Below are 64,226 nucleotides of genomic sequence, written 5' to 3' on the forward strand. Positions count from 1 at the left end.
CACATTTACTAATTCTTTCAGAAAGTTCCAACTTATTACATTTTTTCTATCTTTAATAACCCCTTTACTAATTGCATTCCTCAAGCTTCAACATGTGACATGCATCATAAAAAATAAAATATGTTTAGATGTCAATAGGATACTTAAAATAGAACAATATGTTCAAATTGACTGTTTTAACTGTGCGCCTAGTATCTCGCATATTGCATATTAGAAGTTGCCCATCAATGTAATACTAACAACGAAATTGCTTTCATGGAGAATACTTAAATGTTATTTAACAAATTGGCTTTTCCTTACATTTAATGCCTCGATAACATTAAATGCAATTGGGATTTTAAATGATCATTATATGACACTAACATAAAAAGAAGATATGGGTAGCAAGGCAGATACAGACTTACTATCTTTATACCCGTTTCAATAAAATCGTGTAATTCTTTGCCGTCCCAATCAACTTTTTTTCTTAAATTCATTCATCAAAAGATATTGAAAACTAAGTGTTTTCCTTTCTCTCTAGCATTTTGCACCTTATCGAGTTTAGTTTTAAACGATTGTTCAGATATACCGAATTGCTACGAATTGTCTGCGTCACATGCGCAGTGTACTCGGTGAGTAAACTTTTTAAAAACATTTTTCTTACATACAAATATGCTGCAGGCGAATGAAAATGTAACGTGCATGCAAAACTTTTTAAACTTTCGGGAACGACTTTTTCGCTTCTTATTTAACATTGTAAGTAGCAACTGTTGCATAACAGGTGACAATATATCCTAAATAAAGAAAAAGGAAGTACAAAATATAGATGTAAAACAGAAGAAATCAAGGAGACAAATGGTTGTACGCATAACATATACATAATAACTTATTTAACGAAGATATAACATCATTAGTGCATTTGTAGATTTGTAGATTGAGAGGGTATATGTATACGCACAAACATTTGTTATATCATATTTTTAACATGATGTGAAATCAAGTATTGTTCTATCATTGCTCATTAGCATGGACCTTTCTATAAGAGTCAATATTATGATGAAGTCACATTGTGATTGGAGAGTTATCATGAACTTTTTATAAAAGAATAAACATTGTGGACAATGTGAATTTCAAATCTTTCTGCGAATGGAAAATAGCTAAACTCAACTTACTTTGACTGCATCTATACCATTATTTGTTATAAAGTTTTTACTTTTCAGGTCCTGAAGCAAATCTTTATAAGTTAAAACTTTCTTCTGCATACGGTTTTCTTTTGCCACATATTTTTGTTTCATTTCGAATATATGACACATATCTTACAAACTGCTCCCATTTTGCATCAGACACAAAATCTGTTTTACGGAAGCATTTTGTAGCATGTTTAGAAGTGTTTACAAATATTTTTTTAATTTTTGAGTTTCTAAAATTCTCTTGCACAATTTCCTGAAAATAAAATTTTGATAATTTATAATTTGTTGAATAAACTCGATAGGAAAAATTATTTAAATCTTTAGATATCTCACTTTTTTCTACTGTGATTATTACTGTGGTTGCTATGGATATTTATGTTATTAACATCTTCTGCTACATGTGTACGTATATCTGCATCTGTGTCCGTAATGGAATTCTTACTCGTATTTTGACTATAAAACAAAAAATATTCACATACATTAATGTTTATCTTATATATTACGATAACTTTATTTTCCCTTTTGGTGTATATCTTAGTGTATCTTTAGTGTTTCTACCTATTTCTTTTCATTGTCTATGTCATTATTTTCTGCTGTATTTGTATTTATATCTGTGCTTAAATTGGTATCTGTATCCTTCTCCACATGTTTACTACAAAATAAAATATTTCAATGTAATGGATCTATTGCATTTCCTGTAAGATTATTACATGTATGTTCTTATTATAATTTAACATTCTCACCAATTTTCTTCCACGAAAATTAATGGAACTGCAGTCTTTCTCAATATTTTATTTTTGTTTATATTCATTCATTTCATGATAGTCATTTTTTGTAAAGTGGTCACTGCATATTTTTACTCCTTTGTAAGATACATCACGCCAATAACGTGAAACCATTTTTTCGCATTTCTTCATTTTTTGGGATTCTGTAAATTTTTTACATATATATTTCACTTATATATATGTGTATATATATTATTAATTACGATATGTTTACATTCATATTGAATACAAATATATTTTTTAAATTACTTATGAAATGATCGTGGATAAAGAGGTTTTCTTCCACACCACAATACAGCACGCAGTAACTATTTTTTAAAATTTTATTCCTTGTTTTCTCCGTGAATATGTATATGCTATGGTGCGTCGACGGATTCGATTAACTGTAGTCAACAAAAACTTTTAGCAACACACCAGCACTGACACAACACTGACAGAATAATCAGTTTTTCTTAAATGAAAATGCGAAACGAATGTCCGAGGCATTAGAAGGAAAGTAAGAAATAAAGCTGCAGAGAAACGCGGACAGAGCAGTTAGAGAAGATCTTCCAATGTGATTCTAACCTTCACGCTACCCTTAATCCTGCTACGTCCGACATGCGCGTGTGATCGCAGGGAAATTAAGCGCGTAACAATACGTTGATACTAACTTTAAATAAATAAAGCAGAGCATCTCCTGAATCGTGCAGCAAATAAACTGGGAACGACGACACACCTCTTTTCAACCGCATACAGCTGTTTCACTACTCTTTTTCGCTCCCCACTCTTTCCCCACTCCTTTCCTTGTGTGAGAGAGAAAGATATATCGGCACCTATTGTCCGTCTCTTTCTACTTGATCTTCAAGTTTTGGCCCTCACACGCAGTCTATTCTTACTATGTCTATGGGTGTACCCATACCCTTCTCCTGCCGTTTGTTACGATGTAATCAATCGAAACCTCAAGGTTCCATTCATATACCATTTGTAACGCGCTTTCGTTTTACAGGAAAAGATAGTGCCCCAACCAATGAGCTTCAGGCTAATATTATATGCATCGTACGATAAACTCGTCGGACGTTCCAATTGGCTGGTAAAATAAAGAATTCTAAAGCGATGAGAGAAAAAATTGGAAAGTCATAGAAACTCGGCTAATCGGAACGTCCGACAAGCTTGTAATATAAAGGCTCGTCTACAATAGCTGTAAAGGCCCATCTACAATGGCTGTAAGAATAAGGGGGTCTATTCCCTGAAACGAGGACCCTGATATCGCATGCGATATCGCATACGATAGCAGAAATGATGGGTGTTTTCCAGCAACGGAACACAGTCATACACTGTTGACACAGTGTTTACACCAGAGAGAAGAATGAGAGCGGCCACCGGCCGCATTTCGGGGGATACGGCTAGACGCATTTTAGAGACGCCATCTGACCAAAATGCGCCTAAACTACGTCCGCTAGGCGCACTTTCACGGTGATAAAAGTAAAATGCGCCTAGGTTCGTGTCCGTACTACTTCCATGCAATGGATAGTAGATTAGAAAAAGACAGACGACAGACAATCGTTCCGTCTTTGTCTCACTACTGAGCGGCGCGCGGCAGTAAACACGAGGCGAGGTAGCGGCGATCTTATCGCTAAGCGAACATCTCTCCGCTTTTCTTTCATCTTTCACGCTCCAGAGACATCAAAAGACGCGGTAGCGTCTCGTGTCAAGGGAACGTGCGAAGCGAGGAATTATTTTTCACGCACGCGAGGTAGCACATGGGAGACTAGACGAGCGTCGACATATTATCTGTTTCTTTCCCGCTCGTCTAGCTTATTGACTGCGTGAGCCGCGAGATTTTTCTCGCTACTCCTATACCTCGCTCTTTCTCTCTCTCTCGCTCGTTCTTTCTCTCTCTCGCGCACTTGCTCGCTCTTCCTCTCTTCTCGTGTTCTTACGGCTTGATTAAATATATTAATTACATGACAATATATATATAAATAAATGACACATATATAGTGTATATGTATAAAAGAATATTTAGTATTAATGCACAAATAAAGAAGAGAGAATTATAATGAGAGACGAAAAGTTAATAGAAATCCACTCTTAGCCAATATATACATCTTTTAAAAATGATTTGTTATTAAAGTATATGACAGAATAATTTATTTATGCTAATAAATTTAAATTAAAAATTAAATGAAATGTTATTTGTTTTGTAAAAGATATTCCATTGTTACATTTTTCTTTTCGTAGCAAAAATAAATTTAGTCTAGTAAAAGAAGAAATTAGTTTTATTATCATATTTCAATTACGACTTTATTATTTAATTTTACGAATAGATAACGTGCATATTGTTGCTCAACGGAAACCGCGAGAAAATGGTGATCTCCGTCAAAAAATAAATGCAAACTTTTTAATAATATAATAATTTTTTTACGTAAGTGTTTGTTTTTATAGTATAACCTGTTGAATTTTATTAATTATTAATTCAGCATGTTATAGTACAAAAAATATTTTAATATAAAAATTAATGTAATATTAACTGTTTACATTTGCAAGAAATATGGATAGAACAGGATAGGTTGCAATGATACATAGGAAGAAAAAAGATAGATGGATAAATAGATAGATAGATAGATATAGAGATAGATATAGGTGGATAAATAGATAGACAGATAGATAAATAGATAGATGGATAGATAGATATAGAGAAATAGATAGATAGATAGTTAGATAGTATAGAAAAAAGATAAATAGAAATATAATTATCATTATTATTATTATTAATGTTTTCAGTTTCAAGAGAACATTCGCTTAAACGTAAGTCTTACTTAGGTCCAGTTACGAGTGTTAACACTCGTAAAGTCAGCCGAGTTTTAAACATCTCGTAGAAACAAGTGCTTCAACTCATCAATATAAATGTAGAGGAAAGTAACCGAAACAGCCAAAAACCTCCTACAGAAAGGAAGAGATTTGAGCATAAATTCATATTCAGTAGTTTCGAGACATTAAGTCAATTAGACATTCCATGTTAATGTAAGTTGCATATTAAATAATAATCATTCATTGTTAATCTCTTTTCTGCTTCGCATTTATTTTCGAGCTTTTGCATTATGTTTCAAATCAGCATGTTAATCTTTGACTTGCGAAAGGAATTGTTCAATTAACAATTGAAACTTAGAGAATGTAATGAAAGGCCATATATCATTGATAATTGATATGAGCAATTTCAATCGGTTCAATCGAAGAGCGTTCCGTTGTGTAGGTTACAATTGGTTATATAGATAATATTTATAATCGTAACATCGTGAAAGATGCCGATGATTGAAAAACGCTAAGATTTAGTTTCATAATTTATTTTAACCGGAGTTTAAGACTTATTGAGACAAACTTGCATAGTCATATTATTCATATGCATAACTGAAGTAGAACAAATAATTATATAAAAGTGAAGATGATGTCAAACTTAAGTTAAAATAATTTTGACGTTATCTTGACCTTTGATGATTATTTGTTCTAGAGAAAGAAACAGATTAATTAAATGTAAAATATGTCTAATATAAAAGGCACGCTTGTACGGATTATGATTGGTTGATTTCCTTGTGCACATCAATGATGCGATTATGTAATTTTGTTGAGATAGGCTTTTAAAGAGTTGTCTTATTGAACCCGACAAAAAATACGTATATTTCGTTAATTTTTTTTGCGGAAGCGAAAAAGATCACATGATTAAAAGATTACGGGTTTTGAGAGTTTGCTTAATGATGTTTGAAGAATATATATACATTTTTCTACAAGTATGTAAGTTTAAAAATATATAAAATATTGCAGTAAAAGCAAAGAGGTTGCAAATAGACGATTCCAAGGAATTTCTAAATGTGTGTGATTTAATTTTACACAATTATTTAAAGTAGCTTTTTATTTTCTATAAGTATAGCTATCGTCTGAACTACAATCGGAACACAAATAATAACATGGTAGCATTTAGAACAAAAATCGTCTATTTCTGGCCTCTCGGTAAAGTTTAATAAAAAATATTAATTATTAATGAATTTGGTTAATTGTAGTTAAAACGGTAAAGAGAAGTCTATTTTATAATGCTGCCAAGTTGCAAGTCGATTGGTCAAATAGTTATTGAGATATCGTGCGTACCGTGGAACCTCCTTGCTTTCACTGCAATATTTTTCATATTTTTAATCTTATATGTAGAAATTTATATACATTCTTTACAAACATCACATTAAACAAACCCTCAAAACAAAAATCCTGTACTCTTAAAGAAACAGGATATTAATCTAAAAAATAGAAACGATCAGAAATAACCGCTCGGTACTTCTAATATTAACGAATTATATTCCGGTTAAAATAATATAAATCGTATAATATATTCCGGTTAATGTAATATAAGTCGTATAATATATTCCGGTTAATATAATATAAGTCGTGAAACTGGACCTAAGTAAGACTTACGTTTAAGCGAATGTTCTCTTGAAACTGAAAACATTAATAATAATAATAATGATAATTATATTTCTATTTATCTTTTTTTCTATACTATCTAACTATCTATCTATCTATTTCTCTATATCTATCTATCCATCTATCTATTTATCTATCTGTCTATCTATTTATCCACCTATATCTATCTCTATATCTATCTATCTATCTATTTATCCATCTATCTTTTTTCTTCCTATGTATCATTGCAACCTATCCTGTTCTATCCATATTTCTTGCAAATGTAAACAGTTAATATTACATTAATTTTTATATTAAAATATATTTTTTGTACTATAACATGCTGAATTAATAATTAATAAAATTCAACAGGTTATACTATAAAAACAAACACTTACGTAAAAAAATTATTATATTATTAAAAAGTTTGCATTTATTTTTTGACGGAGATCACCATTTTCTCGCGGTTTCCGTTGAGCAACAATATGCACGTTATCTATTCGTAAAATTAAATAATAAAGTCGTAATTGAAATATGATAATAAAACTAATTTCTTCTTTTACTAGACTAAATTTATTTTTGCTACGAAAAGAAAAATGTAACAATGGAATATCTTTTACAAAACAAATAACATTTCATTTAATTTTTAATTTAAATTTATTAGCATAAATAAATTATTCTGTCATATACTTTAATAACAAATCATTTTTAAAAGATGTATATATTGGCTAAGAGTGGATTTCTATTAACTTTTCGTCTCTCATTATAATTCTCTCTTCTTTATTTGTGCATTAATACTAAATATTCTTTATATACATATACACTATATATGTGTCATTTATTTATATATATATATTGTCATGTAATTAATATTAACCAAGCCGTAAGAACACGAGAAGAGAGGAAGAGCGAGCAAGTGCGCGAGAGAGAGAAAGAACGAGCGAGAGAGAGAGAGAAAGAGTGAGGTATAGGAGTAGCGAGAAAAATCTCGCGGCTCACGCAGTCAATAAGCTAGACGAGCGGAAAAGAAACAGATAATATGTCGACGCTCGTCTAGTCTCCCATGTGCTACCTTGCGTGCATGAAAAATAATTCCTCGCTTCGCACGTTCCCTTGACACGAGACGCTACCGCGTCTCTTGATGTCTCTGGAGCGTGAAAGATGAAAGAAAAGCGGAGAGATGTTCGCTTAGCGATAAGATCGCCGCTACCTCGCCTCGTGTTTACTGCCGCGCGCCGCTCAGTAGTGAGACAAAGACGGAACGATTGTCTGTCGTCTGTCTTTTTCTAATCTACTATCCATTGCATGGAAGTAGTACGGACACGCACCTAGGCGCATTTTACTTTTATCACCGTGAAAGTGCGCCTAGCGGACGTAGTTTAGGCGCATTTTGGTCAGATGGCGTCTCTAAAATGCGTCTAGCCGTATCCCCCGAAATGCGGCCGGTGGCCGCTCTCATTCTTCTCTCTGGTTACACAGTGTCGACTTGTAGCTGGAACCACGGTCTTGAATACAGGTCGGGAAACTCCTACCTTTTTTTGGTGGTGGGGGTGACTCGCTTAGTGGCGATATTTTTGGTTCGCCTTCTAACCGCGCACGCCGCTGCGTTGCAAGAACTTTTTGTCACGCATGCGCGTTGTAATAAATGTAAAATGAAAAAAGTATATGTATCTTGTTAGCTGAAAAATGTGAATGAGTGGTAGCATGAGATCCTTGCACTCTTACCGTTTTTAGTTCGATTCCGGTTAATGTATTTTTAACAAATATTTTACGAAAAGTAAGAAAATGTGTTATTTAATTATTACGTATTGTAATTATGTAAAAGACATATATTATGTTTACGCGAGCGTTACTTTTGTAGTATCTTACTTAAATTATTGTAACTTATGATAATTTACTCTGCATAAACGGGATTCTATTCAATAAATCCCCGTTTACGCGGAGTGAATTATCGTAAGTTGCGATAATTCGAATAAGTTACTACAGAAGTAACGCTCGCGTAAACATAGTAGTAATAGTACTATCCCGCGATATTCGTAAAGTGAAATAAAATAATAAATCACTCCCGTTGTACATAGAAATAATGTTTATTTATCATATTGAGGTAAATGCAGAGGTAATAAATGTGAATTAATGAAAGATGTGATTACTTTTTGAAATAGCAATCCATTTCCGCTTTTTATTCACAGAGTAAATGTTAACAATTATAATTACATTTATTTATCATGCAATGTTATAAACTTATCGAAATAGTTCATCGATTTGTAAGTTTTGATAATTTTTTTTTCTGTACAAATACTTTTTTCTTCTTTTCATTTTCTTGAAATGTAAACTGTCTCATTCTCATTCGAATGTAATATTGGAGTGTATATGACAGGAGATGTGAGGCATGTGTTTTGCTGAAGTTATTATTTCCATCAACGTATTTTGCATTGTTTTTGGTATATTCAAGGAAACATATTTTTTCTCCAATGTTTCGTCCTGAATATTTGCCAGCTCGTTTTGCTTAGAGATAAACTGATCTTGCAACAAGGCGATTCGAATTTTTGATCGATTTTTCATTCGACGCGTTACGCTCAATTTTTTTCTCAAGGCATTTATTTTCTTAAGATCAATTGGATTTGTGGTTCCCACGACTCTTTTTACTTGATCACGCTTTTTAAAACGTGCCTTTTTTTGCAGCAACGTGTTTTTCAATATTGTGCAACGTTTGCACCTTTTCGTTTTGGTGGTTAATTCACAATCGGTATGATGCCAAACATTGCAAGAAGTTCGATACGCGATGTCTCGTTGAATAAGACATTCTTCAACTGGACCAACTCCTTGACAAACTGGCATGCTTTCGAATTTCGACAAAACGGCATGTAGCGACGTTACATCGTTCATATTTTGCAAGATCTTAATTTCTTGAATGTCGACCGATTTTCCAAAAATCTTGTAATCAATTGTGCCGTCTACGTCGTCGATTATGACACTTTTGTCTATAATAGGACCATCTGTGTCATTATTGGTCATCAACCATACGTGTGAGAATATCAAATACCGTTTTGTTCCTCTGTACGACTCGGTGAAACTCCACGACTTTGGTATTGTGATTAACGAATCTTTGTACGCTAAAACATATAAAATATATATGTAATGATATTATTCGTATTATCAGACCTTAAATCTTATAATCCCTGCAAACGTTCGTACCAATACTATATTTGTTCATTTTTATATATAGTTAATGTAGATACAATAATAGCAACACTTACACGCCATGCTGATACTTTTCATGAGCTTTAGGTCAACCGAGTCCGATATTCTCTCACAATCAGTGAAATCATTTGTTTCTTTTTTGCTTTGCTGGCAATCAATTGCACTCAAATTCTCTGTATTGACATTCGTGCTTTCAGAGAGCAAAAACTCGTCAATATCATCGGCTGTAACAGAGTGTATAATATAATAGCTATTACGAAAATAGCATCATGGAATGGCTGCATACAGTAGGAATCAATTGCTGGATTGCTATTTGAATTCGTGGAATACAATAAAGCATGATAATATTTACTTGTCACATCAACAGACTGTGGAATAGGCAATGTGATTTCGATGGATTTTGATAGTGTACAATGCACGTCTGAGTTAAGCGATCCATTACTCGCAGCATCTACACCCAACTTTTCTTCCTGCAAATCCTCGTCCTTGGAAACTAACGTAGTCGAGGAAAACTCATAGAAAATCGTGGGCACAGCAGATTTAAATAAACGAGTTCGCAGGTACTTAGCCTGAACAAATTACATAAAATCAACTTATACAAATTGGGTATCTGATTTTTAAAGTCTGGAAATCGAGATACACTGAGACTACTATATCTAGCTCTTAATTATCTTTTTTAAATTTCTTTAAACCTCAGGATAAGATTACTAGTCACATAAGTCTTGAATTATAGTGTCAATACATAGATATATTATTAAAATTTCTTTTGACGCGACAGAATATTTTTTTTCATAACTGAGCTTACCTCGGTTACCACGTTTCCTTGTGCATCGCGCATTACGAGCTCCCTTATTATACTTGCTTTATCAAAATGTTTTTCACATACGCATTGGTTGGGTTTCAGGTCCTTTATGCCAGGGATTGCAGATATCCATTTTTTACGCAATTCGTCGCATTTTGGCACTTTAAAAACTGAACACTTCACTGCGACACTTTTGCATCCAGTCTTGCATTTCGGCACGACACAATACTTTGTCATTGTTAATTCACTACGACTTTGTGCGCTTGTTACACTGTATTTCGCTGGGTAAACCCAAGTTTGCAATGACCAAATTGCGATAACCTTCTATATAAATTATCATTAACTCCGCAATGACAGCCGCTCACGAAGTTAGCGCAGCGAGATAGCACTCTTAACTTACAGCGCTCCAAGTGGTGATAGTGTCAACTAAAAATGCCTTCACTAAGCGGGTCACCCCCTCCATAGGAGTTTCCCGACCTGTATTCAAGACCGTGGCTGGAACGCTGCTTAGCTTTTTTCTTTCACCGTTAGAGTGCAGGGCAGTTACTTTATATATCTTGTTACTAGTTTGCAATGCAAACAGACATATGTCAATAATTTAAAATAATAATCTAAATCGTTACAAGATACTTTCTTATAAGTTATATAAAGGTTAGTGTTTTTTAACAAAATTTTCTTATAAATTAGCTTATTTATCAAATATATAGAAGAGAATGATTAAAAAAATCTTATTAAATTATGTACATTAAATTATTATGGAAAAGTAATCAATTAAATAAATATATTTTTTATAATACTATTTTTAATATTAATTAAATATAACATGTTTTATTTTATCTTTTCACTTTATTTAATTTTATATTATTAAAAAAATTAATAGTTTTATTAATTAATTAAGTAATTTTAATATAGATGAATGGGAAGGAAAAGATAGTTATTAATCTTGTACTGGAGAGTATGATAAACACCAGTGCAAGCGCAGAAGACTCAAGCAACAGTGAAATAGACTGGAACAATAGTAGTCTTTCAATTGATGATACATCTTTCAGTAGTGAAGAAAACGATGGTTATTTATTATTGTTTCCTTTAATGAAATATTTAATCAGTGGGTGTAAAAGACATCGAGTTGAAGATTATCTTCATGTTGTGGATAGTTGGACAGATTTAGAATTTAAAGAGCACTTGCGAATTAAGCGTAATTTAGCAATTCGATTAATAGGTAATATTCATTTTAAATATCAAATAATTTATATTTTTAAACATGATTTTATAATATTTAAAACGTATAATTCTTTATATATTCTAGATGAATTGCATGAAAGTGGATTTATTCCTTCTCATTCGTTTGGAGTGAGACCAATTGAAGCGAAACTCAGCTTTCTTATATTTTTGTGGCACTTGGCAAATACAGAACCTCTACGAACAATATCAGATAGATTTGACGTTTCAATTTCATCTGTCTTTCGAGTAATTCGCCGAGTGACAGCTTGGATATTGATAAAATTAGACGACGTTATTAAATGGCCCGAAGGACAACACGTCGCATATGTTTGTCATCAGTTTTATGCTAAAAGAGGCATTCCAAATATAATGGGGGCTATTGACTGCACTCAAATTAAAATAGAGAAACCTAATGTGGAGAATGCAAGAGATTATTGTAACCGGAAAAAATACTTTTCTGTAAGCCTACAAGCTGTTGTAGATGCGGATATGAAATTCATTAACATATACTGTGGTCAGCCAGGTTCTCTCCATGATGCACGAGTCTTGAGAAAATCTGCATTATACAATTCAGTTAATGAACATAGAGAAGTAATTTTTCCAGATGAAAAATTTATAATAGGAGACTCTGCATATCCGTCTTTACAATGGCTTGTTCCTCCTTTTCGTGATAACGGTCATCTTACTCCTCTTCAGACCGAATTTAATTTCATACTTTCTTCAACGCGTATGGCTGTAGAAAAAGCATTTGGTTATCTGAAAGGACGTTTTCGACGAATAAATTTTTTTTCGGAATACCGTGAAATGTCGTTTATTACAAATACAATTGTAGCTGCATGTATCTTACATAATTTATGTTTGAATTATGACGATGATAATGTCGATTATGATGATGTCGAAATGGAGGAACTGAATGATAATATTTATGATAATGTAAATGGAAATATTAATTTTGGACATCAAATAGATCGAAGGATGTAATTATTGAGGGAAATATTTGACCAGGAATAAACAATGTACACTGATTATTATATTGGTTTTATTTATTTTATTATATTATACCCAGGCAGCAAGCCTAGGTTATTTGTTATTAAAATAAATGTATCATATAATACAATAAATAATTTGCTAACCATTCTCATGCTAAGGCTTTTATATTTATTCAATGTCTAAAAATGTTAATACACATATATTTTTACATCCTGCAATATAAATGTTATATTTTATAATGCAATTAAAAATCTATTGACGTCTAAAGACGTCAATAATACTTCATTAAAATGTCTTTAGACATCTTTAGACATTATTTTGCTACCTGAGTAATCAAATAATAAAAAAGTACTAAATACCTTCCATGGTTCTAATATATCTCCTCACTTTTCTTCTTAGTTGTAGGTGTATCCTCATGTCCTTTACATCTCAATATAACCTTAAAAATGTTTACCTCCTATCAGAATTACCACTCCGTAGAAAAATAAATGGTATCAGATTTAAAAATGTTGGTATTCATGGAGTGACAACATAGTCGAACACAGCATTTTAGCTGTGTCCAATTGTATCGACTTGTGTCGTAGTTGGAAAGCACTGAGTCGGACACTGTGTTACACAGTGTCACTTGTGTACGTTGCTGGAAAGTACCCGATATTCTTGAATGAATGAGATGCATCGCATGCGAGAAAATATCGAATGATTCATATCGAGTGGTATAACCCAAGCGATATGCAAGTCGCATACGATAAATCTAGTAATAAAAGCGCTGTTTTCGACAAAAATGAGGTTATACAATGTGAGTGAGGTGAATTAAATTAATTGTTTTGCAATGAATATGGCATATCAAAATGCTGTGCAACTTCATATCGCTGAACAATTGGAAAATATTTTCGATTATAATGGAAGACCGCGTTTTCATATAAGGGATGATCCATTTGAATTATCAGAACGACAGTTCATAAATCTTTTTCGATTGAAAAAAGAAACAGCAAACAGACTTATTAATATTGTGGAAGACAATTTTGTAGAACCATCACGATCTTCAGCTTTGGACGCGACTGTACAAGTGCGTACAACACATGCAGAATATAAATTATTTGATATAATTATTTAATAAAATTATTGTAGGTTTTAGTTGCATTACACTTTTATGGATCAGGCAGCTATCAGAATTGCATAGGAAAAAATATTCACATGGCTATTAGTCAACCTTCGGTTAGCAGATGTGTTCGAAATGTGACTAACATTCTTAATTTACCAGAAATATTCAACGATTGGGTGTGTTTTTCTAACACCTTTCAGAAGCTGCAACAACTACGTAACAAGTTAGTATATATTCAGAAAAATTAAATAGGATAATGTGTATATAATTATGGTCTGTCTGATCTCTATGACCTGTATTCTGAGCTCTCTTTTATTGATAAAAGCGCCTCTAAAAATGGCATATAACCCTTGTGATTGGCTATAAGCCACTTTTAGAGGCATTTTTAGCGATAAAAAAGAGAGCTCAGAATGCGGGCTTATGACATTGGGTACTTTCCATTTAGCGATACAAGTTGACTCAAGCATCATTTTATCTTTGTTCTACATTTTATGAGAAAAAAGATAGAATGATACTTGTGTTGATTTGTGTTGCTAAATGGAAAGCACCCATTGTATATATATATATATATATATATATATATATATATATAATATAATCATACGTATTTATTATGTATATTATTTATATTATATGATAGATTATTATATTATATATAGATTATGTTATATGCACAGTACCCGTCATTAATTTATTCCGTTCCTTTAGTGAATGTATATAGGATGTGTAACACATTCTATAGAAAATTGCTAGGGGAACGAAACGAATTAATGACAGACAGTGTACATATATATAGATTTTGGATTAATCATCGTTTTCCTGGAGCGATTGGTTGTATAGACTGCACTCATGTTGCAATTGTTTCACCTCCTAAAGAAGATGAGAACTATCCTGAACATATACAGGGTGCACGATTTATCTGAAGACATTGAAATATCTCGAGAACTATGCATTGGATAAAAAAAGTGATTAATGAAAGTTGTTAGTCTCGAAGGGGGACATCCAATGATACCAAACTCGACCTCCCACCCCACCCCTTGGGGGCAACTTTGAAATCTTAAATGGAAATCCTCATTTTTTATTGCAGATACGGATTCTACGCCACAAAATACGTAAATTTTATCCGAAACTTTTTTTTTGATTCGTGATAGATGGCGCTGTAATCGCAAAAAATTATATTTTCCGCAATTCTCCAGAAATGATCATTGGATTGAGAAATAAAAAATACCTGTTCAATATTTTTAAAGAACATAATAAAAGTTATCCCCCCCCATCCTCTCGGGGTAGGGTGGGTGATAACGTTCAAATCTCAAATGGGAATCCGAATCGAAGAGGGAACTGCTCAACGCGCCACTGTGGGTGTATGGCGAACTACGGCTTATTATAAAAGGCAGTACAATGTGGTCAGAGCTCACTTTTCTTTCAGAATTAGAACTGAAAGCATCTCTAACAATTTCATTTTATTTAACTAGTTTTTATTACCTGCATATCTATCCTTCATTCTTTGAACAGAATTGCAAGTAGAAAATGAATTCTGCAACCGTAGAAGAAAAAATTGAAATGATTCTGATTTATGGTGAATGTAGGAGGAATGTTGACGATGCTGTTGCCTTGTATGCTGAGCGTTTTCCAGACAATGTTCGCTCACGTTCTTTTTTTTACAAAGTTGTGACTGCCTTTATCTCGGATGGCAGCGTACAAACTAAAAAAAGAAAACGAAGAACAACTGTTACAGGAGAAGTTAATGAAATAGCTGTTCACCACAACCCACAGGTAAGCACTCGGCAATTACATCGCGATTTCGGAATTTCCGGAGATAGTATTCGCAGAATATTGCATCGTCATAAGTATCACCCATATCACATTTCACTGCATCAAGAACTTCATGGCGATGATTTTCATAATCGAGTGGTGTTTTGTGAATGGGCACTTCAACAAATGCAAACGAACCCCAATTTCATTGCTAATGTACTATTTTCAAATGAGTCTACATTCACAAACCATGGTGGCGTTAATCGACATAACATGCATTACTGGAGTAGAAAATCCCCACTGGTTATGACAAGTTGAACATCAACGTCCTTGGTCGGTTAACGTTTGGTGTGGAATCATAGGGAACAGACTCATTTTATTGAAGGTCTTTATTTTATTGAAGGTAATTTGAATGGAATCAAATATCGAAATTTCCTGGAACAGGAACTACCACCACTACTTGATGTTGCCTTGGACGTTCGACAAAGTATGTGGTTTCAGCATGACGGTTGCCCAGCGCATAACAATAGCAGCACGGGAAGTATTATACCGTGATTACAATGGTCGGTGGATTGGCAGAGGTGGCCCGATTAATTGGCCTGCTAGGTCGCCTGATTTGACATCGCCGGATTTCTTTCTGTGGGGTTACCTAAAAGATAAGGTTTATCAACAAGTGCCAACAACTCGTGAAAACATGGTAGAACGCATAAGAAACGCTTGCGCTGAAACTCCCGCAGATATGCTTCTATCCTGTGTACAGTTATTTGAAAAAAGGATCAATAAGTGTATTGAAGTTGAAGGTAAAAATTTCGAACACTTACTCTAATTAATTGAACAGTGAGAGGCAAGGGGACTCACATTAAAAAAGCACCCGAAGGGAACATAAAACTACTCCTCGTCGTTGTTCCTGTGTAACGCTAAAAGTAGTTTCTCGGAAAAATTCAACGCTATCTATCACGAATGAAAAAAATTGTTTCAATAAAAATTTCACGTACAATCTAATTCTGCAATGAAAAATGTGGGTCTCCATTTGAGATTTGAACGTTATCACCCACCCTACCCCGAGAGGATGGGGGGGGATAACTTTTATTATGTTCTTTAAAAATATTGAACAGGTATTTTTTATTTCTCAATCCAATGATCATTTCTGGAGAATTGCGGAAAATATAATTTTTTGCGATTACAGCGCCATCTATCACGAATAAAAAAAAAAGTTTCGGACAAAATTTACGTATTTGTAACGACGCAAAATCTTTACGCCGTTACGCTGACTGCTGCCTAACAGCACGCGGCAGTCAGCTGAGCGCACACCCCCCGACCCGCGCTGTCACCGCGCCTAGACGTCGCGCTCAGCCGAACATGCCCGACCACTAGGCAACAACGCTCGGGCACGGTCGGCCGCCGAGCCGAGCCAGCGGCACCGCCGAAGCTATCTTCGGCAAACGCCGCATAATCACGATTAATTCCGATTAAAAAACGGAATTAACTCCGATTAAGGGCGAAGAAAACCGAAACCCCAAAATCTCGGGTATATAATCCCGGCAGATTTTGACGAAAGGGAAGTCTCCAGAGTTCCGTCTCCGCAGATAGTTCTTTCCGAGAGAGGATCAACCGAGAAGCTCCTGCCGAATTCGACCCCGGGAAGGCAAGAGCTGATCAGCTAGGATTTAGCACATCAACCCAGCGCGCAAGGAACACTTATGTCACCCGCCCCCTCGACCACCAAGGCGGTCGACACTGCGGCCGAGGATAAAAACGAGCGCGACGTGTCGCGACGCGTTCTTGTACCGGTTTTTGCGACCCGTCGTCAAGTCGCGTGCCGAATCACCCAAACTCGCGCTTTAAATCACGGCAGAAACACCAGCAGCGCATATTATGGGTTCGGGGCGCACACCGCGCGATCACTAATCGGTGGCTCTACACTCACCGTCTGTAGGAATCAAGCGCCGTACGAGATGCTTGCGTAATTAAGCGTCAAGTAAACAAGTGAGGCGCCGCCTCACAATTGTGACCCCGCGTGGATCGTAGCGACCGCGGAAATAACTCGCACGATCACCGAACACCTAAACATTGGGACGCCGCGTCACGGCACGCGGTCGTAGCGTGCAAATAAAAACTTATTGTGTTATACTTATTTGTCTTCTCTTATTGACACGCACACATACACACACACCTTCACCTAAGAATCTTTCCTGTGGTCGGCTCGCAGCCAACGATCCAATCCACAGGGCCGGATCAACCCGAAAAAAAACCGAGCCTAGAGGCGCGACCGTTACATATTTTGTGGCGTAGAATCCGTATCTGCAATAAAAAATGGGGATTCTATTTAAGATTTCAAAGTTGCCCCCAAGGGGTGGGGTGGGAGGTCGAGTTTGGTATCATTGGATGTCCCCCTTCGAGACTAACAACTTTCATTAACCACTTTTTTTTATCCAATGCATAGTTCTCGAGATATTTCAATGTCTTCAGATAAATCGTGCACCCTGTATACATAAATAGAAAAGGATATCATTCTATTAATGTACAATTGGTAAGATTGTGCATTAACACAATTTAATTAGATATATTATTATACAAATTCAATTAGATATATTATTATACAAATAATACAAATATAGCTTTCTTTGCAGATATGTGATTCTGATCTTAAGATAATGAATGTTAATGCCAGATATCCTGGAAGTACTCACGATTCGTATATCTGGAATAATAGTAATGTTCTTCCTATTATGCAAGATATTTACAATCGTGGACACAGCTTTTTTTTATTAGGTAATATATAATCGTCAAAGTGATTATTCAATATTATTTTTAGTTACAATATATAACATTATATTGCTTTACAGGTGATTCTGGTTATGCTCTTAGACCTTGGATGATGACTCCAATAATGGACAATAATCCTAATATTGGAACAAGTAGATACAATGATCGGCAAAAGAGCACTAGATCACTTATTGAACGTTGCAATGGTGTCTTGAAGATGAGATTTCGTTGCTTGTTTGTAACGCCGGTGCCTCCGGGTTCGATTTTTCTTTCGTCGATCCGACCCCTGCGTCGCGATCGTCGTTAGCGAATCGCGCGCAGAAGTTTTTATTAGGAGAAGGTGATTTTTCGTTGAATGATTAAAGTCGATCGGTTTTGTTGATAGAGACGCTTTATTGTGTCGTTTCAGCACGCAATGACCGCGTGTTATTTTCGCGAGGTTCCCCAATGTTTGGGTACCGCTTCAACGTGCGATGTTGTCTCGCTTCGGCTTGTCGTCGCAGCGAACGGCCGTATTCCGCTGATGATGGTTCGGTTAGGTGCGTGACTGTCGCTTCGTTAACAGTAATTATTTTAACATACAGACAGTTCCGCAGATGGGAAATAAGAAAATTCGCGACCGTGTCTAAAATAGCGATTTCGTGCGGGCGTTATTGCAGGCGTTACTCGGATTTAAATGCTCGGGTGTAATGCTTGGTTACGTCGGACGCTTGCTATACATAAGAACCCGCGCAAAAACGCGTCGCGTCGGGCCGCGTTATCGCTTGCGGTGCGTACACAGTAGGTAGGCCGTTCGTCGCGCGTGAGACTGGCGATTGTTTTTCCCGTGAATCGTTGAAATTACTTGCTTCGCGTCGCGCGATTTTCGTTGACGAAAGAGGTTCGCTAAGTCCTGCGGCTTGATCCCCCGGGTTCTACGAGTTGCGGGTGTTAGGCGATTTCTCTTTGTCTGGAGGTCGCGATGCGCGTTGTTGACGGAGTTATGCCGGGTCGGCGGCCGCGCCGGCTAGTCGGTAGGTGTGGGTGACGACTCCGTCTGCTCCTTTCATCCTTTCGTATTCTGAGTCCTAGAGGAAGTAGAGAGGAAGAAACAAAAGAAAGATATTTATGAGAGCGTTCCGGAGAACACACCGGAGTAACGGCAAACTCGCCGTTCGATCTCTGAATCGTGAAGACGGCACAAAATAAGATCGTTCCGGTGAACACACCGGAGCGACGGCAAACTCGCCGTCCGATCTCTATATCGCAAAGACGGCACAAAATAAGATCGTTTCGGTGAACACACCGGAGTAACGGCAAATTCGCCGTTCGACCTTTATATCGCAAAGACGGCACAGAATAAGATCGTTCCGGTGAACACATCGGAGTAACGGCAAACTCGCCGTTCGACCTGTATATCGCAAAGACGGCACAGAATAAGATCGTTCCGGTGAATACACCGAAGTAACGGCAAACGCGCCGTTCGATCTTTATATCGCAAAGACGGCACAAAACAAGATCGTTCCGGTGAACACACCGGGGCGACGGCAAACTCGCCGTCCGAGCTCTATCTCGCAAAGACGGCACAAAACAAGATCGTTCCGGTGAACACACCGGAGCGACGGCAAACTCGCCGTCCGATCTCTATATCGCAAAGACGGCACAAAATAAGATCGTTCCGGTGAATACACCGGAGCGACGGCAAACTTGCCGTCCGATCTCTATCTCGCAAAGACGGCACACAATAAGATCGTTCCGGAGAACACACTGGAGTGACGGCAAACTCGCCGTCCGATCTCTATATCGCAAAGACGGCACAAAATAAGATCGTTCCGGTGAACACACCGGAGCGACGGCAAACTCGCCGTCCGATCTCTATATCGCAAAGAACAAGGAGTAATTGCGGATGCCGACGGCTGCGGCCTGGTAGATTACTTACTCGCACTCTCGATTTTCCTGAATGCTTTCTGCGGACTTTCTGACGGCTATTCCTAGATGACGGACTTCCTCAGATGCTTCAAAGACTCCTCAAAGACTGCTTGAAGCTTGTCCCCAAGACTCGACTGACTCAAGACAAGAACTGTCGGGTTTATATATCCGTCATTTCTGTCTTCGGTTTCTTTCGTTTATTAATCCGAATTTGATCGAGATTAATCGTGAGTATGCGACGTTCGCCGAGGATCGTTTTGGCGGCGTCGCGAGTTCGGCTCGGTGGCCGATCATTCCCGAGCGTTGCTGTTGGGTCTTCGGCCAGCCTCGGGTGAGCGCGTTGAAAGGCGCTGTGACAGCGCGGGTCGGGGGGGTGTGCGCTCAGCTGACTGCCGCGTGATGTTCAGCGGCAGTCAGCGTAATGACACATGTGCCGGTAAAGCTAAGACTCCATGCATGCGGTGAGCTCCGGCAAACGGCTGCGGTGACCAATCAGGAGACAGACGCATGCCGGAGCTTGCCGCAACCGGACTTGCGCCTCCCTCCTGATTGGTCACCGCAGCATTTGCCGCAGCTCACCGCATGCATGGAGTCTTAGCTTAAGTGTCGTTACATGTTGAAACAGAATTTTACATTATCGACCAGATGTATGCTCGAAAATTATCAATGCTTGTACCGTGTTACATAATATGTGCATTCACGACACGTGCCTTTACCCGAAGCAGATCATGAAATATTGGATTTTGGTATGAATGTTATAGATGGTGTAAACTAACCCGGGATATATATGTTAAATAGAAATAACGAACTGATAGCTGGACGAAGAATTCGCAATAATCTAATAAGACAGCATTTCTCCTGACAATATTTTGTACCTTTTACACATGTATTATATATATACATATTTGTATTTTATTATTGTAACAAGTTTTGGCAATAAATAATATTTTTGTAAACATTTGCTTGATTTCTTTTGGCAATATTCTTTATAATAACAAACATATAAAATGAACATAAAATAAATGTCTTATCTTTAAGTTTTTCCTTTATAATAGCAAATACACAAAATGAACATAAAATAAATCTATTATCTTAGTTTTTTAACTTATGTAACAATTTGTACACATCAACAGCTTATAGGAACATTTATTTCTTTGTGAATACACTAATGTCATTTTCACAGCCTATATCTTATATCTGTAACTCTTTAATTGCTTTTTTTTACTAATTGCTCCAGCAATGTGCATATATTTTCTTTGATATTGATATCTTTTTCTTTCAGAGCTATTTTCTTCTTATAAAGTTTTAATTTCTATGCGTAATATGATTTTCGTATCTCGCTATCTTCCTGCGAAATTTTCGCTAACTTTTCAGTTTGTTCAATTGATTTATCATATCTTTGTGCAGCAGAAATTCTTTTAACACCTCTTTGTATGCCACTCGATTTTGAAGCTGGTGTTACAGAAATATCTGATATGTTGTTGACTACACTAATTGGTGTTTCTAGTGGTTGTTTCCATTTTTTTTAAAGATTTCCTATTGTTATTGTCATTATCATTGTTTAAGTTTTCTTCTGGTGAGTTTTCTTCCAATATACTGTAATAATCTTGAGAAGATAATGACTGTTGTGACACAGATTGCTACGTTATTTCTTGACTTTTGTATTTTATGGGAAAATTGTCCCTATTTTCATCAACATCGATTTCACATACAATTGAATCATCTATCCACTCTTGCAAAAAATATCAATGTACACGCATACTTTCTGTTAATATTTAATATTATAATTTCTTAATATATTTCTGATATTATAATACAATACAACAAAGATGCTTACAATTTGCACGTTGGATTCTTGCACTGTCTTATGTCCTCCCACAACTGTTGTACCCATAATTGCCAGGACATTTTGATCCATTTCGGTTAAAACCTGACTTGACGCAGGCCCTCCACCAGTTGCTTTTGCATGATTCTTGATCAAAATATTTTTGGCTTTAATGGAACTTCGCATGTCTTGCCAAGTCTATGATATGGACACAAAGTAGACAATCAGATTATTTAAAGTATATAATCTTTTTTCTGTACAAAGAAATCTAGGTATTTGTCAATATAATACATACCTTTCGTCATTGTTTCCACTCTTTTTGTGCACCAGGTATCTCATGTAATTCTGCTGTTACTTTTTCCCATAATTTTTGAGCATGTTTAAAAGTAAACGTTACAGAAAACTTTCCACTATGTAGTCCCGGATGTTTACGCATAAATTCTGCAATTTAAATATATATTATAGAGCACTAAAAAGAGTATTGAAAGATTAATAAATAATAGTTACTATCAGTCTGTCAAACAGCTATTACTCATTATTTGTTGACCCATTAAATGTCTTTAAATACAAGTTGCAAATTTTTAATATAAATAAGCTCAGTTTAATATAATAAGCTCAGTTTAATATAAATAAAGCCAGCGGCACACGATGCTTGTTTTCGTGCTGGATTAAATGGCTGGTTGCTTGCTGGATGAAAATACTGCGTTTTGATTGGTACTTTTCCGAAGATGGATGGAAATGCACCAATCAGAACGCAGTATTTTCATCCAGCAAGCAATCCAGCACGAAAACAAGCACCGTGTGCTGCTGGCTTAAGCAGAGTTGACTGACAGTTTAAAGCAATTTCATTAGACTTACATATTGAAAATAATACTTACCAACTAACAAATTTTTCTGTTCTTCATTAACATATGTACATCGTTTCTCTACTTCATTTGACGCCAATGCCATTTTAAATCAATGTTAACTGTTAATACTTTTTTAACTATAATCAAATTTGCACTTCAAATAAAATATATCACAGAAATTTTTGTAAAGAGTTGAGCTGCGTTGTTTGGATTTAGGCTGAGTTCCGAAATTCGCTGCCAGTATTCAAGAAAATACGCGACATAAATTATAGATGTTCAGTACGCAGTGACTTTCAGAACACAGCTTTTATCACATACGAAATTTATCGCACACCTCATATCGCATGATAGCTCAGAATACCATTTTGAAGTCGCATACGATACTGACCGTGAGATATTTTCCGCATGCGATAATTATCGCATGAATTTAAGAATAGGGCCCAAGGTTCTAAGCGTAAGCAGTAAGAAATAGACCAACCACAATCGATCATTATAAGAATAACCGATTATGGTTGGTCCATTTTTTACTGTTTACGCTTACAACTTTAAGCCAGCGGCACACGGTGCTTGTTTTCGTGCTGGATTGCTTGCTAAATGAAAATACTGCGTTCTGATTGGTACATTTCCGAAGATGGATGGAAATGCACCAATCAGAACGCAGTATTTTCATCCAGCAAGCAATCCAGCACGAAAACAAGTACCGTGTGCCGCTGGCTTTATTCTTGCAGCCATTGTAGATGGATTTTAAGAGTAAGGGCCAGAGCACAGACTTCTGCATAACGCATAATACACAACGCATAAGAGAATCAACCAATCAGAGTTCTTCATTTCTGTCCTGAGGAGGGAAATGAAGAAAACTAATTGGTTTATTCTTTTATGTGTTATGTATTATGTGTTATGCAAAAGCCTGTGCTTTTGCCTTAAGGCTGTAAGACTGTAACGTAAGCTGTCAGCGAATGAAAATATTTCATTTCGTGTCTTGCAACCTTACAGCCGTACTCTTAAGGCTCGTCTACATTAGCTGTAAGAGTAAGACTGTAAGGTTGCAAGACACGAAATGAAATATTTTCATTCGCTGACAGCTTACGTTACAGCCTTACAGCCTTATTCTTACAGTGTTAATGTAGACGAGCCTTTACAGCTATTGTAGACGAGCCTTAAGGCCTGGTCTGTAATATGTGTCGTAAGTTGTAAGCCGTAAGAATTGGCGAATCATAGTCGATTATTACAAAAATAATCGGCTATAATTGATCAGTTCTTACGGCTTACAGCTTACAACACATACTAAAGGCCCATCTACAATGGCTGCAAGAATAAGGTTGTAAGCGTAAGCAGTAAGAAATAAACCAACCATAATCGATTATTCTTATAATAATCAATTGTGGTTGGTCTATTTCTTACTGCTTACGCTTAGAACCTTGTCCTTGCAGCCATTGTAGATGGGCCTTTAAAGCGTGGTCTACAATGGCCGTAAGTAGTAAGAAGAAAGCGTGAACAGTAAGAAATGGACCAACCACAGTTAATTACTTTTGTCATAATCGACTGTGATTGGTTTATTTCTTAACGCTTACGCTTACTTCTTACTGCTTACTGCCATTGTAAACCACGCTTAAGAAATGAACCAACCACAGTTGATTATTTTTGTCATAATCGACTGTGATTGGTTTATTTCTTACCGCTTACGCTTACTTCTTACTGCTTACTGCCATTGTTGACCACGCTTAAAGGCTCGTCTACATTAGCTGTAAGAGTAAAGCTGTAAGGCCCAGTTCCACAACTTGCTTTAAACGGAGTTTAAAGCAAGTTGTGCAACTGGGCCTAAGGCTGTAACATAAGTTGGCAGCGAATATTTCATTTCGTGTCTTGCAACCTTACAACCTTAAGGCTCGTCTACATTAGCTATAAGAGTAAGGCTGTATGGCTGTAACATATGCTGTCAGCGAATGAAAATATTTCATTTCGTGTCTTGCAACCTTACAGCCTTACTCTTACAGCTAATGTAGACGAGCCTTCACTCTTATAGCTAATGTAGACGAGCCTTTAGGTTGCAAGACACGAAATGAAATATTGACTACGTTTACACAGCCCAATTTACTCCAAAGTTATAACATCGATGTTATAACTACTGACGTTAGATGCCGTGTAAACACTCCTTTTTTTTTATCACGCAGGGGAAATCCATCATGGATACTCTCGCCCTTTGGGGGGATGGGGGTTATGTCGGACTCCTACTAACTAAAACCCCTGCGGGATGTCTACCTGTCGGACCGGTGAGAGGGGAGTCAGAGGAACTACTCCCGTATTCCCTCCCCAACCCCCCGGCCCCAGGGCTACAAACCGGGAGCCCCTCGCCTCTGTTCCGCGCCCCCTTTCCCCGTTCCGGGGAAATTAGTCGGAGGGCGCGGTCCTCGACGGGTTGCCCCGCCGGTTGGCCTTCTGGTTGCTCCTGAGGAGAGAGGGGACATCCACCCTCCCTCCTTACCCCCCTCCGTTTATCGGAGGGGGAGGATTTTGGGGGAGTGGTCCCAGCCCCAACTGGGGTGCCACTCCCCCTTTTCTCTACCTGTCCGACCGCTCGGGGGGCAGGGATTCCCTCCCTACTCCCCCCCGCGGCCGGAGACGGGCCGGAGGCGGCCGAGGAAGTTCCCCGCCCGTGGGCGGGTGCCCTCTCCTCGTCCGACACTACCTAGGGTTCGCTGGCGAACCCCCCCCCCCGGGGAACGTAGACCCAGGCGTCGCCTCCTGCGACGCCTCCCCGGCCGACGCCCCCACTTGGCGGTCTCCTTCTGGGACATTACTCTCCTACAGAAGGAGACCGCCGCTGACCACGCCTCCTCGCTCCCGCACATAGCTTTCACCATGTGCGGGAGCGAGAGCTCTTCCCCGTGGTATCCCACCGCCCTAGCGAGGACACGGCGCTCCCCGGCCCATGCTGGGCACGCGGCCAGGGTGTGATGCGCCGTGTCTTCGCGTACAGGGCAGTGGTGGCACCGGGTGGTGGGCTCCTTCCTTATCCGGTGCAGGTACCTACCGAAGCATTCGTGCCCCGTCAGTACCTGCACCAGGTGGAAGGACATTCCACATCCCCTCCTGTCTGTCAGTTCAGACAGACAGGGGCGGACAGCCTCGGCCGTCGCGAGCCCGGGAGTCGGACAAAATGTCCGTCCACCTCTTCTGGGTCCGGGCTCTGGCCTGGAGATTCAGGGCCGCCAGGCCCCTGGCCGTGAGTTTCCCCTCCTCGCGGAGCTCACTTACCTTCCAGAAGAGGATGCGCCTCTCCTCGGCGAGGAGCTCCACGGGAGGGACACCGGCCAGGGTGGTCGCCGCCATGTACGACACGGTTCGGTACCCCCGAATCGCCTTGATTAACACGGGCCTCAAGGCCTGCCGCAACACACGTTATCTGCTGCGGCAGGCCAGGAGCTATGACGCCCAAAAGGGCGCCCTGTACAGGGCGATTGAGAGCACCGCCGTGACGTACAGGCGGCGGGCCCTCCAGCCTGGGCCCCCTTGGACGCGCATCAGACTGGCTACGGCCTGTCCGGCCTTGCGCACCCTGGGGACCAACTGCCTGAAATGCGGCCCTAATCTCCACCAGCTGTCCAACGTCAGGCCGAGTTATTTCATCGTCGGCCCGACGCGGATGTGGACGCCATTAACCAGGACCTGTGTCTCCGACGGCGCCCCTCGACTGCCGTCGTGAAAATACACGGCCTCAGTCTTCTGGGGCGCCACCTTGAGACCCAGGTCCCTGATGGTTCCCACCACCGATGCCAGCGCCGCTTCCGCCCGGAGGCGAGCCTCCCCCCAGCTCTCCCCCCCGGCTGCCACTAACGTGTCATCCGTGTAGCAGATGACGTGGTAGCCCGGGGGGAGCGCAGTTCGCAGCACCCGGTCGAACGCGATGTCCTATAGCAGTGGACCGAGAACGGAACCCTGCGGGACACCGCGCGCCGGCCCTGGACCCCGTCCTCCACCGGGAAGGCGAGGTCCCTGCCCCCGAAGTAGGCCGACAGGATCCGCCAGAGATAGACGAGCACCCCGTGATGCACAAGGGCCCGTCCGATCTCCGGCCAGGGCAGGGTGTTGGAGGCGTTGGTTATGTCGAGCGACACCGCCAACAACACCCCGCCCTCCCCCTCCACGACCCTTCGGGTCAGGTCCCGGAGACACTGGATGGCGTCCAGCGTCGATCTTTCAGGCCTGAACCCGAACTGGTGGTCGTGGAGGTTCGGCTCTTCTGAGGACAGATGTTGGACGAGGCGGTCGGCAATGATGCGTTCAAGCACTTTGCCCACCTCGTCCAGCAGGCATATCGGCCTGTAGGCCGACGCACTCCCGGGTGCCTTGCCCTCCTTGGGGAGGAGGACCAATATGGCCCTCCTCCATTCTGGGGGGGAAGACCCCCTCCCTGAGGCACCCACTCATCACCCTGCGCGTGGCCGCGAATAGGTTTCCCTCGCCGAGGGCGAGGGCCCAGGCCCGGCCAAGGATCCCGTCGGGGCCAGGGGCTTTCCCCTTGGCCCCGAGCCTCTATCTGGCCCTGGCAAGCTCCTCTTGACTCACCTCCAGACCCTCGTCCCAAGCCCCCTCCCCCAATTCGGGGGTGGGGATCTCAGGAGGGCCCCCTTCAGCCCTCGGGAAGAGGGCTTCCAAAAACCCCTCGAGGGTCCTGAGGCTTAACGTCTCCGCCGGCAGGGGCGCCTAGGGACGGATTTTACCCATCATCTTCTTGCATGGGCGCTCCCACGGATCGTCGTTCAGGGAACTCACCAGTTGTTCCCAGGCCACTCGTTTCGCCTCGACGATGGTGGCTTTGAGGGCTTTCCTTGCGCAGAGGTAGCCCTCTTTTGTCCCCGCGACATCCCCGCTTCATCGCCGGGCCCGGTCGTACGACCTACTGGCTCTGACGGAGGAGTCGCGGAGGTCCGCCAACTCCTCCGTCCACTAGTACGTGGCTCGGCGCCGGCGGGGGTGGGATCGGGGCCTCGCAGCGTCGCACGCCGATGCCACGATGTCCACTATCTCCCCGGCCCCCGCGAGGGGGCCAGGGTCCCACTCACCTGGCTCCTCACCCAGGTGTCAGGTGGCCACGAGGACAGCCGCCCGAAACCTGTCTGCGTCTTATCGACTGGACCCATTTTTTGGGGAGGGGAAAGCCCCCTCCCCTGGGCAGTGGGCCAGCACCTGGGGGGGCTTAGGGAGGCGGAGGGACCACACTATATGTCTATGATCAGACAGTGATTCGTCCTCCGCCTCCACCTTCCATTCCTGGAGCATCCCGGCGGCGGAGGAGGTAGCCCATGTCAAATCAATGACGGACTCCCCCCTCGGCCGCACACAAGTGCTGGTTGAGCCTTTGTTCACCAACAATAGGCCCAACCCCGCCGCGCAGCTGATCACGGCCTCGCCCCGAGGGTCCCCCTGCCGGGGACTGCAACCCCACGCTTCCGAGTGGGCGTTGAAGTCCCCGGCGATTACGACAGGCCGGGGATGGCACATTCGCGTCAGTTCCCCGACTCTGTCGAGGACCCTCATCACGCGGGCGAGATCGCCGAGACCAGCCTTGTTCCTGCGGTGGGGAAGATAAACCCCTACCACAGTGACAGGCCCGCAGTCGACCGCCACATACGAGGACCCCCTTTCCCTGAGTACACAGGGGGGGTCCCCGGCGCAGGGTTTGCCACCATGGCCACCGAGCCGTCCGGGCTGCCGAACCAGTTTGCACTGCGTATCGGCACCCAGTGCGGCTCGGTGACCACCCCCAGCCCGGTGTCCAGCTCAGTCATCCTCTGCATACAGAGATCTTGAGCTTGGGCGCCGCGGCCGAGGTTGGCCTGTAGGGCCCGGAGTGTCCTGAAGACTAAGCCTTTCACGCCTCCTCCGGGTTACCTACACTCACCTCCTCCTCGGAGACCTCTGGCAGCTGAGCCGCCTCAGTCTCCTCGGAGGGGTTTTGGCCATGGTGGCTTCCGTGGGTGCCTCCGCGGAGACACGGGGGGTCCCTACCTGCGCGTCCTCCTCCTTTCGGGGGTATGAGGGGGAGTCGTCCTGCAGGTGAGTCGGGGATAGCGCTCCCACCGACTCCCCTTCCTCTACGTCCGTTGGAGTGGCCCCGGAGGTTCCACCCTCCTCACCTTTTTCACTTGGGTGTCCTCCGGTTCTTCTTCCTCCCTGTCCTCTCCTTCCGCGTCCCGGTGCTTGCCCCTCTTCCTTTGTGTCATTGGCCGTTCCTCTCCCTGGGTCCATCCGGTTCCCACCATCTCATCCCACTCCATGAGGGGGCGGGAATACTGCTCCTTACCTTGCTCCTTCTCCAAGGGCTGTCCTGGGACTATAGAGTTCCTCGTTGGGGGAGAGACCGGGTCGGTCTCCCCCCTAGGCGGTGCCGAATTCGGCGAGTCCCTGGAGATGCTTCGGGCCGACACCTCCTCTGAACCTCTTCTAACAGGGGAAGGCGCTTCCGGTCTCCCCCTTCTTCCCCTTCTTCCGTTTTTCTTCCTTATTCCCCCCTTCTTTCTTTTTCCTTCTGGGAAGGGGAGTCTGCACGCAGGTCTCCCAACCTTATGGTCAGAGGGCCTGCCCGTCTCGACACAAACGGGGCAGCGAGCCGCCCCTTGGCACCCCTTGGCACGGTGGCCGGGGCTATCGCAGCGGTAACAAAGACCGCTGCGGTCGACGGCGCTTGTGCACCGCTCGCGCACGTGTCCCCGCTCTAAACATCGGAAACACAGAGCTGCGCGAGCGGGCAGCGCCGTCACCCCGGCGCGAGTCCACCCTACCGGGACCCGCTCCGCGGCAGCGACCTTAGCGGCCACCGTCAGCGGACACCGTAACACCACCGCGCCTATTCCCCGCTGGGAGACGCTCATTGCACCCGAGGAAACCTCCTCGGGAGTGCATCCCCCAGCGAGGGCCACCGCGGCCGCCATCTCTTCGGTCCCAGTTGTCGCGTCTAGGCCGGCGATTCGCAGTGCTGCGATCTTCGCCGGCCTCTATACGCGGCAACCGGGGCCTTTTTCTGCCGCTAGCTTGCAGAGCTCTTCCGCAAGCCGGTCGGCGGATGCCCCCGCATTGAGGCCAGGCACCTCCACGAACATCGCTCCGTTCAGGGCCTAGCAGACCCTCAGGGACCCATTTATCCCCAGGTCCGCCGGCCTGATGCGGCGCCTGGCCTCCACCATATATTCATGGTATCTACCTTGGGGGCATGTAATGGTGACGGCCGCCGATCGTGGCGGCCTCAGCTCGCCCCGTCCGGCCTCCTGTCTCCCCCTCCCAGATCCCTTCTGTTTCTGGGGGCTACTGTGCTCCCTTTGCTCCTCTCCTCGTTCTGCTTCCTCCTCTCCCTTCTTCCGACAACCTGGGACCACATTTCTTTTCCTTCCTCGGTTCCCTGTTGCCCTCCTTTCCTCGACCTCTCTGTCGGTGTTCCTTCTCCAGGCTGAGGTTTGTCCTGCCCCATTTTCCTTCCTCCTTTCGCCGACTCCTCCTTTTCCTTCTTCTCCCTCTCCAGCCTTGCCTTCTCCTTCCTTCTCCTCTTATTCTCCTTATTCCTCCGCTTTTTACCTTTCTTCCTCTCCTTGTCTCCACCGAGTTCCGCTGGTGTTCGCGGAACTAAGACCTTCCCTACTGGGGTCTCCTGCCTCCTGTTGTCTCCCTCTTCCTGGCCTGGAGTGAGCAGCGAGTTTCCCGCCACCACGGCCGCCCGGCTCTCCCCACCCGCGGCCGCCAGACGGTCCACCACGGCCTTCAGCCGGTGGAGTTCCGCCCCGCAGTCGCAGGTAGGGACCGTGGCAGCCATGGCGGCGTCGAGCTCCTCTGCCGCTCCCTCCGGTCGCCATGTTGGGGGAGGGGGGTGATCCGGAGGATTATCGTCGTACGACGGTATCCCCGTGACCCCCCTCCCCTCTCTTCCTTCCTTTCCTTCAGGAACCGAGTGTGGGGGTCGGGCGTCCACCCTCTTCTCTTCTTCCTCTTCCTCATCTCCTTCTTCTCCGACCTTGTCTTTTCGTCCTCCGTGGACGCGGACATTGAGCTCCCCGATGCCTCCGCGTAGGTCATCTTCTTCTTCCCCCTCCGCTCCCTCAATGGGGGTGGAGGGGGAGAGGAGGAAGGAGCAAGGGAGGAAGGGGTCTAAGGGTGGAGACCCTTAGTCCCCTGAGCTCCTCCCTTAATTCCTCCGCCTCTCTCCTGGCCTCAGATTTCTCTCCTCCTCTCCCATCCGACTCCGTCACTCTCGCCATGAGCGTTGCCAGGACGGCCTCGGAGGTGGCCACCGCGCGGTTCAACCCCGCCACGAAGGTCCCCTTTAGCGTACGGGACCTCCGTGACACCAATCGAACCACGCCCAACGCGCGGTCCACCTCCGAGGCACCCCGGCCTCTCTAAGTAAATTCAGGGAGGTGGAGTTCCTACACACTTCCTCCATTGGGCGCTTATCCCTGAGTGAGCGCAGTATTCCCGTCCCCAGGAGGTCGCGGATCTCCGCCTCCAGCCTCTCGTTCTCTTCCTCTCTCTTCCTCTCAGCTTCCCTCTCTCTCCTCTGCCGGATGCTGATCCCCTCTCCCGTTGTTGCCGGCCTTCCTGGTCCCCTCTTCTCGGGCTCCAGTGCCAGCACCTCAGTAACGGAGGAGGAGCTGCCACTAGTGTTCATGGCCTCTCTGCCCCTTTTTGTCTCTCCTCCTTTGGCGCCTTTTATCGCTTGCGCCTTCCCCAAGTCCCGGACTTGGTATCTCGATCCCTGCGACAGAAAGATGTCGGAACGGATCGTAGGACCTCCTATGACGCGCTCCGACGCTCTCCCAGGTCCCGCGGTTCCCTCCTTCCCTTTCCCCTTGCCCATCCCCTTGTTGGAGATGGGTGGGATTCTCCTCGGCACCACGGTGCCAGAGGAACCCGGTCCGTTGGCCCCTGGTACCGGGTTTTTATCCCCGGACTCCAGGGGCTTGTGCGTCCCTCGTTGGGTGGCCGCCCGTAATACCCTGACCGACGGGCTCACCCTGCCTTCTCCGCGGTCGGAGAGGCAGTATTGGCTGTCCGCCAGTGAGAACGATGGTCGATCCTCAACCCCAGATGACTCTCCGGAGGCTAGTCCTCCGGAGTCCATCAGCTCTACCTCCCCGGGGGGTGGGAAGGAGGCGCCTGCCTTGTGGATCCCTCCCATCTCTACTGCTCCCATCCCTACTTCACAAAATAAAAAATCACCCACCTGGGTGGGTGGTAGGTCCTTGGACGGGCTGCTACGCCCATCCGTGAGGGACCCTAAGCTCGAAGACTCTGAGCCCGAAAGCTCGGGGATTTTGTTTAAAATTTTAGCGGAATCCATTTTTGTTCCCACAAGTCCGTGTAAACACTCCTTTACGACGAAGTTATTACATTGATGTAGTAACTCAAAGACTATGTTTACACGGCAAGGTTAATCCGGATTACCAATCCGGAGTAACAACCGTAGTTAGTGAATTCTTTGATTCGATTGGTATATTTTTTTAGATCTAAAAATATACTCTAATCGGATTCGAGACTGCACTAACTACGGTAGTTACTAAGTCGAAGTTAGAAACCGTGTAAACGTAATCTATGTCATTTGATGAAGAGGCTTAGAGTTTCTACATCGACGTAAGGAAGATGTGTAAACGGACGCAGTGCAAATATGACAATAATACCAATATAAAAATTGAACATCTTAACTTGATTGTAAAATTGATTTATGTCGTGAAAATTGTAATACGGGTCCGAGATCAAGTAAATGATTTGGTGGTGTTAAATTCAACAAATGTAATATAATTTCTTTCTGACGCTTTCGCCATTTAATCAAAATATTTCGTACATATAGTATATATTGCATCGTCATATTTTCTACTATTTTCAAATATATAGCAACAAACAAGCGTACGCTTTTCATATTTTCCATGATTAATTTTTTCCAAAATTGATAACCTAAAATTTTAATTTCATTTTTAGTTAAATATTATATTTTATTATATAAATTTTATTATACAGATATATACATATTTTATAATTTTCAAATTCATAATATAACCTAAAAGTTCACTTTATTTGTTGATTTATTTACATACTATTCTTTTCATATTCTAATACTTTTATATTCAGACGACAATCACAATCATTTCATTTTTCGGCCTTTTATATTGGTACTAATGGAAATCCACTCGAAAGTTATTAAGTTATTTCACATAGATAAGCGTAAATGTGTAAACGCAACTCACCTTAAGTAGGAGTTATAACATTAGCATTACTAGGTCGAAGTTAGAAGCCGTGTAAACGTAGTCATTTTCATTCGTTGACAGCTTACGTTACAGTCTTACAGCATTATTCTTACAGCTATTGTAGACGAGCCTTTACAGTTATTGTAGACGAGCCCTTATAGGCTGCGTTCCGTTTCGGGCATCGAGCGCATCGAGCGCATCGATCGCAACCAATGCGTTGCGCGCATTGATATCGTTCCGTTTTCGTTAATGCGCCTATGCGCTTTTTGAAACGGAACGACTTTTGATGCGTTTGATGTGAAAGGAAAAATGGATGCTTCTATGGTCACAATGGACATCGAAACATTGACAACAATAGCCTTATTTTCATTAGTGAATGATGACAACAGAATTAGCAGCAGTAGTAGCAGTAGTAGTAGTGAGTCTATATTTTATCAAGAAATCTTAATCTGTAGAAAAATATTCACACACGTGCATTAATTTAAAAATACAATTGAATTGTTTTTAAAACTTAAAAATTTCAATTTTACCTTTCGATGCTCTTAACGCGATCTCCTTTTCGAGAAACATAGTGATCATTTCGTTATCCACTAATACGGGGAATTTAACTTTGTCGACTTTGTCCATTGTACGTATCTGTGATTATCTGTATATTTAAAATAAAAAAATATCGGTACGTTAAATATATCAGTCGTCACGTCACGTTGTCAGTATTTAAATAGGGTTATATAAAAGATCATAAATACTAATCTGCGCATGCCCGCATCAACTGCTTTTAGTCCGAGCTGTAGTAGCTGATGCGCGCTTAATGCGATAGAGGTGAGGGGATTCTAAGGAATTCTATACACCACCAATGCACGCATTAGCTGAAACGGAACGGTTCTGAATGCAGTTAATGCGCTCGATGCGTGAAACGGAACGGACCCATAGATGTTGTAAGCTGTAAGCCGTAAGAACTGAACAATTATCCCCTCCCCCGTGGGCGCCACCTTGACGTGGTGGGGCGGGGCTTGCATGCCTTGATGATGTACAGAGCTGTGCCGGCGGGGGTTTCGACCCCTGGCAGGTTCTACCATGCCGGAGAGATCTGTACTCAGAGGCCAGACTAAGAGCGTCCTTATTCACTCTCGGAGGGGCAGCTGTCTCCGAGTTTCATACAGGGACCCGAGGACCGTACTTGTACGATCCGAAGGACCCTACAGCGCGGGCAGAACGGGCTCGTGAGCCGGGTGAAGGCAACCGTTCTAGGGGAAGGAAAACTCTGATTGCAAATCCGTACTTGTCAGGACGTATAACCTGACACAATTGCGAGGGGCCAGGGTGCTTCGGCACTCTGGTACAGGGGGCTGAGGCATCCCCGGCAGACACCTAGCCTATCACACCGTAACCCTAGGTCATGTCTCTGAGGCCGAGGGCCTTAATTGGCCGGACCGCGAGGCCGGTCCTCTATAAAACACCACGTAATCCTACGGTTGAGGCATGCCACGCTTATGGGATTAATGGCAGGTTCGTGACCTGTCGCTAGTGGTTCCTCACCCTGGGCACCTGGCGAATCCAGGGGACAAGCTAGCCTTACCCCGGGTAATGCGGGGGCTCTACCCGGGGTCGACGCCCACTTCCCGCCGTACTCGTGGGACCAAAGTGCAAGGATCTCAATTTATAAAAATAAAACTCTTCTCAGAGTCTTCGGACTCAGAGACCCAAAATGGCGGGTGTAGCAACCTGCCTAAGGGCTCACCACCTACTCCAGCAGGTGATTTTTTGATTGAAGAAGTAGGAGTAAGGATGGGCAGAGATCTGCCGGCGGACGCCATCTCCCCTCCCCCCGGGGAGAGAGAGCTGATGGACCTCGGAGGAGTAGCCTCCGAGGCTATCTACGGAGGGTCCGGGTCATCTACGGAGGGAAGCCCATCACCCTCAACGGCGGCGGAAGACAGCAGCCGGGATTACCGCCCTCACCGGAGGGCTGGTAAGGTGAGCTCTCCGCGTAGGATGACGAGAGCGGCCACCCTACGAGGGACAGACATGTCCCTGGGGTCTGGGGTCCCCGTGGGCCAGGGGACTCCAGTACCAGGGGCCACCAAGCCCAGCCCCCTCTGCGAAAAGAAGAGGCAGAGAGAGTCTGCCCCCATAAAAATCAAGGGGGCACTAGGGGCCAACGATAGGGAGATCGGTAAGGGGGAGGAGGTGTCGGGCACGAGGGTCGCTGGCCCGGTAGTTGTCACTGACATCCTCCTCTCCCAAGGGTCTAGGTACCGGATCCGCAAAACGGAGGAGAGGACCCTGCTGCAACCACCAGCGGCCATGGGGAAAAAGAGGGGGAGGCTGTCCACTAATGGGGGATCCTCTACGGCGGTGGAGATGGTGGAGGGACCGGTCCCAGCTTTGGTACCTGAGAAGAAGAAGAGGGGAAGACCAGCCACTACGGGCCTAGGGGTCGGCATGAAGGAGAGAAAGGAAAAGGAGGTAAAGGAGAGGAAGGAGGAGCGCCTCAAGAAACTGGAGAAGGAGGCATAGAACCTCCTTGAAAGGGGAATCTGCCACACCCTGGCGGATAAACGCCCCGCTAAGGAAGTGTTCAAAGACAGATCCTCAGTGGGGCTCCTCAGAGGGGCGGGGTCGGCAGAGCTTGCGGACGAGGTGGGACGTGCCCTGCGTGCGGTCAAGTTGGTGGCAAAGCGCTCGAATACACTCAAGGGCACGTTCACCAGTTGAACCTGGGCCTGTTGAACAGGGCCACGGTCACCACGCATGCGGCTATGTCGACCTTGATCACCAGGGTAGCGGCGCAGGAAGGCGAAGGAGCAGCGAGACCGGAGGTGACCAAGGAATTGGAGGACCTGAGGGGAAGCATTAGGGCACTAAGAGCGGAGAACATGAAGCTCCAACAGGAGCTTCAGGAGAGCAAGGCCCGGGAGGCCCGTACTTAGCCCCCCCAACCGGAGCCAGCAAGGAGGACATACGCTGAAGTGGTGAGCGGGGGAACTTCCACATCGGCGTAGGAGGAGGGAAAGGAGGAGAAAAGAAGGAAGAAAAAGAGGAAGAGGAGGAGGGAGGCGAGAATTGCCTCCTCCTTCTCTTCCTCCTTCAGGGGAGAGGTAAGAGAGAGGGAGGCTCATCCGGGGAAGTGTCCTGTCTACGATGACAGACTCCCGGAGGAGACTCCCTCTCCAGCGTGGAGACCAGAGCAGGACAAGGTGCGGGGAGAGCTGGACGCCTCAATGGCTGACGCAGCCCGGACATCCCCGGGCGGGGTGAGGAAACTGACAGATCAGAAACCTCACCTCGTCTGAGGATGGGATGGGAGCCGGGTAGCAGGGGGCACGGGAACCCCTGCAGCAGCAACTGCCCAGGTCCACAAAGGGAGGAAAGAGGAAAAGGAGGAGAGCCGCAGTGGAAAAGGGAGCCAAGCCCAGGTGCACCGAGCTACAGCGGAGCAAGGAGCAAGGAAGAGGGAGAAAGCCAGAGAGAAGAAGAAAAGGAAAAAGGCGAGGGCTAGATTCCTGAAGGAGAGGGAAAGGAAGATAGCCCAAAAAAAAGGAACGCAGACCCCGGGAATTCTAGCGAAGAAACTGGAGGAACTAGGGATAGAGGAAGGATTAAGATTCGCACTTCAAGCAGGAAAGGGTAAGGAGGAGACTTGGTCCCAGGTCTTGGGGAAGAGGGAGAGGAGGAGGGAGGGGACGAGTGAGACCCCCACCCCCTTCCTCCCTCCTGCCAAATAAGCTGGGACAAAGAAGGAGAGGAAAGTGGCGAGACCGGGTAGGCCGAAGCCGCCAAAGAGCGTGGCCGTCACCATCATCTGCCCCCCCGATCGGTATCAGGAATTCATGGTTGAGGCCAGGCGCCGCATAAAACCAGCTGACCTGAGCATACCAGGGTCCCTGAGGGTGACTCAGGCCCTTAACAGAGATATGATAGTGCCTGGCCTCACCGCGGGGGCAGCCGCCGACCGGCTTGCGGAGGAGCTCCGCAAGCTGGCGGCGGAGAAAGGCCCTGGTTTTCGCGTCCGAAGGCTGGTCAAGATCGCAGCGCTGCGATTGACCGGCCTGGATGCGACAACCGGGGCCGATGAGGTGGCGGCCGCGGTAGCCCTCGCTGGGAGATGCACGCCGGAGGAGGTTTCCTCCGGCGAGATAAGTGTCTTCTGGTGGGGGACCGGCACAGTGGTGGTGTGGTGTCCGCTGGCGGCAGCCGCGAAGGCAGTCGCCGCGGAGCGAGTCCAAGTTGGGTGGACTCGCGCCGGGGTGGTGGCGCTGCCCGCTCGCGCCAAGTTATGCTACCGGTGCCTGGAACCGGAGCATATGCGCGAGCGGTATGATAGCGCCATCGACCGCAGCGGGCTTTGCTACCGCTGCGGTAACCCCGGCCACCGCGCCAAGGGGTGCCAGGTGGCGGCTCGCTGCCCGGTCTGCGCCGAGGCGGGCAGGCCTTCCGATCATAAGATCGGAGGGCCTGCCTGCAAACCCTCCAACAGGAGAGGGAGGGGGGCGAAAACGCAGGGGAAAGGGAAGCTGCCAATCGTGGTCGAGGGAAAGGAAGAGGGGGATGCCCGACCTCCCAGGAGGAACCCAAGCAGCCGGAGAAAATCAGCCCGGTCTTCTCCACAACGAGGGAAGAGAGAAACTCTCCGGGAGACCAGGAGGAGAAGGACTCCTCCTTGGCGTCCTGGAGGATTCCCGACCGAGCGTCGACGCCGGTCCTGATGGAGGTCGAGCTGCCCCAGAGGAAGAGGGGGGACGAGCGAAGGAAGGAGGGCACCAGCGGATCATCGGGGGATAATAAAAAGCTAAGGCGGGTGCAGTCGGAAGACTCCCCAACTACCCTAGGTGGAGGGGAGGCAGAGGGTGATTCACCACTGTCTCCCCTTCTGATTGTGGACGACTCCCCCTCATGCCCCCCAAAGGAGGGAGACGAACAGGCAGGGACATCCGCGAGACAGTCGCCCTCCGTGCACGAAGAGGCGCAGGTCGTAACCACCAATGCCGAAACCCATCTGGGGAGACCGAGACGGTCCAGCCGCCGGAGGTCTCCCAAGAGGGGGTGAAAGTAGACAGCCCGGAGGAGGCGTGTAAGGCTTAGCCTTCACGCCACTCCGGGTGCTATAGGCAAACCTCGGCCGCGGCGCCCGGGCCCAGGACCTGTGAGTACACAGGATCCGGGAATTGGGCGCCGGGCTGGGGTTGGCTACCGAGCCGAACTGGGTGCCGATCAGCAGCGAATGCTGGTTCGGCAGCCCAGACGGCTCGGTGGCCATGGTGGTTGACCCTGCAGCGTGGACCCCTCCCTGTGTTTTAAGGGAAAAGTCCTCGTACGTGGCGGTCGACTGGGGGCCCATGACTGTGGTGGGGGTGTATTTCCTGCACCACAGAAACAAAGCCGGACTTGGCCGTCCCACCCGCATAAAAGGGATCCTAGACAGGGTCGGAGATTTGGTACGCAAGTGCCATCCCCGACCTGTCGTGATTGCCGGGGATTTCAACGCCCACTCCGAGGAGTGGGGTTGCACTCCCCGGCAGCGGGATCCCAGGGGCGAGGCGGTCATCGGCTGGACGGCGGGATTGGGCCTTCTGTTAGTAAACAGAGGGTCCACCGGCACCTGCGTAAGGCCGGGAGGGGGGTCATCGGTCATTTACTTGACCTGGGCCTCCCTCTCGGCTGCAAGAATGATCTCAGAATGGAGGGTGGAGGCGGAGGGCGAGACGCTATCTGACCATAGATATATAGTCTGGGCCCTCCGCCTCCCCAAATCGAGACAGGTGTCGGCTCGCTGCCCAGGGGAGAGGAATTTTCCTCTCCCCGAAAGATGGGCCCTCAGTCGACTCGATGTAGACAGGTTCCAGGCCGCTGTCCTTGTGGCCACCTGGCACATAGAGCCAGGTGAGTGGGACCCCGGCCCCCAGGAAGGGGCCGGGGAGATAACGGGGATAGTGGCGTCGGCATGCGACGCCGCGATGCCCCGTTCCCACCGCCGCCGGGCAGCGTATTGGTGGTCGGAGGATATCGCGGCACTCCGCGGTGCCTCCGACCGCGCCAGAAGGGCGTATACGCACGCCCGGCGACGAGACGGGGATGCCGCAAAAGGGGACTACCTTGCAGCCAGGGTAGTCCTTAAAGCGGCCATCAAGAAGGCCAAGCGCGAAGCCTGGCAGCACTTGGTAAGCTCCCTGGACGACGATCGGTGGGGGCGCCCATACAAAAGGACGATGGGAAAGATCCGTCCTTGGGCGCCCCCGCAAACGGAAACGTTAGACCCCCAGGCCCTTGATAGGATCCTGGACGCCCTTTTTCCAAGGGCGGAAGGGGGCCCCCAGTGATCCCTCCCCCAGAGATGGGGGAGGGAGACTGGGACGAGGGCCTGGAGGTCACTCCAGAGTAGCTTGCCAAGGTCCGGAGAAAGCTCGGGGGCACGGGCAAAGCCCCTGGCCCCAACACGATTCCGGGCCGTGCCTGGGCTCTTGCGTTGGTCGAGGGGGACCTGTCCACGGCCATGTGCAGGGTCATGACCGGATGCCTAAGGGAGGGGGTCTTCCCCCAGAGTGGAGGAGGGCCAAGTTGGCCCTCCTCCCGAAGGAGGGCAAGGAGCCCGGTAGTGCGTCAGCCTACAGGCCGATTTGCCTACTGGACGAGGCGGGCAAGATGCTGGAGCGCATCATTGCCGACCGCCTCGTCCAGCACATGTCCTCGAGTGGGCTGGACCTCCACGACCGCCAATACGGGTTCAGGCCCGGACGATCCACACTGGATGCGATCCAGTGGGTCCGGAACCTGACCCGGGCGGTCGTGGAGATAAGGGGCGGGGTGTTGCTGGCTGTGTCGCTAGACATATCAAATGCCTTCAACACCCTGCCCTGGCCGGAGATAGGACGGGCTCTCGAGCACTTCGAGGTGCCCGCCTATCTCCGGCGGATAATGTCCGCCTACTTCGGGGACAGAGACCTCGCCTTCACCAAAGAAGGTGAACCGCAGGAGTCGGTGCTCGGCCCCCTGCTATGGGACATCGGCTTCGACCGGGTTCTTCGCACTCCGCTCCCCGACGGCTGTCACGTCGTCTGTTACGCAGACGACACGTTAGTGGTGGCCGAAGGGGGAACTGGGAGGAGGCCCGCTTCCGCGCGGAGGTGGCAGTGGCATCGATGGTGGGAACCATCGAAGACCTGGGTCTCAAGGTGGCGCCCCAGAAGACTTAGGCTGTTTTTTCATGGCCGGCGTCGGGCGCCACCGGAGACCTGGGTCCTAGTCGATGGCGTCCACGTCCGCGTCGGGCCGACGATGAAATATCTCGGCCTGACGTTGGACAGCCGGTGGTCATTCGGCCCACACTTCAGGCTGCTGGCCCCCAGGGTGCGCAAAACCGGCCTGGCCGTGTCCAGGCTGATGCGCGCCCAGGGGGGCCCAGGATGGCAGGCTCGCCGCCTGTATGTCGGTGCGGTTCTCTCGATCGCCCTGTACGGGGCGCCTATATGGGCCCCTCATCTGCTGGCCTCCGCGGTGGCCAAGAGGCAGCTGAGGCAGGCCCTTAGGCCCCTAATGATCAGGGCGATTCGGGGGTTCCGCACAGTGTCATACATGGCGGCGACCACCCTGGCCGGCTCCCCCCCTGTGGAGCTCCTCGCCGAGGAGAGGAGGATCCTCTACTGGCGAGTGAAGGAGCTCCGCGAGGGGGGACAGCTGACGGCCAGGGGCCTGAAGGGCCTGATGATCCAGGCCAGAGACCGGACCCGGGAGCGGTGAGAAGGCTTGTTAGGCGACCCCCGTGGGTCCGGTCTCGCAACGGCCGAGGCTGTTCGCCCCTGTCTGTCGGAAATGACAGACAGGAGGGGGCGTGGAATGTCCTTCCAACTGGTGCAGGTATTGACCGGGCACGGATGCTTCGGGAGATACCTGCATCGGATAAGGAAGGAGCCCACCGCTCGGTGCCACCACTGCCCCGAGCAAGAGGACACGGCGCTGCACACCCTAGCCACCTGCGCGGCATGGGAGGAGCAGCGCCGGGGCCTGCTCGGGGCGGTGGACTGCCAAGGCGGGGAGCTCTCGCTCCCGCACCTGATGCGAGCCATGTGCGGGAGCGAGAGAGCGTGGGATGCGGCGGCCTCCTTCTGCGGGGAGGTAATCTCCCGGAAGGAGGCCGCCGAGTGGAGGCGCCGGCCTGGCAAACGCCGTCGGAAAGGATGGCGGGGCCGGCGCTCCCCCGGGGGAGGGGGAGTCGGAAGCGGCCCCGAGGTGGCATCAGACGAGGAGAGGGCGCCGGCCTACACGGGTCGGCGCCTCCCTCGGCCACCTCGGGCTAGGCTCCGTCATTCAGAGGGGAGCGGGGAGGGCAACTCCCGCTCCTCTGAATGATTGGATAGGGGGGAAAGGGGGAGGTGGGGAACCCGATTGGGCCCACCTCCCAAAAATCCTTCCCTCTCCCTTAAGGAAGAGGGGGGATAAGGAGGAAGGGTGGATCCCCTTTCTCCAAGGTGACACCAGAAGGCCAACCGGCGGGGATACCCGCCGGGGACCGTACCTCTCCCACTAATTCCCCGAAAGGGGAAGGGGGGGTGCGGTACAAGAAGGCGAGGTGCTCTTGGAATAGAGCCCTGGGGCCGGAGGGTTGGTGAGGGAATGCGAGAACAGTTCCCCTAACTCCCCTCCTCACGGTCCGACAGGTAGACATCCCGCAGGGGTTTTAGTCGGTAAGAGTCCGACATAATCCCCGCCCCTCCCCAAGGGGGCGGAGGTATCCATGATGGATTTCCCCTGCGTGAACAAAAAAAAAGAACTGACCAATTATAGCCGATTATTTTTGTAATAATCGACTGTGATTCGCCAATTCTTACGGCTTACAACTTACGACATGTATTGTAGACCAGGCCTTAGGCTAATATTACATGTGTCGTACGATAAGCTTTTCGGATACATTGATTGGCATACGCGGAGCAATCTTAGAAATATTTTGTTCGTTAACCAATCAACATATTCGAAAAGATTGTCGTACGACAAATGTAATATCATGGAGTCTGAGCTTAAGCTTTATATTACCAGCAGGGGTACGTTCCAAAATCAACCTTGGTTAACTTCGGAGGTTAAAGGAATGGTAGGAGTATAGGTTACTTGAGGTACTTCTACCGTAGAAGTTGTTTTGGAACGAGTATGTAGCTACACTACTGGACTGGTACAGCTATAAAAAGAATAGATTATATACAATTATGGCAGCAGAAGTAAATAGAAGACGCATAATAACATTCAGTGCATTTGCTGCAAGTAGATATTTCTTAAATAGTATTATCGAAATAGTTTGTGATAGTGATAATGAAGATGACGAAGAATGAATGCAACGCCTAATAAATATAGAAAAGAATGTAGCAATACGTGGCAGCCTGAGGAAAGCAGTCCGTATTGAAGGTTATGTTGAACATATCATACCAAGGTTTTCCGGAAAGCAATTTAAAGAACACTTCAGAATAAGTGCAACAGTTTACGGCAATTTGGAAAATTTGGAAGAAATAGTTTAGGAGATTTACTATCGAGACAAGTAGCAACAAGTCGTTTAACATTACCCGTGCGAAAGCAATTGCTAGCTACTGTATGATTATTGGCTACACCTGATTCCTACAGGTAAGTACTGTTGATAAATTTTATCAACATCACATTTTACTTTATTTTATAATATTTTATATCTGTATAAATCTTTCATTATTCTTGTATTGTTTCAGATTTGTAGGAATAAAATTTAATTTAGCAAAGTCATCACTCAACCATTGTGTCAGGAGAGTAATAAAAACTCTAAATTTAATCGCATCACAAGTTATATCCTGGCCAAGAGAGGATCATTTATTAAGTACAAAAGCCAAATTTCAGAAGATTTCCAAATTGACTAACGTTGAAGCCATAGATGGTACACATATTGAAATACCTGCTCCAGAAGTATGTTGATTCTTTACATAATAGTTATTGGCTTAGTATGTTCAGTAATTGAAAATGTTAATTTTAATTCCTAGGTTGAGTTTTACAATACACGTAAATGCAGATATGCGATTGTTTTACAAGTAGTATGTGATGTCGACTTACGATTCATAGATTGTTTCGCTGGATATCCTGGATCGGTTGGCGATTTGAGAGTATTTAAGAATAGCGACTTGTGGCACGCTATCAATAGGAACAGGAACAATTTCTTTCCACATGAATATATCATTGGCGACAAAACTTACTCTATTTTAGGATGGTGTTTGCCTCCATATAAAGATAATGGTCATCTTACAAGGGTAAAGAGATAAAAATAATATCAAAAATCTTAAATTCGTCACTTTATTAACCATACTTTTCTTTCGTTTTTAGGCACAACAAAGATTCAACCAGTGTCTTATAAAAGGTAGACAGATTATCGAACGAGCTTTTTCACTATTAAAGGGGAGATTCCGACGTCTGAAATACTTACATATGAATCGAGTAGATTTGATTCCCGAAACTATTTTGGCGTGTTGTGTTCTGCACAACTTATATATTAATGATTTAGATAAAGATATAATTGAGTATATCTTAGATGGTGAACCAATACATAATGAAGTGGATGATAATAATGAAGAACATGCAGGAGACGCAGAAGGTATTAATAAAAGGAATTATATAGCTCAAATGTTACATTTAGTTTACATTTAGTAGATTAAAAAATTATGTTAATTAACTGTATAAACTGTGTTTATTACAACTGTAACAATACTTATATATATGTATGTATTTAAATATTTATGAACGAAATAAATAAACATTTTCGAACAATACTTGAGAATAAGAATATGAGTTAAAGACAACCAAAATAAACTTAAATTAAACTTTAGTTTGTTGAAATATATATCATTATATAACTAAAATATGTCATGTTAAAGTTTAAACTCGAAATAAAATTCGAACAACTCAAAACAAAAAGTATTCCATAAATATTATGCTTCTATTATGTATATCAGTCCAGAAATGTAAGGCAGACTTGAGCAAAAGCCAAATATCAACGTGAAGAATAAATTCTTCTTACATTAAGGATTGATTCCTCGCATCATTTATCTCTTTTTAATTATGTCAGAAGTGAGAAAACGTATGTTAAAAATTTTTGCAAAACATGTAGAAATAAAAAAATATATGTATAAGGTGACACTTACAATCCATGGAACAAATTTGTAATATATTCTGAACATTTCTTTTTTTCTAATAATAAATAATTTACTGTACATTAATGTAACACTATTATGCGAAGAAATAGATTAAAAAGATTAATTATATGTCATGTTAATTTGCAATCAATTATTCATTGTTAGAGTAAAAGGGAAGTGTTTGGACTATTTTATAAAATTGCTCGATCAATTATGTTATTTCATGGATATATTTTTTTATTTCAATATATTTTGCAAGAATTTTTAGCATCATTTTCTTGCTTTTGATATCATTAAAAGGAAAAATGATGTGAGAAAACGGAAGCCTTAATATGAACACCAAAATAACATTAACCAAACTTTTGTAAACTGAACGTTAATTATCTTCCTAAAAACAATTCTTTGGCATATACTAAGAATTATTTTTATCACAAAATTCCCAATAATAGTAATGGTATATAACTAATAATACTGATAATAATACGTAAACAATTCTTAATATTTTTAACATATGCAATAAAATGAAATATTGAAAACAGTCTCTTAGAAAAATATTTTTAGCAAATTATAGTTTTTTATTAATTTTTCTATCACCTCGCGAAAAGTTTTTGTTGCGTTTTCTATTGCAATTATTTTTTCTGCATTACGCTGTTCCTGACAGTTGTCTCGTTCTTTCCTATACTCGATAAAGTTTTCTGTCCAGGAAGATAAATGTCGTTCAATCTTAATCTTCTTTTGTTTCTTTGATTCATTATTATCTGCTGCACTGTTTTCTGCAGATGATGTATTTTCATCTTCAGCCTCAAGTCTCATATTTGACACAACTTTAACCGGATTCACATTTGGTTTGCCTCCATATAAGCAATCCATTTCATTGTAATATCGGCATGTTTTAAGTGTAACTCCTGTCTTTTTATTATGATCTTTTATTCTCATGTAGACTTTCCTCATATTTGTCCACTTATCTTTAATTTGTGTTCTGGTAACATTATAATTTCCACTAATATTCATTTGTACTTTAATTTTGTCCCACACTGTATCATTTTTTATTACAGTGCTTTTAAACTCATCTTGATAATCTTCATACAAACTAAATAACAGTTTCACGCTTTTATCGTTCCAAACAGCTGAAAAGTAAAATAAATATATAAATAAGTGAAAAAATTGACTTGCGTTACAACATAATGTTAATTTTTTCGTTAATATATACCTGCACTTATATTCGATGATTCATCTATATTATTATGATTAACAGAGTTATTATTATTATTTAAATTCGAATCTACAATTGAAATAATGATTGCAAGAGTAATATATATATATATTCGTATTTCATGTAAACAAATATATTATAAAGTAAATAAAATAATATTACATGAGGCATTAACTTCAGTTGCTTTCTCTGGTAATGTTTCATTTTTATCTGTTACACAAATATCAAAATATTCCATAACCTTCGGCGAAAGCGGCAGTTCAAACAGTAATCTACCTTACAAATATATAAATATAAATAAAATAAGATATAAAACTTAGAAGTGATTTAATTTATCTCAGTTCTAACCTATATCACTGAAATACTTACTAATTTTATCTGTAACTAAGATTCTACCACTCTCCTCTTTCAATTTCTTGCTCAGAATCGAACACTAAAAAATGTCGTCCTTTTACAAGTATAACATCATTGTTAGCCATGATGCTTCACTGTTTAAAATTTTATTTTAATCAAGGGAAGCTAATGTACAATCAAGAATAAACGGTTGAATACTTTCATTTTGTATTTTCCCGCGCTTTAGCAGTGGTAACCCAAACAACCTCTACATTTTATGAGGTAAGAAAGTTACCTTCGTGGTCGACCAACTGCGACTTTTGGAACGGCTATCATTGGATAACCATTCAGTGCATAGATACTTTCGGAACGAATTATGGTAACCAAGGTTGGATTTTGGAACGTACCCCAGAGAGGAGAAGGAGAGGTGTGTCATGGGCCGCTTTTAGCCGAGCCAAGCGATCTCTGTACAACCGTGCACAAGAACTAACGACGCCAGTGTCCACTGTTCTTTACTGATTTCCTCTATATGCATGCATCCGTGTCACACGGATAGACCGAGCCGGCTATGTGCATGCATGATAGAGGAAATCAGTAAAGAACCGTGGACACTGGCGTCGTTAGTTCATGTGCGCAGTACCGCGATTCTGTAACTCGTTATTGGAGTTAACGACAGTTTCGTTATTGTTGCGCAGCTTTTCTACGGTATACAAAAGTTGCGCAACGATAACGAAAGTATCGTTAACTCCAATAACGAGTTACAGAATCGCGGTACTGTTGGGTAACCCGACAGTTTCCCGAAAAATGGCAGAGAAAAGGTTGGTATCAACGAAAACTTCTAGACGACATAATTTTAATTTGTAAAGGTTAGTAATATTATTTAAGTGGTAAGCTGTTAGTTTGCGCAAACTTTTTGACAGATGTACACACGTTGTCACAAATATCATGTATCGTCAAATTATAAGTGTAAAATACTTTATAATATTAAATAAAAATGACATAAGTGAAAACATAAAGTGCATATAACAAAATAAATGAGACGAGTGAGAACATAAAGTTAATAAGGTAAAAAACATAATAAATAAATAAATATATATATATTATATTGGGTGAGTGCAAAAGTTCGTGCGGAGTTTCAATAGATGGAGTTATAAGCGTCGTAAAGTGTTGTCATTAATACTTCCATCTATATATTATATAACGTTGGAAAGGTGACGTCTTCAGCTGTTATTAAAAGAAAAATCATTAGTTTTCATACAAACTGCTTCGAGAAATATCACTTTAAAAATGAGTATCGATAAGGTGCATTTATGGCATGTTATGCTTTACGAGTTTCGGAAGGGAATAAACGTTGCCGCAGCCGTAAAAAACATTCAGGATGTTTATCAGGATGAAGCACCAGCTAAACGAACTGTGGAAAAATGGTTTGCTAAATTTCGGCGCGGAGAATTTAACCTTGAAGACGAGCCACGCTCTGGTCGACCTTCTGACATTGATGACGATGTTTTGCGTACTTTAGTGCTCAATAATCCGCGAATTTCAACAGAAGAAGTTGCTACAGCACTAAACGTTGACCGATCAACCGCTTTTCGGCGTTTGAAAAAGATGGGATTCGATTTGAAGCTCGATATATGGGTGCCCCATTTGCTGACCGAGAAGAACAAAATCAAGCGAATTTCTGCAGCCGTTTCTATACTCAGGCGGCTCAATAACGAGTCGTTTTTGGATCGACTAGTGACGGGCGATGAGAAATGGGTCCTCTACAACGATGTTCAGCGCAAACGGACATGGAAACAATCAGGCATGGTGAGCATGGTGACGCAATGCCAAAGGCCAGTTTGCACCCGATGAAGGTGATGCTCTCTGTTTGGTGGGATTGCAAGGGCATAATCTATTTCGAGCTTCTCCCCGCTGGCGAAACGATTGATTCGGACAAGTACTGTCGCCAATTAACCAATCTGAATCGAGAAATAAAAGAGAAACGTCCGATTTTGTCAAATCGCAAGGGAGTCGTCTTTCATCGCCAGACGACAACGCCAGACCACACGTTTCGAAAAAGACGCTGCGCAAACTGAAGAGCCTGAAATGGGATGTCTTAACGCATCCACCGTATTCTCCTGATATCGCACCATCTGACTATCACTTGTTCCGGTCATTGCAAAATTATTTAAATGGAAAAAACTTTGACTCTTTGGAGGCCTTAAAAAACGGCGTCTCTTCGTTCTTCGAATCTAAACCGCGCAGTTTTTATGATCGAGGCATCCGTATGCTGCCAGAACGTTGGGAAAAGATTATAGAAAACGATGGAGAATATATCATTGATTGAATAAAGATTTTTGTTTGCCTAATCACTGTGTGACTTTTACTCACAAACTCCGCACGAACTTTTGCACTCACCCAATATATATATATATATATATAATATTAGGTGCGCAACTAAGTTCTCGCTGTTTTTTTGATGAAAATGCAACTTTATTGTGAAAAAATGGTTACAAATGAATCATTCAAAATATTGCCCATCGCTAGCGACAACTTTTTCCCATCTTTCTGGCAGAGCTCGAATACCGTCACGGTAGAAGTATTCGTCTTTTGAGGCTATCCACGAATCAAGCCATTTTGAGATGTCTTCATATGAGCGGAACTGCTGATTAGCCAGACCATGTGCCATCGAACGGAACAAATAATAATCGGACGGCGCAATATCTGAGGAATATGGCGGGAGGGATAAGACTTCCCATTTGAGCGTTTCTAAGTAGATTTTAACGGGTTTGGCAACATGAGGCCAAGCGTTGTCATGCTGTAGAATCACTTTTTCGTGCCTCTGCTCGTATTGTGGCCGCTTTTCGCGCAGTGCTCGGCTCAATCGCATCAATTGAGTTCGATACCGTTCCCCAGTGATGATTTCGTTCGGATTCAACAGCTCATAATAAATAACACCGCCCTGGTCCCACCAAATACACAGCAAAACATTCGCAGCGTGAATATTCGGCCGAGCCGACGATATAGAAACATGACCGGGCAGTCCCCATGATTTTGTTCTCTTTGGGTTGCTGTAATGAATCCATTTTTCATCACCCGTAACGATGCGATGAAGAAAACCCTTCCTTTTTTGCCGCTGGAGCAGTTGTTCACAGGCGAAGAAACGACGCTCAACATCTCTTGGCTTCAAATCATAAGGAACCCAAGTTCCTTGTTTTTGAATCATTCCCAACGCATGCAATCGCTTGGAAATGGCTTGGCGGGTAACTCCTAATGCTGAAGCAAGCTCTTTTTGCGTTTGGCACGGATCCTCATCGAGCAATGTCTCCAATTCAGCGTCTTCGAAGGTTTTTGGCCTTCCTTCACGCGAACGATCGTCAACAACGAAATCACCGTCTTTGAAGCGACGGAACCAATCACGGCACGTTGTTTCACTTAGAGCAGCATCTCCGTAAACTTTTTGGAGTTCTCGATGCGCTTCAGCCGCCGTTTTCTTCGAATGAAAGAAGAAAAGCAACACTTCCCGCAAATGACGATTATTTGGCACAAAACATTTTCACAAGACATTTTCACACAACCAAAAGCATATGACGCAAAAACAAAATCACTAATGTGTCAAAGCGGTTTGTTTACCATATGTCTAAGCTTGGTTCATGACGTTTTGGTTATGTCACAATCGACCAGCACTTACTACTGGAGCCATCTCTTGAAAAACAGCGGGAACTTAGTTGCGCACCTAATATATATATTATATATATATGTGTGTGTAGAGGCATATATATGTATGTGTGTAACTAGATAAGTAATTATTAAATGTAAATAAATAATTTAAGTTTTTCAGTGTTTTGGCATGCTTCAGTAAATTATCGGTCATGGTTGTGACTTAGTTCTTCGCATTGGCATAAATTTTCCACTATTGCAATAAAGAAATACATATCAAATAAGTAATTAATATTCACATAAAATAAAAGATTAAGTATCTATGTATAGTCAGTAATGATAGATGTTGAACCGATTCTTTCTTTCGATTAATTTTTTGTTTCAGCTTCCCTGCTATCCAAGTTCTTGCAGAATATTATTAGTTGGAGGCCACTTTCCTGTGAAGTAAGATTACCAAAGTCTGAGGTTACTGTGTCCTTGAATGCGTCCCAGAAAGCAAAAGTTGAATCACATCCTAATATCAAATATCAGAGTAAGATGTGTTACTAGCAGTGTGATGACAGATTAATGCATCAAACTAATAATAGGTTCGTAACATTGATGTTTACTGTCATATTGTCAATGCTTTTGACAGCTGTACTTGAAATATTTTTATCACTTTATCATGTAGCATACTGGCTGATATACTTTTCTTATCTTTTAGGAAACAGGATGTTTTGCCTATGTTTGCCTCTGCAAGTAAGGTTATTGTGATTTACGGTTGTTCACGCGGTCGCGTTCTCCGCTCAGAAGTTGACCGCTATGCAGAGATTCCGGTATTGCTCAGCGCTGAGCAACGAGGTCGATGGACCGATGGGGATAGGACACCAAGGCAGGGAGACGGTCCCGAGATCCACCAAAAAAGACGGTGTTGGTCAAAATCCGTTTCAACGGTTTAATTCTCAACAAAACTTTAAGCCCGTTCGAACCGGGTGACCGCGGATATTACAACAAAAACAAAAAAAAACGATGACAATAAACGGATGAATTCCGGCACGGAATTCAAGACCGGCGCGACAACTTCGCTATGTTGCGATCGGCGCACGAAAACCTGACCAGCAGAGTCAGGCGTCGAGATAAACGCACAAGATAGGCTCGATTGCCGGTTAGCAGCACACACACCGAATCCTCGCGCGATGAGTCATTATATTCACGGCGTGATCTCAGCTGTCGAACCTTCGAGAAACAGGCAAATATGTCGTAACGAGACCTAGATAAACATAACTCAAAGTATACAGATACACCGAGCTGGATCGACAGCTATTGTTCGTCTGTTTATATTTGGTTGGAATTGATTGCTGTGACACGATTTCAATAAACGGCCACAGTAACCGACATCCGAGAATACCTGGCCAAGGAGCAAGTCTTCGGTCGAAATTTTCAGACTGAACGTCTGGCGGACATCGAGCTCTTGAACAACGGTCAAGAATGATGAACTTTTCCCCAAAAATTGAGGATTGGTCCTTAAAGAAGACAACTACAGTAAAATGAAAAATAAAAATCATATAAATGGAAGATGCAAGAGTCACGAGAAATCAAGGATCACAAAGAAAGTAGAAAGTAAGACCATGTTATATTATGCGTTTATTTCGTCTTTTCCTATTAATTTTGATAATTCGTACAAAATTAATAGTAAATCTACATCTTTGCTTTTATCAATTTTGGCCCAAATGTCTTTTAATATTATTTCTTTTCTTTTTAAGGAAGAATTTGTAACGGCCGAACTCCGCGGTTCGGTCGCTGCTACGCGTTTCGCGCGGATAAGGCTCGTCGGAGTCCGGGTTCGGTGAGGAGGAAAGCAGCGAGACGTTCGAGAGTAATATAAGTACGTTAGCTTTATTCTATACTCAATTTGATACAAGAGTTCGGCCCCGAAGGCGATGTCGCGGGTTGCGTTTGTAAGGCGCGTCGGTACGGTACGGTGCGGTGCGGTGAGCGGTGCAAGCGCTCGTACAGACGGATAGGCCGTGCGGAAGGCGGGGCCTATTACGCGACGCGTGTAGATCGTAACGACGGTAACGGCGCGGTGATCGGTCTCGCTTCGCGACGCTGGGCGTCTCGGACAATTACCGCCCAATACTCGCTTCGGAATTGCTTGCGTAAAAATGGTCGCCGGACCGGAGATTTCGATTCTCGGTCGAACGCACGCACGCGAGTCGCGGGAGACGCGAGATGATTTCGTCCGTCGGGGCCGAGGACTCTCGACAGAGAAGGCGTACGCACCTTCCCTTTTCCCTACGTTCGTGGAGGAAAGCGACCAAGTGCTGCGGACACTCAGCGGAGACGGCGAACACACCGTCCCGGGTTCCTGGTCGCTAGACGGATCGCCTAAAGGCTGAGTACGCTCAGCGGAGTTCGCCGACGGACGAACCCCTGACTCGAGGCGGCGGGTAAAGGCGAGAGACTGTCGAGTACGCTCGACTGAGCACGCGTACACACGAGCCCAGGAAGACGGGAGACGGCCAAGTATCGAGAACGCTCGATCGAGACTGCGGACGCACAATCCCGTGTTCTTAGTCGCCGGTCGGGTAGTCGGAAAGCGGAAGGCAGAGCGAAACGGTCCGGATCTTCTAGCTATCGGCATAGAGCGTCTAGCTAGAACGGCGGTACGGATCGGACTGGTGACTAGGAGCTCGATCGCCGCCGTTTTATAGTTGTTCGCGCTACGATTGATACGGCGGCGATCGAGCGGCGCGCCTATCGACGCGAGGCACGGTGACGGCGCGTGATCGCGGCCGCGCGCGCTAGCGGCAGCGCGTGAGCGCCGCGGCGCGCGATAGCGGCGGCGCGTGATAACGGCGGCGCGATCGTCTTCGCTATTTTAGGGTGGCGCAAAGCGCCGTTCTTCGGCCCGACAGGTGGTCGGTCGGGCAGGTAGTAACGAGGTGCATCTGCGCCTCGTTACAAATTATAATCGGATCTTGCCCAAAATGTTGGATTCCTCATCATGTTATGAATGTTTCTCTGGTGTTGTGTTAATTTTTCTGTAATACATAATATTAAATTATAAGAATGCTAAAAATATTCTGGCAATAAATGCAATAGAGTGCTTAATAATATACCTAAGAATGTTATGATTGTTGGATGTTTACGAAGACTTTCCTTCAATTCTCTATTGTGTCGTTCACTTATATTGTTTGTTTTATGCAGTTGTTTATATACACAAAACGAACTGGATTTAAAATTATTTAACCATGTTTCTTTGTAATAATTAAAAAATTCATCTAAATATGTACATTTATGTACATTTATAAATAATTTTAGTGATTATATAAAAACCTTCTTCTATAACTGATTCTGGCAACAATGCTAATGATATTAATAATTTTGTTGCATTCCACCCTATTTCTTGTTTGTTGTCTTTTAAAATTTTATATTTAACTATATATATAGTTAAAGAAGTATTAAATATCGGAGTAAAAAAATTATTAAATTATTTGATTGAGAAAATACTACATAATACAGAATTTGTTGCAATTTATAGTAATATTAATTAATATAAATAATATAAATGTTACTCCAAAATATTTCGTTACCTTGTATCTTCGTAAGATTTATTAAAATGGAAATGATATCCATGAATTAATTTTGGCTGCAGTATCCTTATATTATTATTGCACTTATTTGGATGCGACATCTCGGCAAAATACAGAAAATTTGCAAAATAATGTAATGAATGATGTCATCTATCACAATGCCATGGAAGAGAAAAATGACAATCACGATTCGTGATGTCTTTCGACGATGTCGAAAGATGTATTGAACGTTCGAAAAAGAAAAATGGATTTGGACAGACCCCGCAAAATTTAACAGACATGAGTATCAGTTTGAAAAAAAAAATGGAAAGATCTATTAAAAATAAATGAAACACATTTTTAAACAATGTTTTAAAAAAATTAAAAATATTATAGATCTATAATATTTCAATAAAATAATATTTTAATAAATATTTTAATAATTAAAAATAATTAAAAATATTATAGATCTATAATATTTTAATAAAATAATATTTTAATAAATATTTTAATAATATTTTAATAATTAAAATATTTTAATAAAATTAAAAATATTATAGATCTATAATATTTTTAATTTTTTTAAAACATCTAAATAATTTTCGGTTGTGCGGCCTTCCATTATTGAATACACAATAGGATATGTCTGAAATTTGAGAAAAAAATTTAAGTTGTTTATATATTTATATTGAGTGTATTTTGCAATAATATAAACTAATTATTATTTAATGAATATAATTTTGAATTCTTTTACTTACTCTGTCATTATTTCTAATAACAATAAACCATAATTGACAATTATTATTATGTAATTGAGGCACCGTTGCGAAGGTACCATCCACAAAAATAATTAACTTATTTGTTAATTTTGTTATACTTTCTATTATAAATTTGTCAATAAAAATGACCGCCTTAGTATCATTATTTTTAATAACTGTTTCTACAGCAAATGAATGTGTTTCATTTATTTTTAATAGATCTTTCCATTTTTTTTTCAAACTGATACTCATGTCTGTTAAATTTTGCGGGGTCTGTCCAAATCCTTTTTTCTTTTTCGAACGTTCAATATATCTTTCGACATCGTCGAAAGACATCACGAATCGTGATTGTCATTTTTCTCTTCCATGGCATTGTGATAGATGACATCATTCATTACATTATTTTGCAAATTTTCTGTATTTTGCCGAGATGTCACATCCAAATAAGTGCAATAATAATATAAGGATACTGCAGCCAAAATTAATTCATGGATATCATTTCCATTTTAATAAATCTTACGAAGATACAAGGTAACGAAATATTTTGGAGTAACATTTATATTATTTATATTAATTAATATTACTATAAATTGCAACAAATTCTGTATTATGTAGTATTTTCTCAATCAAATAATTTAATAATTTTTTTACTCCGATATTTAATACTTCTTTAACTATATATATAGTTAAATATAAAATTTTAAAAGACAACAAACAAGAAATAGGGTGGAATGCAACAAAATTATTAATATCATTAGCATTGTTGCCAGAATCAGTTATAGAAGAAGGTTTTTATATAATCACTAAAATTATTTATAAATATACATAAATGTACATATTTAGATGAATTTTTTAATTATTACAAAGAAACATGGTTAAATAATTTTAAATCCAGTTCGTTTTGTGTATATAAACAACTGCATAAAACAAACAATATAAGTGAACGACACAATAGAGAATTGAAGGAAAGTCTTCGTAAACATCCACCAATCATAACATTCTTAGGTATATTATTAAGCACTCTATTGCATTTATTGCCAGAATATTTTTAGCATTCTTATTGGGTGAGTGCAAAAGTTCGTGCGGAGTTTCAATAGATGGAGTTATAAGCGTCGTAAAGTGTTGTCATTAATACTTCCATCTACATATTATATAACGTTGGAAAGGTGACGTCTTCAGCTATTATTAAAAAAAAAATCATTTGTTTTCATACAAACTGCTTCGAGAAATATCACTTTAAAAATGAGTATCGATAAGGTGCATTTACGGCATGTTATGCTTTACGAGTTTCGGAAGGGAATAAACGTTGCCGCAGCCGTAAAAAACATTCAGGATGTTTATCAGGATGACGCACCAGCTAAACGAACTGTGGAAAAATGGTTTGCTAAATTTCGGCGCGGAGAATTTAACCTTGAAGACGAGCCACGCTCTGGTCGACCTTCTGACATTGATGACGATGTTTTGCGTACTTTAGTGCTCAATAATCCGCGAATTTCAACAGAAGAAGTTGCTACAGCACTAAACGTTGACCGATCAACCGCTTTTCGGCGTTTGAAAAAGATGGGATTCGATTTGAAGCTCGATATATGGGTGCCCCATTTGCTGACCGAGAAGAACAAAATCAAGCGAATTTCTGCAGCCGTTTCTATACTCAGGCGGCTCAATAACGAGTCGTTTTTGGATCGACTAGTGACGGGCGATGAGAAATGGGTCCTCTACAACGATGTTCAGCGCAAACGGACATGGAAACAATCAGGCATGGTGAGCATGGTGACGCAATGCCAAAGGCCAGTTTGCACCCGATGAAGGTGATGCTCTCTGTTTGGTGGGATTGCAAGGGCATAATCTATTTCGAGCTTCTCCCCGCTGGCGAAACGATTGATTCGGACAAGTACTGTCGCCAATTAACCAATCTGAATCGAGAAATAAAAGAGAAACGTCCGATTTTGTCAAATCGCAAGGGAGTCGTCTTTCATCGCCAGACGACAACGCCAGACCACACGTTTCGAAAAAGACGCTGCGCAAACTGAAGAGCCTGAAATGGGATGTCTTAACGCATCCACCGTATTCTCCTGATATCGCACCATCTGACTATCACTTGTTCCGGTCATTGCAAAATTATTTAAATGGAAAAAACTTTGACTCTTTGGAGGCCTTAAAAAACGGCGTCTCTTCGTTCTTCGAATCTAAACCGCGCAGTTTTTATGATCGAGGCATCCGTATGCTGCCAGAACGTTGGGAAAAGATTATAGAAAACGATGGAGAATATATCATTGATTGAATAAAGATTTTTGTTTGCCTAATCACTGTGTGACTTTTACTCACAAACTCCGCACGAACTTTTGCACTCACCCAATATAATTTAATATTATGTATTACAGAAAAATTAACACAACACCAGAGAAACATTCATAACATGATGAGGAATCCAACATTTTGGGCAAGATCCGATTATAATTCTTCCTTAAAAAGAAAAGAAGTAATATTAAAAGACATTTAGGCCAAAATTGATAAAAGCAAAGATGTAGATTTACTATTAATTTTGTACGAATTATCAAAATTAATAGGAAAAGACGAAATAAACGCATAATATAACATGGTCTTACTTTCTACTTTCTTTGTGATCCTTGATTTCTCGTGACTCTTGCATCTTCCATTTATATGATTTTTATTTTTCATTTTACTGTAGTTGTCTTCTTTAAGGACCAATCCTCAATTTTTGGGGAAAAGTTCATCATTCTTGACCGTAAATCACAATAACCTTACTTGCAGAGGCAAGCATAGGCAAAACATCCTGTTTCCTAAAAGATAAGAAAAGTATATCAGCCAGTATGCTACATGATAAAGTGATAAAAATATTTCAAGTACAGCTGTCAAAAGCATTGACAATATGACAGTAAACATCAATGTTACGAACCTATTATTAGTTTGATGCATTAATCTGTCATCACACTGCTAGTAACACATCTTACTCTGATATTTGATATTAGGATGTGATTCAACTTTTGCTTTCTGGGACGCATTCAAGGACACAGTAACCTCAGACTTTGGTAATCTTACTTCACAGGAAAGTGGCCTCCAACTAATAATATTCTGCAAGAACTTGGATAGCTGGGAAGCTGAAACAAAAAATTAATCGAAAGAAAGAATCGGTTCAACATCTATCATTACTGACTATACATAGATACTTAATCTTTTATTTTATGTGAATATTAATTACTTATTTGATATGTATTTCTTTATTGCAATAGTGGAAAATTTATGCCAATGCGAAGAACTAAGTCACAACCATGACCGATAATTTACTGAAGCATGCCAAAACACTGAAAAACTTAAATTATTTATTTACATTTAATAATTACTTATCTAGTTACACATATACATATATATGCATGTACACACACATATATATATAATATATATATTATATATAATATATATATGTTTATTTATTTATTTATTATGTTTTTTACCTTATTAACTTTATGTTCTCACTCGTCTCATTTATTTTGTTATACGCACTTTATGTTTTCACTTATGTCATTTTTATTTAATATTATAAAGTATTTTACACTTATAATTTGACGATACATGATATTTGTGACAACGTGTGTACATCTGTCAAAAAGTTTGCGCAAACTAACAGCTTACCACTTAAACAATATTACTAATCTTTAGAAATTAAAATTATGTCATCTAGAAGTTTTCGTTGATACCAACCTTTTCTCCGCCATTTTTCGGGAAACTGTCGCGTTACCCGTAATTGTACACTCGTGAACTAAAAGATATGTGCAGAGAGAAGAATAAAGCTAAGACTCCATGCATGCGGTGAGCTGCGGCAAATGCTGCGATGACCAATCAAGAGGGAGGCGCAAGTCCGGTCGCGGCAAGCTCCGGCATGCGTCTGTCTCCTGATTGGTCACCGCAGCCGTTTGCCGGAGCTCACCGCATGCATGGAGTCTTAGCTTGAGAGCGGCCTCCGGCCGTATTTCGGGGGTACGGCTAGGCGCATTTTAAATACGCCATCTGACCAAAATGCGCCTAAACTACGTCCGCTAGGCGCACTTTCGCGATGATAAAAGTAAAATGCGCCTAGGTTCGTGTCCGTACTACTTCCATGCAATGGATAATAGGTTAGAAAAAGACAGACGACAGACAATCGTTCCGTCTTTGTCTCACTACTGAGCGGCGCGCGGCAGTAAACACGAGGCGAGGTAGCGGCGATCTTATCTTTCATCTTTCACATACTGCGTTTCGCGTAATTAAGAAAGGAAATGATTTGGAAACTTCGGAAATTGACAATGAATAAATATAAAATTTGTGGAATTTTCTTTTTTACAATATATATATATTTTTTAATATTTATACATATGTGTGTGTGTGTATTGTAGTGTATTGTAGAATGTGTGTGTATTGTAGTGTAGAAAAATGTTGATACCAAATGTATCGTATCTGCCTCTTCCCCTTCTTTCACCTTTGCCTCTTCCTCTCCATTCACCTCTGCCTCTTCCCCTTCTACCATCTCTGCCTCTTCCTCTGTCTTCGCCACTGCTTCTGCCTCTTCCTCTTCCTCTTCCTCTGCCTCTTCCTCTCCCTCTCCCTCTCCCTCTTCCTCTCCCTCTTCCTCTTCCTCTTCCTACTGCAGCCACGACAGCTGCTTTAATAATATTTTGCAGTGTTTTAGGCTATAACAATAAGTTAATTTTAAAATATGAGACAAAGCGTTAAATAACAACTTACAATTTAATATAATATATTATAATTTAATATAATATATAGATCAGCATAGACATATACAGATTTTCATACTTACAGTTAATATAATTGGCTTGGTCGCCATTGTGGCCGTCGTAGCCGTTGTGGCCGACGTAGCCATCGTGGCCGTCGTGGCCGTCGTGGCCATTGCAGCCCCCGTAGACGCCGCCGTCGTGGACGTCGTCATCACCGCGTTCAGCTCGTTCTGGAAAAATTCATAAAACATATTTGTTGCATATAATATATATATATATAATTAATATTTAACGATTAAATATATACTCACAGAATCATTCCCCGACATCTCTCGTTGCAGTGCCAGACACCGATTAATTAGAAAACGTGCGCGTACGCTAGGCGCATAGTTGCCGATTTTTTACGATCGCGCGTACGGGCGAGTGTTCTATAAAACAGATTGTACTGCAGCACGGTACAGACAATGACAATGGCGTTTAAAATGCCTTTACTCGTAATTATATATAAAATATAGGTTTGAATTTATACTTAATATAATAATATGTAAAATATATGTTAACAACTATTATTTTGCAACTTTTTAGACACGATTTTGTTGTGAATTCTGCTTTACAACAATCTCGGGTTGAATCGCGGACCAATACTTTTCAGTATATGTATTCATTATAATACAGGGAATAGAACGTGAAAATCTTGCCTTTGAATCCGAAAACAATTAGCAGAAGAAGTGAATCTTTTTCAATGCGAGAGTTCGCATTAACATGAATTCTATCTACTGCGATTGAATGCAAGGAATGTCTTAAGCTAAGTGAATTCTTTTTTAAACGAAAGTTCGTATTTGTTTTAATTTTACCACTCTGAAAGGAAATTCGAATACTTTTCAATGCGTAAGGGCGAAATAAAATATACTTTACTGTTTGGCAATACCATTTTGTAGACAAATGTTTTTTAGTCTAATTAATAATTAAAGAACAAAGAACAAATGATTCTTTATGATAAGAAAGTAAAAATTTATAAACATTTTATGCAAAGCATTTACCACTACCATCTCGCATTCAGCGTGATGAAGTTTAATGTGAATCATTACTTTTCAATATTTCTGTTCGGATCAGAAAGCAGAAATTAGAAGTATTAAAAAATATCAATACTTGTTAATTCTTCTCAATCCAACATTTTTTGCAGAGCATTAAACGACAATACATTTACGTCAACCATATAGATTCCACGTGGATACAATATACCTGTTCTTATCGGATAAACGTTCAATAAACAGTCGAATAAAATTCATTATAAACATGAAAACACCTTACATAAACATATATAACAGTATGTATCACCTTATTCTGGTTGTTTAATAAAACAATCCTGCATAAAATGTCGGATCGAAAAGAATTAAAAAATATTTATATTTTTTCAATATTTCTTAATTTTGTTTTCTGGCCCCAGCGAAGGAATTGAAAACTTTTGGTTTGTATTAAATTTCATTGCACTGAATATGAGACGATAGTGGTGAATGTTTTCATTCAAAATGTTTACAAATTTTAATTTTCTTATATTATAAGGAATCGTTTCTAATTATTAATTAAACTAATAAACATTTGTCTATAAAATTGTGTTGTCAAACAGTGAAGTATATTTAATTTTACATTAAAAAGTACCTGAATCTCTTTTCAGTGGCAAAATTTTAACGAATATGAACTTTCGCATTAAAAAGAATCTACTTAAATCAAAACGTCCCTCGCATTCAATCGCAATAGATAGAATTCAAATAAATGCGGAAAATGCATTAAAAAAAAAATTTACTTCTGCTATTTGTTTTTGGATGCAGAGGCATACAAGATTTTCACGTTCTATTCCCCATATCGCACTGAAAAATATTGACCCCCGATCCAATCCAAGATTATTATAAAGCAGAATTCATGACAAAATTTCGTAAATACGAAACAATACTTTTGAAATAAGACTTTATGCAGTGAAGTAATGTGGGATATTATGACTTGATCAATAAAATGATATAATTCCTTTTTTGGACCATTGAGTCACGCTACACGACGAGTATTCGCCGTATCGAAAAGGTTAAAATATTATAGCACGTTCATTACGAATTATTATTCGATACAAGCTATAATGATTTCCGAAGCACATCAGCGTTAATAAACCGAGTGCTGTTTGCAAATATTTTTCAAGACAGTTGCGTCAATAGATGCGTTCAATAGAAGAAGTTGTTTTACAACTATTGTAAAATTCGTGAATCTATTATAATTAGTAGATGCTCTTTGATTCAGCTAAGATTAAGGGATCGTCTACAATAGAGGTCGTAAAATCATTAAGCTGTAATTCAAAAGACTATTGGCCAATACACAGTTCATTATTTTCCATGCGGTTCAGAAAAAATCTATTGTAATTTTTCAAATCACAATCAATTCTCAATTTGTCAATTTCTTAGGATCTACGACTTTACGACTTTACGACTTCTATTGTAAACATAGCCTGAGAACTTCAGTCGGATTCACGAATTTTACTACAGTTGCAAAGCAGTTTTCTCTTAACATAACCAATGGCTTTTACGCACTTGTATCTGTACGTATGATACGAAACGTTCCCCGCTCGAGTAGGCGGAGCCTTTTTTAAAGCCCGTCAGTATTCGACTAATCGCTTCATGCTCGATACCGAGGTGATGTTAAATTATCTGTGCGTAAAGAATGAAAGGTCTAAACTACTGATGATTAACGATCTATTTTCTTCTGAATGATTAAAAAGACATTTTTAGAAAGATACGTTTATAGAAAGGGGAGAGAAAAAGAGAGAGAGAGAGAGAGAGAGCAAATATTTATTTATTTATTTATTCTTTGCAACCTTATTCAAAAAGAATAAGTAAAAAATATAAAGTGCATTGTTATAAATATTTCAGTTATGTTTATACAAAGTTAACAAAGTAACAAGTCATTTTTATTCTATTTGTACTTATAGTGTTAAAGAGTGATATTTACGTACACGACACATACATTAACGAAATTATGCTATTATTTGCTTATTATTATATAGCATGTCATGCACTAACTTTACAGTTTAAAACGATGTCTAATAAATTACAAGGAAATTAATATATACTTTATTCGGAAAAGCATGTACTGAACTTTGTACAGCAACGAGAAACGCTAACAACGAGAAGCGCTAACAAGTTTACATAATAAGAAAACATAATAATCAAACGAATGTTTAATTTAATTTAGTGATATGTGCTGTGACGATGATATATACTCGACGCCGTTGATACTTTATTATTCCCAACATCGATAGAAATCGATAGTCATTATATATTTTTAATATTTTCTTGCCGGGAGCGTTTCTAGCTGTATCTTTCTTATGATTGTTCATTCATCGAAAAAGCGGGAACGTGTTCAAAGCAGAAATGGCATTTTCAGAGCTTTACATTTCATATAGTTCAATAAAGAGGATTTTTCCTTTAATATATTTTTTTACGCAATTAATAAAAGAATGTTAGGATAGTTAAAAAGAATATTAAAAAAGATAAGTTTAAGGTTAACACACGTTATTTGTTATATTATTATTTTTTTATTTATTATTTTAATAAATAATTCAAACTTGAATTACCAAAGATGCGATAAATAAATGCAACTTATGACTTTGAAAAATCTTGAGTTTACAATACATTGCTAATAGGTTTAGACACAATGAAGTTGGAAGCTCACGAAATTGGCAAAATTGAAAGTCATTACCGAGCAACTTTTGCAATAATAATATTATTAAAAATATAGTAAAGAACACTTAATAATAATAATAATAATAATAATAGTATTGAAAGCAGAATCTCGATCTACAGATTCACATCGCGAGCGATCATCTCGACATTATCGAGTAGCCTGACAACGAGAGTCAATGTAAACAGTTTTTGTTGCTCGACTCAATAATAGGCGGTATCGACGATTCCTTCTGGATTCCTTCTGAAATCGTCGATGAGGAATCTGAAGGACTGATCGAGAATTGTCTTGACGGTTATATAAGTCACCTTACGAAAGAAAGTGTGCGCTCTTCTTACGACTCTTCTTATGAGACTTCTTGCGACTTCTTGCGGGTCGCTTACAATTTCCGCGTAGAACTGGAGCTCGCGAATAACGTCAGTGTACGGCTTTGTAAAAGAACGATTAAATACAAATTTTCAACTTCTCACTCTGAGTACGCGTCGATATACCTCTTTGCTCTTTCCGATATTCCACTGCAATATACAGGGTGCACGATTTATCTGAAGACATTGAAATATCTCGAGAACTATGCATTGGATAAAAAAAAGTGGTTAATGAAAGTTGTTAGTCTCGAAGGGGGACATCCAATGATACCAAACTCGACTTCCCACCCCACCCCCTGGGAGTGAGGATTGGGGCAACTTTGAAATCTTAAATAGAAACCCCCATTTTTTATTGCAGATACGGATTCTACGCCACAAAATACGTAAATTTTGTCCGAAATTTTTTTTTGATTCGTGATAGATGACGCTGTAATCGCAAAAAATTATATTTTCCGCAATTCTCCAGAAATGATCATTGGATTGAGAAATAAAAAATACCTGTTCAATATTTTTAAAGAACATAATAAAAGTTATTCCCCCCCATCCTCTCGGGGTAGGGTGGGTGATAACATTCAAATCTCAAATGGGGACCCACATTTTTCATTGCAGAACTAGATTGTACGTGAAATTTTTATTGAAACAATTTTTTTCATTGAAACAATTTTTTATAATAAGCCGTAGTTCGCCATACACCCACAGTGGCGCGTCGAGCAGTTCCCTCTTCGATTCGGGTTCCCATTTGAGATTTGAACGTTACCACCCACCTTACCCCGAGAGGATGGGGGGGGAATAACTTTTGTTATGTTCTTTAAAAATATTGAACAGGTATTTTTTATTTCTCAATCCAATGATCATTTCTGGAGAATTGCGGAAAATATAATTTTTTGCGATTACAGCGCCATCTATCACGAATAAAAAAAAAAGTTTCGGACAAAATTTACGTATTTTGTGGCGTAGAATCCGTATCTGCAATAAAAAATGGTGGTTTCTATTTAAGATTTCAAAGTTGCCCCAACCCCCACCCCCAGAGGGTGGGGTGGGAGGTCGAGTTTGGTATCATTGGATGTCCCCCTTCAAGACTAACAACTTTCATTAACCACTTTTTTTTATCCAATGCTTAGTTCTCGAGATATTTCAATGTCTTCAGATAAATCGTGCACCCTGTATAATAAAATTACTTAATAAGTCTGTCAGTAGTAATGACTTATAATTTTGACAATGTAGTTAGCTCAACTTCATTGTATCTAAATGGTTTGGAATTCACTGTATGTATATCAGATTCACTTTTCAATATTTAGTGAAAATTCTCATTTGATGATTCAGAATCTCAATAATTCAGAATGATTCAGAATGATTCAGAAAAATCATTCTATATGAGTGGAAAGTATTAAAAAATTATGCACATAACTGAAAAAAGTTTGATGACTCGGTGATGACTTATTTTCTCTTTTTTATTTTTTTATTATATTTCACTCAAAGAAATTTTGTGAACGGCGTATCGAAAGGATAAAAGTTGCAGCATATAATAACTCGAAAAATAACTCGTTCATCGACGTCGAAACAATGTCGAATCGCCATCGAAACCGTCAAGTCGACGTCCATTCGACATTGTTTCGATGTCGATCGATGACTTATTTCTCGCTGAGATTAAATGCATTACGTATTCTCTATGTTTTTGCGAACGATTCTTCGCGTCAATTACCGTCGGCTTTCTGACCAGCTCGAAAGCTAAGAAACGTTGGGCGCCAGGTACGGCAATCCT

General features: G+C 42.1%; 5 protein-coding genes and 3 long non-coding RNA genes across 10 annotated transcripts; 3 read left to right on the forward strand and 5 right to left on the reverse strand.

The window, feature by feature from the left end:
• Positions 1-492: 492 nt before the first annotated feature.
• On the reverse strand, positions 493-1,408 carry LOC112590076 (uncharacterized). Its single transcript, XM_025305627.1, has 2 exons — positions 1,152-1,408; positions 493-773 (listed from the first exon to the last, which is right to left on the reverse strand). Exons 1-2 carry the CDS (start codon positions 1,290-1,292, stop codon positions 576-578), a joined length of 339 nt encoding a protein of 112 aa, XP_025161412.1. The 5' UTR covers positions 1,293-1,408; the 3' UTR covers positions 493-575.
• A 7,292-nt stretch (positions 1,409-8,700) lies between these two features.
• On the reverse strand, positions 8,701-10,824 carry LOC112590079 (uncharacterized). Its single transcript, XM_025305629.1, has 4 exons — positions 10,386-10,824; positions 9,867-10,149; positions 9,637-9,804; positions 8,701-9,492 (listed from the first exon to the last, which is right to left on the reverse strand). Exons 1-4 carry the CDS (start codon positions 10,617-10,619, stop codon positions 8,723-8,725), a joined length of 1,455 nt encoding a protein of 484 aa, XP_025161414.1. The 5' UTR covers positions 10,620-10,824; the 3' UTR covers positions 8,701-8,722.
• Positions 10,825-11,470: 646 nt separating this feature from the next.
• On the forward strand, positions 11,471-12,584 carry LOC112590072 (protein ALP1-like). The gene is made up of 2 exons (XM_025305624.1): positions 11,471-11,601; positions 11,689-12,584. The coding sequence occupies exons 1-2, from the start codon at positions 11,472-11,474 to the stop codon at positions 12,582-12,584; spliced, it is 1,026 nt and encodes a 341-aa protein (XP_025161409.1). The 5' UTR covers position 11,471.
• An 844-nt stretch (positions 12,585-13,428) lies between these two features.
• On the forward strand, positions 13,429-18,450 carry LOC112590073 (uncharacterized). The gene is made up of 4 exons (XM_025305625.1): positions 13,429-13,659; positions 13,722-13,918; positions 18,078-18,219; positions 18,294-18,450. The coding sequence occupies exons 1-3, from the start codon at positions 13,429-13,431 to the stop codon at positions 18,100-18,102; spliced, it is 453 nt and encodes a 150-aa protein (XP_025161410.1). The 3' UTR covers positions 18,103-18,219; positions 18,294-18,450.
• Positions 18,451-21,249: 2,799 nt separating this feature from the next.
• On the reverse strand, positions 21,250-22,557 carry LOC112590077 (uncharacterized). 3 transcript variants are annotated; one of them, XR_003113975.1, is made up of 4 exons: positions 22,479-22,557; positions 22,242-22,387; positions 21,959-22,144; positions 21,250-21,886 (listed from the first exon to the last, which is right to left on the reverse strand). It is a non-coding gene; the product is annotated as an uncharacterized LOC112590077 (long non-coding RNA). The 3 variants fall into 3 exon arrangements; XR_003113974.1 differs by having other exon boundaries at positions 21,250-21,853; positions 22,454-22,553; XR_003113973.1 differs by having other exon boundaries at positions 22,454-22,553.
• A 20,882-nt stretch (positions 22,558-43,439) lies between these two features.
• On the reverse strand, positions 43,440-46,309 carry LOC112590074 (trihelix transcription factor GTL2-like). The gene is made up of 5 exons (XM_025305626.1): positions 45,991-46,309; positions 45,732-45,795; positions 45,525-45,638; positions 44,744-45,276; positions 43,440-43,493 (listed from the first exon to the last, which is right to left on the reverse strand). The coding sequence occupies exons 1-5, from the start codon at positions 46,129-46,131 to the stop codon at positions 43,440-43,442; spliced, it is 906 nt and encodes a 301-aa protein (XP_025161411.1). The 5' UTR covers positions 46,132-46,309.
• A 130-nt stretch (positions 46,310-46,439) lies between these two features.
• LOC112590078 (uncharacterized) lies at positions 46,440-51,102 on the forward strand. The gene is made up of 4 exons (XR_003113976.1): positions 46,440-46,513; positions 49,720-49,921; positions 50,038-50,933; positions 51,077-51,102. It is a non-coding gene; the product is annotated as an uncharacterized LOC112590078 (long non-coding RNA).
• Positions 51,103-55,980: 4,878 nt separating this feature from the next.
• On the reverse strand, positions 55,981-57,486 carry LOC112590075 (uncharacterized). Its single transcript, XR_003113972.1, has 4 exons — positions 57,367-57,486; positions 56,564-56,765; positions 56,253-56,447; positions 55,981-56,109 (listed from the first exon to the last, which is right to left on the reverse strand). It is a non-coding gene; the product is annotated as an uncharacterized LOC112590075 (long non-coding RNA).
• Positions 57,487-64,226: the final 6,740 nt, after the last annotated feature.

Source organism: Harpegnathos saltator, unplaced genomic scaffold (assembly GCF_003227715.2).
Source record: "Harpegnathos saltator strain DR-91 unplaced genomic scaffold, Hsal_v8.6 scaffold706, whole genome shotgun sequence".
In the NCBI taxonomy this organism is placed as follows: Eukaryota; Metazoa; Arthropoda; class Insecta; order Hymenoptera; family Formicidae; genus Harpegnathos; species Harpegnathos saltator.

Coding starts and splice junctions, on each gene's coding strand:
- LOC112590073 (XM_025305625.1), top strand. CDS start 13,429: ATGGCATATCAAAATGCTGTGCAACTTCATATCGCTGAACAATTGGAA. Junction 13,660..13,721: donor CTTTGGACGCGACTGTACAA/GTGCGTACAACA, acceptor AAATTATTGTAG/GTTTTAGTTGCATTACACTT. Junction 13,919..18,077: donor CTGCAACAACTACGTAACAA/GTTAGTATATAT, acceptor CTTTCTTTGCAG/ATATGTGATTCTGATCTTAA.
- LOC112590072 (XM_025305624.1), top strand. CDS start 11,472: ATGAAATATTTAATCAGTGGGTGTAAAAGACATCGAGTTGAAGATTAT. Junction 11,602..11,688: donor TTTAGCAATTCGATTAATAG/GTAATATTCATT, acceptor TATATATTCTAG/ATGAATTGCATGAAAGTGGA.
- LOC112590076 (XM_025305627.1), bottom strand. CDS start 1,292: ATGTGTCATATATTCGAAATGAAACAAAAATATGTGGCAAAAGAAAAC. Junction 774..1,151: donor ATGGTATAGATGCAGTCAAA/GTAAGTTGAGTT, acceptor TTCTTTATTTAG/GATATATTGTCACCTGTTAT.
- LOC112590074 (XM_025305626.1), bottom strand. CDS start 46,131: ATGACACACCTCTCCTTCTCCTCTCTGGGGTACGTTCCAAAATCCAAC. Junction 45,796..45,990: donor GCAGTTGGTCGACCACGAAG/GTAACTTTCTTA, acceptor GACATTTTTTAG/TGTTCGATTCTGAGCAAGAA. Junction 43,494..44,743: donor CAACAAAAACTTTTCGCGAG/GTGATAGAAAAA, acceptor TAAGTTGTGCAG/AACACAACACGCCAAAATAG.
- LOC112590079 (XM_025305629.1), bottom strand. CDS start 10,619: ATGACAAAGTATTGTGTCGTGCCGAAATGCAAGACTGGATGCAAAAGT. Junction 10,150..10,385: donor AAGGAAACGTGGTAACCGAG/GTAAGCTCAGTT, acceptor TAATTTGTTCAG/GCTAAGTACCTGCGAACTCG. Junction 9,493..9,636: donor GAAAAGTATCAGCATGGCGT/GTAAGTGTTGCT, acceptor TATATGTTTTAG/CGTACAAAGATTCGTTAATC.